Source organism: Phodopus roborovskii, unplaced genomic scaffold (assembly GCF_943737965.1).
Source record: "Phodopus roborovskii unplaced genomic scaffold, PHOROB, whole genome shotgun sequence".
Lineage (NCBI taxonomy): Eukaryota > Metazoa > Chordata > Mammalia > Rodentia > Cricetidae > Phodopus > Phodopus roborovskii.
In genome coordinates, this window is record NW_026126459.1 from 3,463,847 (window position 1) to 3,532,485 (window position 68,639).

A 68,639-nucleotide genomic window follows, 5' to 3' on the forward strand; every position below is an offset into this window, starting at 1 on the left:
GGTCAACCCAGCCCAAGGGTCTCTGCTCATAGGAATCTACAGAAGGCTGCCCCAAGTGGGAAGTACCCTATCTCAACCTGTGTCCTTGACATCTCCATAGAGAGCTCCCTGCTTGGAAGTATCTCTTCCCCATAAACCCCCACCCCCGGTATGTAAGGGTGAAGTCAGGGCAGCTAAGTCTTGGGAGGATGCAGGCCCAGGGTTTGGTGTCTCCAGCACAGGAGAATCCCAGGCAACCAAGTCAGCAGCAGCTCTCCTTCACTTCCCCAGCTGGGAGCCATTTGTTCTGCATCCTGCATGGTAATTAGGAATCTAGCAAGTTAACCCCTGCACTCCTGGCACAGCCTAGTAGGCAGGCAGGGGGGAAAATCTGAAGAAAAAGACATGAGGGGAGTGCTTACCCTTCACCCGGATTCCAGGGCTCTTTTTTCCAAATAATTTATTTATTTTTATTTTATGTACATTGGCATTTTGCCTGCATGCATGTCTGTGTGAAGGTATCAGATCTTGGAGTTACAGACAGTTGTGATCTGCCATGTGGGTACTGGGAATTGAACCCTGGTCCTCTGGAAGAACAGTCAGTGTTCTTAATCACTGAGCCATCTCTCCCCCTGGGGTCTCCTTTTCTTTCCATTTTCCAGAGGAAACCGAGTGAGATCCTAAAATCTGGAGCGGAGCCAGGAGCAGGAATTGATTGCTTTGATGTCCATGGAGATAGACTTCTCAATCCATGTGAGCAAGGGCTCTTCTCACCCTTAGTTCATCCAGCTGTACAACAGGGACAAGAATGTTTGCCTAGAAGATTACCACACAGCCATCTGGAAGAGATGGAGTATTTGGAATCTGGTCCAGAGGTTGGGAGGTTCTGAACCACTGAGCCAGGGTACAGAGGATGGTGCAAGAGTGGACACAGGGTGATCACTTGCATCCAAACAGCTTTCTCAGCAGGGTAGGGTAGTGTAGGCCTTCACTCCTAAAGCAAAAGCAGAGGCAGACAGATCTCTGTGAGTTCAAGGCCAGCCTAGTCTACATTATGAGTTCTGGGCCAGCTAGGGTTACATAGTGAGATGCTGTCTCAAAATAAACAAAACAAAGACAGCTTTCTGGGCATTTCTTTGGAATACTCCCTCAAGTATGGTAACTGCCTGCCCTGGAGCTAGTCCTATTTTAAAGAGAAGACTACAGCATGTTCACAGGCAACCTTGAACTCTGGATCTTTGAAACTGAGCCAAATAGTTTCCTTTCTGAGCTGCTCTAGGAACCCTGGCTGGAGGCTGGAGGGACAAATGGCTTTCCAGCTAACCAGAGCACCTTTGAGGGCAAAAGCAAGTGGTATTGAAGATCAAGCCAGGATACTGGTGCTCTTGACAAACAGGAAATTGTGGTCATCCTGACAAAGTAGGAGGCCCTGGACAAGTCACCTCACTTTTTTGAAAAATGGACATGATGAGGCAATTGTCTGCACAGGGAGATTAAATGTGATTATGCATGGTATACATTAGGTGCTCAATAAAAGCAGAGAGGTTTTTAATTGCATCTACATATGCACCTGGCCATAGTTAAATACCCAGACCCTGGCCAGGTTTTGTTCTGTGTCCCAGCCTCCTCATCCATGTGCTTCAGTGCCTCTGAGGCTTGGGGACACTTCCCAATTTTCCTGGGCTGCCCCGGGGTGGGGGGGGAGATCTCCAACCACCTATCTCTCAATCTTATCTGCATGCCACTTGAGCAAATACTTTGTGCCTTAGCTTCGTCATTTGTCCAGCTGGAATAATGACCCCCTCCCCAGGAGACCAGCTTGAGGATATGGTGAGCCAACCCTAGAGGCTTAGCACTCTGTCTACCTCTCCTTATGGCCCCTCACCCCTGCAGGGACAGTGCTGACTAGCTCCATCCTTGCTTCATAGCTCAGAGCCTTTGTCCACAGTCCGTCCTGTGTGAACTCCCTAGGCTCTCTGTTGCTCTTTCTATTTCTTTAGGCCTTAACTCAGCTTTCCTCTCTTTCCGGGAACCTTGCTCAACATCTCACTGTCAGACTGCAGACTGCCAGACTCCCAGGATTGCTGTCTGTCCTCAGAGAGATGAGGTACAACGGATGTAGAGGGCCATCTCTGCTTGAACATGGCTGACTCTGTGCCTTCTTTGAAGTGGGGGCCCCTCACTAAAGATTTCTAAGGTGTGACCTCATTTACCTGTTCAACAACTCTCCAAGTTGCTAGAGCAGGGAACAGGAGATAATGTAATAACTGATGTCTGGTTTGATAACTCCACTTTAATAGGTGTGTGTGTGTGTGTGTGTGTGTGTGTGTGTGTGTGTGTGTGTGTGTGTTTATTTTGGGAACAGACCTTCCATCCTCTGGAAGAGCAGGAAGCACTCTTAACCACTGAGCCATCTCTCCAGCCTCTTGGGGGAAACTGAGACACTGAAAGGCAAGGAAGGAACAGGGGCCATACTAGCTTTAGGGTCCATGACATTACCATGCTATACTATTTGCCTTTCTACATGTGGGCTGTACTAATGACTTCTTCCCCAGAGAAACTAAGTGTTCTGCTGGCACCCCATGGGCCTAGTATTGGGTGGCCAGGAGGAGACTGAAGAGAAAACGGAAAGAGTAAATGCCCCACACTTAGTCCAAAGTCTTCCAGCCAGTTTCCCCAGTTCCAACAGAGAAAAGCTATAGACCCAGGCCAAAGTTGTCAGTCCTAGATTCCCCGAGGTCATCTGAGGAGCAGTGGGCAGCAAAGAGTCCCAGTGGCCTCCTCTGGGTAGTCCGGGCTCAGGACAGAGGTCGTCCCGCCTAAGGGCGGTGGGCAGGGGCCTGGCCTGGCACACCCCTACCCCCTGCCGCAGCATGGCTAGCCCAGGAGGGGGCGCGGCCGCTGCGGGCGGAGCAGGGGCGGAGGGAGCCCGCAGCCCGCCCCCGCCCGGGGATCCGGCCACCAAGCCCGCGGCCAGGGCGGTGCAGACCGGCCCAGCGACTCTTGGGCTGCGCAGGGACGCGCCAGAGCGCCAATCCTTGGACCCCCGAGCTCGACTACACGAGGTAACCGCGGGCGCGGGCCGGGGGAGGTGCGCTCGGTCCTGGGAGCGTGGGGCCAACCTGTAGAAGGCTGGGACGCCAGGACGCGCAGATTTCTAGGGTTATTTTGTCACGTTGCGGGAGGGCACAGAGGACCAAGGATCGGAGGGCAGAGCACTAAATGAGAGGCGGGCAAAGGGCGAGCCCAGGGCCATCTGCACGCATTCCTGCGCGGGCAGCGGAAGGGAAAGGATCTAGGGCCCCTTGGCGACGCCAGCGCGGTAGCGGGAAGCTGGGGGGGGGGGGTTGGCGGACGGACGGGGACAGGGCACCCTGCCCCCTCCCCAGCTGCATTCCAGACTGTAGCAACGGATGAGGTCATCCCGTCCGGTTCCCTTCTGGCCACCGCAGCCGCTGCCCTCGCCGGACCGGAGCAAGGGACACTCCAAAGCTTCCCCTCTGAGGTCCCCAGAAGGGAATGTTAACTGGTTGAAGTCTTTCCTGAACTTCCCATCCCAACTGATTCTGCCGTTGTCCCAACCATGCAAGACTCGCCCGTTTGAAGCCTGTTTTCTAGACCGGGAAACTGAGGCTGAGAGAGCACAGAGGCAGAGTGGAGGGCTGCTTTGCTTTAACTTGGAGTGCTGGGACAAGAAGGCATCTTAGTAAATCGGTAGTGGCACACAAGTTAAAGCCAACACTTGGGAAACTGAGGCAGGAGGGTCACAATTTCGAGGTCAGCCTAGACTATATAGGGAGACCTTGTCAACAAAGAAAAACCCCACTTTCTCCTCCCACTTTGCTCCTTAATGGCCCAAGGAGCCTCCTTCTATCCTAAGGGCAGTGAAATTTAGCAGCTTACTACCCACTTTCTGGCATCAGTTCCCCTGTCTTCCACCTCAAAGTGCTGAAGGACTTAACTTCTAATCCCAAATATCACAGGTTGGGGACATCTGAAGTAACAGAATCCCACAATCCCGCATTGATGTCAAAGAGCTGAGCGACACCCCCTCCCCTGCCCGCTGCCGCATGCATCAGGCTGCCCAGGTTGGTGAGCTTTGTGCACCTGCCTGAAGGAGTATCTGGGTACTCCAAGGAGCGGCTACCCCTACCTCCTGGCCCTCTCCACCATCGGAGTGGCTTCTCTTACCCAACTTCCTTGCTTCCATCCACATCCACCCCTGTTGGTCTCTGAGTAAGTGCATCCTGCCAAAGCCCCTAAACTTGTCCCTGTGCTCTTTACTGCCAAGGGAGTTCTGGTCACATGCCCATACCGCTGATCTGGTAAATGTAAGTGCTCCTGGGATACTGATATCTCACCTGCAGCGAGCAGTTCATGCCAAGGTCATAGATGCTGAACTGTAGAGCCAGCATCCCTGGTCTTCTCTGGTAACTTCCCCACTTCTGCCAGCATAGATAGAATGTAAGCAAGCTCCAGTGTGCACTTCTTATTCTGTGACCTAGGGTTCATTTTCCCCATGTAAAATGGGTGATTTGAGCATTTACAGGGGCTGGCTCCTGGGCCTTTGAGAAAAGGGTCCTTGTATCTCAACACCCAGCACAGGTGCGAATGTAAAGCCAACAGTAGTCTGTAGCTAGCATCAAGCCATAGGTGGCTGCCACCAAGGGTCACTAGAATGAAAGATGTCCCTTACTTGGTGTTGGATTTGAACCCAGGCCTGCCTGCTCCAGGATGGGAGAATTGAGTTTTTACATCTTCTACCTCTTCCTCCTTTCTCTGGCTTGGAGGCCCTTCCTGTTTTCTCCATGGGAAGACAGTAGCTGAAGTTGGGCCAGGATACTGCTGCAGACGATGGTGTAGATGTAGAAAATGCTATCTGAGGTGCCCAGAGGCATTTGGGAGGTGGCTTCAGCACAACGTTGGTCAGGGGGTTGGATGGGGCAGGAACCTGGAAGAAACTCAGAAGTTAGAGAATGGGGTGGGGGAGAGATGGGTGGCCACCCTGTCCACATGGTAGACACAGTTGACTCCTCCATGTGCATTTTGCAAAGTGAGCCCTACTGGGCTCCACAGCTTTTTCCTTTAGACTCTAAAGTTTAGAGACTAGTCTTCTGTGGAGCTGGGAAATCTGGCTGGTGTTTACCTGCCACGGGACCTTGGATGAGTCTGTTCTCTGGGCATGTCAGCACTCTTTGTAGCCTGAGCCAGCCTTCCAGCCTCAAGGGGGTGTTGGAGAATCATCTGATGACATCATGTCATTGGTCAGCCAACAACATGCAGAATGCTTTATAACTTCAGCAAACATTCCGAGAGGACTTCTCGGTGCTGGGGGTGCCAGGGAAAGGGATGATTCAGAAGTTCCCCCAAATGGGGGAGGAGCTAGGATTGGAGGAGGGTCAGCTGGTGGGAAGGAAGAGAATGCAGTCCCAAAACAAAGCAAGCTTTGTCCAGTTCTCCTCTTTGTTTTATCTTATTAGTTAACCTATTTTGAATTTCAAATAACATTATAGAAGGGCTGCATTGAGAATTTTATGCTTGGAGGCGGCAGCTAGGGTTGAGAAAATTAAAAAAAAAATTGAAACTCAGGTCTAGATCTTTATCAATTAAACAGGTGTGTGGTGACTTGTCCAAGGTCACAGGGTGAGCACACCTAGTCCCCAATCTACTCTACCCCCTCAGAAGGTGGCAGGGGTGGTCCTCTGGCCGGAAGGTTATCTCAGCTAATCGTTAGGCTGGCTGTGGATTTGGCCATGTGCTAAAAGCTCTGGGAGGGAGAAAGGCAGGAAAATCCAGGCATTACTCCACCCTCAAAGTGCTCAGGGAAACAAGACTGGGCCCTGAAAGCCGGCAAGGGCTTTTGTGAGTCAGAGGCCCCGAGTTCAAGTTTGGACTAGCTTTTTGATGAGACCTTAAGCAAGCATGGCCCTCTCTGGGTCACAGAAAAGCAGAGTATGGGCTACAGGATCCTAAGTACCCTCCAGCCACCTAGAGAAAGAGAAGAGGGGACACAGAGGGATCCTCTGAGAAGGGTAGGACAGCAGAAGTGGGTGAAGGATCAGGAAGGACAATTATATGTAGGGAGTAGCTTTTGACACTCAAAGGACTATTTTTTTTTCCTAAAACTTGTTCCCCAACAGCAAGGCTCTGCCATCAACCTGACCAAATGATAAAGCCCTTTCTGCAGGCCTTCTCAGAGCGTTCAATCTGTTTGAGCATGCAGGAGCCGGCTGGAAAAAGCCACTTTTGACCACAGGATGGATCACTTTTCCAGGAAGCACTTTGTAGGCAGGTGGTTCTAAGGAACGCCAGTGCTGGCTTCATGGCAGGCTGTGTACACAGCAGTTCACAAGACCTTGGCAGGGCGCCTCCTTTCTCTTGACCTCTCCAGGTAGAATAGATTTGAACCCCCAGAGAACCGACATGTTGTCTGGGGCTCAGGGTTGCTGGGATGGGGAACTCCGCTCTCATTTCATTCCGAGAAGCTCACAGGCAAGCCACTATACTCTCAAGTCAGTTTCTCATTCCTATGCTAGGGCCTGCCTAACTTGTGCAGGAGAGCCATTGGCACCTGACCCATGGTGATTGGTCATTTCCTGCTTCACTGATGCCCATTGTGTACTCAGAGCAGAATGGAGACCAGGCAATGGCGCTCAGAGGCACCCACATTTCTGATTACCATGGCCATCCATGCTGCCTGTCCTCAAACTCTGGCATGGACATGTATGTGGGTGCCTATGTCCATGTGCTCACTTTCAGAAGTCAGAGGAGAACACTGGACGTCCTGCTCTGTCACTCTTCCTTAGTTCCTGGAGACAGAGCCACTCACTGAACCTGAACCTTGTGTTTTGTTTGTTTGGTTAGACTACCCCTCCCTCTCCCACCAAACAGTGGGATTACAGGCACATGCCACTGGGTTTGACTTTTACATGGCTGTTGGGGAGCCAAACTCAGGTCCTCAAGCTTGCTTAGTAAGCATTCCTCCATTGTTACCACCTCCCCCAGCTCCCTGAACTTCCTACATGTGGACCCTGCAGGTCTTCCTTCATGCCTGGCTGGCTGTAGTCAAGGAACGTTGTTGGGCAGCTTCATTTGTTCTCTTGGGTGGCTACTATTTGAACTCGGATTTCCTCTTCTGCTGCCATGCCACAATGCTGTCTCTGCCCTTCCAGGTCTCCACCCCAGGACGGGGACCACCCGTCGTGTGTCTACTCTGATTGCCAGCCTCACCAGGGCCAGGGGCAGGGCCTCTGGGAGAGAGAAGCAATAGACTTCCTCAGACTTGGCACTGGGGACAGCACCTTAATAGAGTCAAGGGTTGGCTTCTGCTTCACCGACGCCTTCATCAACAGAAAGAGGCTAAGTAGGGTCCCTAAGTCCCAGCCCGCCATCTTCCCTGGCCCGGGTGGGCATGGACCAGCAGTTGTGAGCAGCCAAAGCTGATGCCCGGCCCCCAGGGGGAGCCCCTACCATGAGCCTGGGCAAGCTGTCTCCTGTAGGATGGGTGTCCAGTTCCCATGGAAAGAGGCGGCTGACAGCAGACATGATCAGCCCCCCACTTGGAGACTTCCGCCACACCATGCATGTGGGCCGTGGTGGGGATGTCTTTGGTGATACTTCCTTCCTCAGCAACCATGGAGGCCGCTCTGGAAACACCCACCGCTCGCCCCGAAGCTTCCTGGCCCGGAAGCTCCAGCAGGTGCGCAGGGTGGGGGTGCCACCTCGAAGGACGGCTTCCCCACCTGCACCCTCACCTGCCCCACCTGCCGTCTCCCCCATCATCAAGAATGCCATCTCCTTGCCCCAGCTCAACCAGGCCACCTATGACAGCCTGGTGGTGGGCAAACTCAACTTTGACAGCAGTCCTGCCAGCTCCACAGATGGCCGCTATGGTTATGGTGAGGACCTGGATTCACCGTCTCTTTTCCATTGCCAGAATTCAAGTCCGGAGAGATTGTGAGGTTCTGCCAGAACTTCATAATAGTCTTTCCCGACAGCTGCTAAATCTCTCAATGGAGTCTGACCCCCAACCTAGGCTGAGGATGAGGGGTGGTTGTGGCATTAGGGAGGTGGGTGCCAGCATGCTTAGGCCTCATAACACTGAGGCTGAGGTAGAAATAGAGTTTGTATTCTAGCAGCCTTCTAACTTTCCCTGTGACTCTGACAAGCCTTTCCCATCTCCGGGCCCTCTGGCTAGTTCCCCAGTTCTGTTTCCTTCCATTAAGCACCCCTCAGTGTCAGAGGGTTTCCAATCTGACTCTGATTTCCAATCCTGGTTCTTCCAACTTCAGTAAGCACATGGACCTCTTGAGTTCCAGTCCTCACCTACATGGGTGCCTTAGTCTCAATGCTAAGATTCAGTGAAGTCATGAGGCCAGGCCAGTCTGATCTATGGAGTGAGTTCCAGGACAGCCTGAGCTACATAGAAAGACCCTGTCTCAAAACACAAAACAGAAAAAGATTGAGTAAAGTCATATATGCACTAGGCGGTTCTGCAGCAGGTGCTTGGGACACAGCTGTTATTTGAACAAAGATTGGTGTAACTTGGCAAATTGATTCAGGTGTGAATGCCACCGTGGCCTTGGCAGGGGACCATGGGTTATTGCTGCCCCCTCATGGCTATGCTCTACATTACAATCTTGCTGCCTCTATATCCAGGGAACTCCATATTTACTAGCCCATCACTGGTGTCAGGCCTGGAAGTCCTGGTTGGGATGGTAATCTTTGGAGGACATGTCCCTGTCTTGAGAACCTATGATTTCTCTGTTCAGGCCCTGGCTTCTGGTTCCTACGTGTGCCCACAGATAAATGAGTTCAGTTAGTCTCAATAGGGAACCAGGAGCCATGGCCAAGTCCACACCAGGGACTGAGTGACAAGATTCAAGCTGCAGGCACAGTTTCAAGCCTGACAGATTGGCTTTGGGCAGGGTCTGTCCCATCCAAAACTGAACTTCCATTTGCTCTTTTGCAAAGTGGGGTCAGGGTTAGTTCAGAGGTCATGTGCTAGGAAGGCTGTGGAGTCCTTACATTGGAGAGGCAGGAGAAGTAGAGGCCTGCAGAGGGTACAGCTTTCCAAGAGCCACATACATGGCAGGTCAGGGTTGTCCTGAACAGGCTAGGGACCCCAGCTCTGACCTCCTCCGTTTCTCTGCTAGGCCTGGATTCTGGGTTCTGCACCATCTCACGCCTGCCACGTGTGGAAAAGCACAGCAACCGAGACCCTGACTATGACCGGGACCAGAACCATGCTCAAGACCGAGGGCAAAATGCTTTCCCCTGTGAGCCTGAGCTTCGACGTTCTGACTCTCTCTTGTCCTTCCGTTTTGACCTTGACCTAGGCCCCTCACTCCTCAGTGAGCTACTGGGGGCCATGAATCTTTCAGAAGCCCAGGCAGCTGAGACCCCAACCCCTGCTGCCAACCCCCCCACCTCAGCAGCAACCCCCCCTGCCCCTACTATAAAACCCCCAGCCTGTGCCATGCCCACCCCAACTCCTTCAGCAAGCCCCCCATCCCATGGACATTTCCCTAATGGGGTAACTGCTGTGTTGGACCCTGTGGCTGAGGTAGAGCCCAGCCCTGTAGGAGAGAATGCCCAGGTACCTCCTACCATGGCTTTTGGCAGGCATGGAGGCAGCTGGGGTATCAGCAGGGCCAGCCATCACTACACTGAGATGGATGCTCGGCGGGAGCTGGCCGGGGTGCTACCACAAGCCCAGGGCTCCTGGGAGAGCCTGAATGAGGGGTGGAGTGCACTGCCTGCCAGCGGCAGAGCCCCAGTGCCCAGCACGGTGCAGGTCAATGCTTTCGAATTTGTTGATGCTGAGGAAGATGATGAAGTCAAGGTGTGAGGGACTGGACATGGGTTGCAGGTTTTGCCATCCTCAGGACTCAGAGAGAGGAGGGGCTGAGCTCATCCACCATCACCTAACAATTACATCTGCCCAACTGGAGTTAGCCCCAGATCCTTCCTGGTCTGTGCAAGACAAACATGAGTGGGGGGGTCCCTATTGACTTGACCCACCTCCCACCTCCCTCTAATGCATCTAGGCCCTTTGTCTCACCCCATGACCTCACAGTGTAGCTTTTGTGCCCCAGACACAGGGCAATTGTCTCTGAGTGGGACTGTCTGCCCCTGCTAATTTAGAGCTGCCCCAGAAGGCCACCACTGTGTTCTCAATAGCCCTATTCCAGGCTCCTCCTCAGTTCCCAGAGAAAGGTCCGGTGTGACCTTGCAGTAGATTCCATCTTCTGTATACCCCAGACCTGCTGCCCATGCCTAAACCTAAAAGCTTTTCTGATAAAAGCTAACTGCCTAAGGAGCCCAGGGGCAGCCCCGACTGAGATACCCTTTCCCCTGCTGGTAGTTTGGAGAGTTGAGGACCCCCTTTCAGGCCCCCCCCAGCTAGAAGGAGGGGCAGAGGAGGTAATGAGTAACCAACCCGGAATGCTCCATGATAAGAGGCCCAGGTGGGACCCTTATCTGCAGTTCCTGGAACACCCTGGCCCCAGGTGCCTGGAACCAGTATCTGCCCCACAATCCCATGGGGCAGCTTGGCAGGTGCTCAGGGAGGCAGGTTCACATGTACAGGGTGGCTGAGGAGCACCTCCTGTCCTCTCCTCTCCACAACACTATGCCCTGTGCCTCAGTTTCTGACTCTGTATCAGAGGTGGGGAACATCAAGCCACGTGGGAAGTGATAACAGTTCTTGATGTGAAAATAATAAATGCGGATTCTTTTATTTATTTATTTTTCTTGACCTTGGAGTTAGGAGAACAGAAGCTGTGAATGAAACCTGGGAAATGCAGGACCTAAAGGCAGTGGTTCTGATGGGGCTTGCTGTGGGGCTGGAACGGGTTTGTAGGTTGAGGTCTTGTTCTGAGGACGAGCTGTGTGCTCACTCAAGCTTGAAGGAGGAGATGTGGAGCCCAACCATGCCTAGGTAGTGCAGGTGGTCGTGGCCCAGCCTGTTGGGGAAGGTCACTGTGTGTCCATCAGGTAGTGTCACCTTGAACTCATGACTGTGGAAGGCCACAGTGAACTGCAAGGGGAGGGAGCATGTCAGGAGGGCCAGGGGAGCCTGGTGTGCACCCATGTCCATTATTTGGGCTCCCGTCTGACCTCACCTTGACCTCTGTTCCTGGACTGAAGCACATGTGACTGTCTCGTTGCTCTTGTCCCCAGCTGTTGCCATCATGAGTGTTGCAGACGATGATGGATTCATTAAAACGGGGGTTAAAATGTAGGTTCAGCTTGTCTTGCCCCTGGCCCAGGTTAATGGTGAAGCTATAGGGGGGGAGTGCCGGGAGAGCAGCTTAGGATGGGGGGGAGTGCCGGGAGAGCAGCTTAGGATGGGGGGGGAGTGCCGGGAGAGCAGCTTAGGATGGGGGGAGTGCCGGGAGAGCAGCTTAGGATGGGGGGGGAGTGCCGGGAGAGCAGCTTAGGATGGGGGGGGAGTGCCGGGAGAGCAGCTTAGGATGGGGGGAGTGCCGGGAGAGCAGCTTAGGATGGGGGGGAGTGCCGGGAGAGCAGCTTAGGATGGGGGGAGTGCCGGGAGAGCAGCTTAGGATGGGGGGGAGTGCCGGGAGAGCAGCTTAGGATGGGGGGGAGTGCCGGGAGAGCAGCTTAGGATGGGGGGGAGTGCCGGGAGAGCAGCTTAGGATGGGGGGGAGTGCCGGGAGAGCAGCTTAGGATGGGGGGGGGAGTGCCGGGAGAGCAGCTTAGGATGGGGGGGGGGAGTGCCGGGAGAGCAGCTTAGGATGGGGGGGAGTGCCGGGAGAGCAGCTTAGGATGGGGGGGGGAGTGCCGGGAGAGCAGCTTAGGATGGGGGGGAGTGCCGGGAGAGCAGCTTAGGATGGGGGGGGGAGTGCCGGGAGAGCAGCTTAGGATGGGGGGGGAGTGCCGGGAGAGCAGCTTAGGATGGGGGGTAGGGTTGTCTGTCATGGGGGAGACAGTTGAAGGACTGTCACCAGAGGGATGCAAGCAGGGTATATGGCTTGACAGGATCTCAAAAGGAGCCTGGGTTCGACCTTCAGAGTCCCTGAAAGTAGGATGTTTGGGGTGTGGGAGTCTATTAGGAGCGAGGGTTCTCAGACCAGGCATATTTGCATGTTTCTGCAAGCAAGAGACCTGAGTAGGTCCCTTTCTGAGTTCCTACTCTTTTGTTGTTATTGTTGTTTGTTTTTCAAGACAGGGTTTCTATATAGCCCTGGCTGCCCTGGAACTTATTCTAATAGGCCAGGCTGGCCTCAAACTCACAGAGATCTGCCTGCCTCTGCCTCCCAAGTGCTGGGATTAAAGGCATACACCACCACCACCCTTGAGCCTCTACTCTTTGTCTGCCTGTCTCCTTCCTAACACAGGAGCTAGAAGTTTATCTCAAAATTCTGGCATCACACTACCTACTTATCTACCTACTGCTGAGCTGCTGGGGAGTTAACTGCAGTGCTCAGGTAGCAGACACAAGTGGGACCTTTGCTGCCCTCTCATGGCTGCCTCTGGTTAGAGTCACAGGACCTGGTTAAGAGGGAGGACGTGTATAGTTCAGTACAAGCTCCACACCTGTTGGGCCAGACATAGTGCCACCCTTCTCTACCTGCCTCTTTGATGTCAATTGAGACAAGGGACAGAGAGCACAGTAACTGTTTGGACATTCTAAGGTTACTAACCCAAAGGTTGCAAAGGCAGCTCCTAACAGGAGCCAGCAGGGCTATAGTAAGGAGCTTCCTGAGCCTTTGAAGTGTTCTAGTCCTCAGCCCTGCCCACACCTTGCTCACCTGTTAACATCCTTGTGGATCTTGCCTTTAATCTTCAGGGTCATCCCAGATTTCATGTTCAAGTTTGTGATCTCAAATTTCTCCTGGAGGAACAGAAGAATTCCTTAAGGGAATCATGAGAGGAACCCATTGTCCTGCCACCATCTTATGCCATCCTGCTATCAAGCCATTCTGGATGACTCTGCTGCATCTCTGCCCTGAGCATGGTGGCACACACCTTTAATCCTAACATTTGGGAGGCAGAGGCAGGTAGATTTCTGTGAATTTGAGGTCAGTCTGACCTACATAGCAAGTTCCCAACTATGTAGCCAGAGCTACATAGTGGAACCTTTTCTCAAAAAAACAAAAACAAAAACAAAAAACAGTGAGATATGGTGATGCCTTCTTGCAATCCAAGTTAGGGGAGGTAGAGTCAGGAGGAGCTATGGGGCTCCCTGGCCAGGCATTTGAGCCTAATTGATTAATTTCATGCTTTTTGTTTGTTTGTTTTGTTTTTGTTTTTTGAGACAGGGTTTCTCTGTAGCTTTGGAGCCTGTCTTCAAACTCAGCTCTGTAGACCAGGCTGGCCTTGAACTCACAGAGATCCACCTGCCTCTGCCTCCCAAGTGCTGGAATTAAAGGCACGCGCCATCACCACCTGTAGTTGATTAATCTTAAACTCCAGTCTACTGACACGGGAGTGCAGCCATACACATAACACTAAAAAGGGGGTGTGCGAGAGTGATCAGAATACATTATATGTGAGTATAAAATTGTCAAATAACAAAATTAATCGATAAATCTGGGCTGGAATATAGCTAAGTAGTACAGCACTTACCTAGCATGCACAAGTCCTAGAATTCCAAACCCACTCCTTAAAAAAAAAATCAGAAGCAGTTGTTGAGTACCCACTATGTGACAGCTGTTGAGGGAGACCCCAAGACCAGCAGCACCCACTTTCAAGCAGGTTGCAGAAGGTTTAGCATCCGATTTGTAAGCCCCAACCATAGCACCTGACCCAGAAATGGAAGAAATGAGGGTAGCTACCCCCATATTATCTAACTGTTCCTCTGCCCTTGCTCCCATCAGTAGTACCCCAGTTTCTTGGCAGCTGACTCCTCTATCTGTTTTTTTTAAATGAATTTGTTTTTATAATTTTTTATTTTTATGTGCAATGGTGTCTTACCAGTATATATGTCTGAATGAGGGTGTCTGGTCTCCTGGAACTGGAGTTACAGACAGCTATGAGTCACCATGTGGCTGCTGGGACTTGAACTCAGGACCTCTGGAAGAGCAACCAGTGCTCTTAAACTCTGAGTCATCTCTCCAGCCCCGGACTCATCTGCCATCTTTGATGGTGAGAGAAAGTGTCCAGGCTGAGTTTCCAAAGCTCATAGCTTTGAAGTGTCCACCCTTCACACTTGTGACCACAGGGTGACAGCTGCATTGAGTAGCTCTTATGGACAGCATTTCTGTACTGTGAGGTTCTCTGTCTGGTTTCTTCTTGCCTTGTATTATTATTTTTAAACTTTATTTATTTATATTTTATGTGTGAGTGCTCTGCATGCATGCCAGAAGAGGGCATCAGACCCTATTAAAGATGAGAATTGAGATCAGAATCTCTGGAAGTATAGCCAATGCTCTTAACCGCTGAGCCATCTCTCCAGCCTATTGTTGTTGTTATTATTATTAGTGTTTTTCCTGCATGGATGTCTGTGCACAATATACATGCCTCTTGCCTGCAAAGGGCAGAAGAGGACATTGGATGTCCCTGGAATTGGAGTTACAACAGTTGTGAGCTGCCATGTGGTTGCTGAGAATTGAACCTGGGTCCTCTGGAAGAGCAGCAAGTGCTCTTAACTGCTGACACCTCTCCAGCTGCTTGTCTTGTTGTATTTTGTTGACAAGCATCACCAAGGATTCCTGAATCAGCTCCTGTGTCTGGGTGGGGGCTTGGGGGTGAGGTCAAGAGCACAGCTGTGGGAAGGTTATCAGTCCTTCCTCACTACAAAGAAGGATGGAGGATGGCTGATGTGAACGCAAGGGAGGCTTAACACCCTGCCCAAATACCCCCCACTTGCTATGTAGTTCAGGCTGGCTTTCAACTGGTGATCCTCCTACACTGACCTCCTGAGTGCTTGGGTTATAGGCATGAACTACAGAGCAAAATAAAGGGAACATTTGGGGGGTGCTCTGATGACAGGGACATGTCAGCTTTAGTACCAGTCACCTTAGAGCAGGGTTCTGGGCCTGTCCATAGAGAAAGGGATGGTCAGGTCTCTATTGGGGCATCCTGTGTGCTTGGTGGTGGCTCACATATTCTCTGGCCTCTCCTTGTCAGAACCTAGCAGTCTTTCTTAGACTGCCACAACAAAACGAGTTCAATGGACCAGCTCACAGTGTTCTTGGGGCAGGAAGTGAAGCAGCTACTCTTGGTTTTACCCAGACTGATATTCTACTGTCTTCTGGCTCTTGGTATTAGAACTGTCTCTGGGCTGTGAGTTGATCCTGACAGGACAACCCACAGTTCCTTTCAGATGAGCTAAGGAATGCAGGCATGACAACATGGCAACACTCACATTCTCACTGTGTGTGTGCACATGCTAGCTCCCAGGAGATGCCATCCACCCTCTCTCTCCTGGCTTCCTGAGATGGTGGAAGAAGTAGCAGCATTAGGGTGGGGAGAAGTACCCATTCCTTATATTCCTGATCTCCTGACTAGAACAGAAGAACTGGAGCCTGGGAGAGTGGAGATGGAGGCTGCCACAGAGCTAGGATACAAGCAAGGCCAGGGTCAAGGGAACATTTGAGTAAATAGGGGCATTAGGACTTGGGAGCATGTATAGACCCAGAGCCTTGTCCCCACTCAACAAAGCCTAAGACCAGAGAGATAGAAGGCAAAGTCAGGCTGGAGATGGAGCAGTTCATAGGTGGTAGAGCTGACCAAATGACTTGGGGCCAGCCTCACCCCTTTGGGCCAGGGTTCCCTATTGATGCTATGAAGAGGTTATCTGGAAGGAGAATGACAAAGTAAAAGAGTGGCGAAGTGACCAAAATAGAGAAATCCAAGAATGTGTCTGGGCCACCAAAGTCTCCCTGAGAGGCAGAGGTCAGGATACCACTAGCCCTTCCAGCACTGACACCCAGTCACATGGACATCCTGCATGCTTGGAAAGTGTCATTTGCCAAACACACACAGGCATCCTCGTCATCTCACCTGGAATCTGCTACTGTGGCCTCCTTGGAAGTAGGGTCTTGGTACAACCTAATATGTGATCATATTGGTCTAGGACAGGCCCTAAATCTACTGTAGCTAATGTCCTAAATGTAAAAGGAAGGGAAACACAGCTCAGTGATTAGAGATACTCTTATATATGATCCCGGGTTGGTTCCCAGAACCCACATGGTGGCTTACAACCATCCATAATTCTAGTTTCAGGGAATCCAATGCCTTCAACTACCCTCTGTGGGCACATGGCATAGACACACACAGGCAAATTAACCACAAAAACAAAAATATTTTTTGTAATTGAAAGGAAAGGGAACTGGGCACAGAAACACACCCAAAAGGGAAGGTGATATGCAGAGGGGCAAACCCTGTAGTTATGAGGCTTCTGGAGACAAGCCTTATGGATGCCCATAGCCAAAGGAAAACTGGAGTAGATACGTAAAGTCTTCCCTAGAGCCTTCAGGGTATGGAGGCCCTGCCCACTCTGGATTCCAGGCTTGGCCAGAACCAAGAAAGAAATCTCTGTGGTGATGGCCCCCCTATTTTGAAGTGGTTTGTCTCAACAATTCTAGGGAATGAACCTACCATTTAAACCCCAGAGAATGCCATGTGGTCCCATCCCATACACATCAGGTGAGACCAAGTCCCTGGGAGAAGGACATCAACTTGTCCAAAGTTACAAGCCACAGCTGAGCCAGATAGGAACAAAGGCTCTACTCTTGAAGAAAGTGTAATACCTTTGCAACTTGTAGATGGTGGCCTCCTGTGATAGCATCTTGAGCTTAAGTCTCTCTCTCTTCTCTTCCCACCCCCCTTGACTTTTGAGAGAGGGTTTCTCTGTGTAACAGCCCTGGCTGTCCTGGAAATCACTCTGTAGATCAGGCTGGTATAGAACTCACAGAGATCCTCCTGCTTCTGCCTCCCCAGTGCTGGGATTAAAGGTGTGTGCCACCATGCCCAGCCTCTTTCGTTCTTTCTTTTTAGAGACAAGGTCTCAGTATGTACTTCTGGATGGCCAAGAACTCACTATGTAGACCAGGCTGGCCTCAAACTCAGAGCTCCATTTGCCTTTGGCCCTTGAGTGCTAGGTTTTCAGGTTGTACCACCACACACAGTTTATGCAGTGCTGGAGCATGGCTTCACACAGGCTGGGCAAGCATTCTACCCACTGAGCTAGACTCCACATAATTCCTTTTAAAAACATGTTATTTTTTGGTGCTAGAGATCAAACCCAGGGCCTCAAATATGCTAGATACACACTCTATCATTGATATGGAAACTTGCCCCATCCCTTGCACCTCAACTTCTCACTTTATGAGACTCAATAGAGGTTAGCACTCACAACAAATTGTTAGTATTGCCATTCTCACAGAGAGGCCCCGGCCCTGAACCTGGCAGTAGCACAGAGACAGGCAGCTTCAATGCTAATGGATTTAGAGACCATCTACCCAAGTTTCTTTTTTCTTTTTGAGATGGGGTCTTTCCATATATACCTCTGGCTGTCCTAGAACTCACTATGTAGGCCAGGTTGGCCTTGAAGCCATAAAGAGCCACCTGTCTCTGCCTCCTGAGTGCTGGGATAAAGGTATAAGCCACCATGCTGGACAACTCAGCACTCTTTTGATGCTCATGGAGAAACAGACCAAGAGAAGGGCAACAATAGAGGACCCCCAAATCACCCCAACCCACACACTCAAGCAAAGACAAGTGAGTGGAGGGAAGTGGACCCTCCAGCGTCCTCACCGACATGGTGACAGCTCCTGGCCACAGCTTTTCCAATCACTCCAAGAGGCTTGTGCTCACGGTATCGCCTCTTGGTCAGGCTTATATCCCAGAATATTACACATTAACTATCCCGAGGCCATAAATAAGGACTTTGGCCCTTTATTCCCTAATATCTCCTGGCCTGCATCTGTTGGTACTCAACAAACAGGAAGATGGCTCCTCACCCCACCTCCCCTTCCTGAGCATCCTTTTAGCCCCCCTGCAATTCCTGCCAGTCCCAAGTATTCCACAGAGCCCAGGAGAGGAGGCCTTAGTGCCACCCCCACACAACCACAAACACCCAGAACTTGGCAGGCCACCCAACCTCCCTGCTGAACCCAGCTCCTACAACCACAAAAAGACAGGCTAGCTCTGTTTAAAAAAAAAAAGTTCAAGCTTCTAATTTTCAGCGATGTCATGAGTCATTGGAAGACATTGTTTTCCCTTCTTTCATCATTCTTTTCCTAGTTACACATATACCTTATTTCTTCTTATTATTCTTGTGAAACAGAGTCTGTCCATTTTGCCCAGGCTGGCCTTGAACTCTCTTTATCCTCCTGCTTCTGCCCCAAGTGCTAGGATTACAGGCAAAAGCCCCACATCCAGCTATACACATGTACATTTCAAAGAAACATCTAGGGCCAGTGAGATGGCTCGGCGGATAAGGGTGCCTGCTGTCAAGCCTAACCAGTTAAGTTCGATTCCCAGAGCTCACATGATGGAAGGAAAGAATCAGTTCTTGCAATTTGTCCCTCTGACCTTCACACATGTACCATAGCATACATGCACACACAAATGAGTGTAATTTAAAAGTTTAAAAGCACCTATAATGTCAAAGAGTATAAAAGAAAGGCTTTGGAGCATGACTGTAAGAACACTGCCCTTAGCAAGCCTGGGTTCCTGGATGCCAGCCTCAGCCTCAGCCACTACTAGAGGAAACAGAAGGAAGAGGAAGCCAAAAGTGGACCATTCTGTAAGGGCTGGGTGGTTCAGTGGTGGAGTGTGTATTCAGGATGTACACCCTGTGGCATTATGCACCGGGACACAGACCAAATGTGCAGAAAGGCATCTAATGGCTCTGGGTGCTGGGAATTTATGTGTTTTGTCCATTATTTCTATGAATTTTGTGACAGCCGGGCTTAATCTACACAGTTAATTACTGTCAATAAGAAGAAAAGGCAGGAACCTGTCCTCTATCTGTCCTTCCAGTGGTTTCTGTGGATTTACACCACAGATATGTCTGCACAGTTGTTTATTCTGCTTCATTAGGGAACACTGAGGTCCACAGATCTGCATTTCAAAACTGTGTCACTGGCTGTGAAAGCCTCCAACTCTCTAAGGCTTAGTCTATGGAACCAATTTCCTGCCTCTGAGCACCTACATTCATCCTAATTTCCCTATTAAAAATGCAGTTCCATGCACTTCATTGGCACATCAAGTCTGACTGCACCCAACAACCTCCTCCACAGGGCACATTCCCAGAAACAGACTTTGCCAGTGCTCTGGATTGGCAACCCACTGGTTTCCATCTGAGTTGGCGGTGACTGCACTGGGCAGGGCACTGGGAGGCCAGACCTGACGAGGTCCCTGTGGTGCCAGGAGCTGGTGGATGGCTCACTGCCCAGTGCTCCCATGGGACACCACCTTTCTTGCAAGGCCAAGAAGGGAGTGGTTAATTTCCTTATTTTACCCACAAGGAAATGAATTTTTTCTCAGTCTTTCTCTTGGAGCCAAGCGAGATAAGGAAGTGGGCCTAGTGATCTTCCAATGATAACATTAACTCTCGTTCAACACAAGCTGTGGAAAGTGCACATGTCTTTGAAAAGAATCTTTGATATTGTTTTTTATTTATTTAATTTCATGTACATTGGTGTTTTACATGCATGGGTGTCTGTGTGTGTCAGGACCCCTGGAACTGGAGTCATAGACAATTGTCAGCTGGCATGTAGGTGCTGGGAATTGAACTCAGGACCTCTAAAAGAGCAATCAGTGCTTTTATCCACTGAGTCACCCTTCTAGCCCCTGAAGAGAATCTTTGAAGCTAGGGGTTCATGGCCATCCTTACGGTTATGTGCCTTTCTGGCTATAGCTTTTATTGTTTGTCTGTTTTCAATACAGGGTCTCACCTAGACCTAACTAGATAGCTCAGGGATTTATGCTGACTGAACAGTTATTACAGATTACAGCATCATAGGCTGTCACTGACTGACACAGTTATTACAGACTACAGCAGCATAGGCTGTGACTGACTGACACAGTTATTACAGACTACAGCAGCACAGGCTGTCACTGACTGACACAGTGGTTACGGACTACAGCAGCACAGGCTGTCACTGACTGACACAGTTATTACAGACTACAGCAGCACAGGCTGTCACTGACTGACACAGTGGTTACGGACTGCAGCAGCACAGGCTGTCACTGACTGACACAGTGGTTACAGACTGCAGCAGCACAGGCTGTCACTGACTGACACAGTTATTACAGATTACAGCAGCACAGGCTGTCACTGACTGACACAGTTATTACAGACTACAGCAGCATAGGCTGTCACTGACTGACACAGTGGTTACAGATTACAGCAGCACAGGCTGTCACTTACTGACACAGTTATTACAGACTACAGCAGCACAGGCTGTCACTGACTGACACAGTTATTACAGATTACAGCAGCACAGGCTGTCACTGACACAGTGGTTACGGACTGCAGCAGCACAGGCTGTCACTGACTGACACAGTGGTTACGGACTGCAGCAGCACAGGCTGTCACTTACTGACACAGTTATTACAGACTACAGCAGCACAGGCTGTCACTGACTGACACAGTGGTTACGGACTGCAGCAGCACAGGCTGTCACTGACTGAAAGAAACAGTTACAAAAGACTATAGCAGCAACAGGTGACAAAGCCAAGGTTAGTGCTGGGACCTGAAGTTTGCCCCCAAACTCAAGGTGAATTTGCTGTCATCAGCTGGGCATAGTGGTGCAGACCTGTCATTCTAGCATTTGAGAGGCACAGGCAGGAGGATCAAGAGGTCACAGTCATCCTTCACTATATAAGTTGATGGAGGCCAGCCTGGGCATCTGCAGACTTAATCTCAAAAATAAAAAATCATCATTGGGTCAGCTTACAAGCTGAACCTTGAAGAGGTAGTAAGGCCACCTAATCACCTGGTAGATTAATGCCAGAAAGGGCCCCTAATAAAAGGATGGGCTAGGCCAATCTCCCTCTGCCTGCCATATGTTCTCTTGTTCTCTGCCATGCAATGACAACATAAGGACCCTAGTCTGGTACATTGGCATGCTCATGGACTTCCTAGCCTTCAGGACACAGAGACAAAACCTCTCTCGTTAATGCTTTGTTTAGCCTATGGTATTCTAATATAGCAACAGAAAATGAGTTAACACATGAGTGTTACCAAAGGGTCACTCTCCCCCTCCCCCATTCTGGCACAAGCAGGGTAGCCCTGTTGTGAGGATCCTAATGAAAAGCCTCAGCTGGGCAGTGGTGGCGCACGCCTTTAATCCCAGCACTCGGGAGGCAGAGGCAGGCAGATCTCTAAGTCTGAGGCCAGCCTGATCTACAGAGTGAGTTCTAGGACAGGCTTCAAAGCTACACAGAGAAACCCTGTCTTGGAAAAAAAGAAAAGAAAATCAGATGCAAGCCACACATGTGATCTTGGCCTTAAATCTGACCCACACCTAAAAAATAATCACTTTTTACTTAAAGTATTTGAACCATTTTGGAGTTAGGGGCCAGGAATATCATGCTAACATTTGGTCCTTTGGCTTCTAGTATCTTTTGCCCACAGGCCACCTGCTGTTGGGGGACTTTGGTCTTGAGATAACCAAGGACCCTGCCTATCTTCTCTCCCACCACTCCTCCCAGAAAACAAACAGATCCGCACCTTCATGACACCAGGCTGCTTCCTCCCAGCCCATTCCACAGCAACATCTTCCTTCAGGGACAGAAGGAAACAAGAGGAGCCAGTGGGCTGGGAAACAGGAAGTTTTGACCATCAGGAGGGCACACGTCAAGTGCCAGCATGACCATCTGCAAACTGAGTGCTGTGGAAGGGCACATAGACTTACTATGGTGCCTCTCTGCTATAATTACAACATTCTGGAGGTAGGAGGCTTACAGTGAGTTCTAGATCAGCCTTCATTATATAATGAATTCCAGGTCAGAGTTATATAGTAAAAATTTGTCAAAAAAAAAATCTTAGACTAGCTGTGAGAAATTTTTGGTTTTCGTTTTGTTTTGTTGTCTTGTTTGAAGACAGAGTTTCTGTCCCAGAATTCACTCTGTAGACTAGGCTGGCCTCTAACTCACAGAGATCCACCTGTCTCTGCCTCCCGAGTGCTGGGATTAAAGGCATGCACCACCATCACCTGGCTAGTTGTGAGACATCTTTAAATTTTTCATTATTTTGGGTTTTTTCTTTTTGTTTTGGTTTTTGAGATGGTTTCTTGTGTAATAGCCCTGGCTGGTCTGAACTCACAGAGATCTATCTACCTCTGCTTCCCAAGTGCTGGGACTAAGGGTGTACATACCACACCCAGCTTGTTTTAATTTTTAAGGTATATTTGTTATTTTGGGGCTTGCTGTGACCAAAATCCCTTCAGGACCAGTCTAAAGGAGTGTGGTGGTTAACACTGACAGTTTGTCAGTTCTGGAGTCATCCAGGACACAGCCACTAAGACACACCTGTGAGGAGCTGTCTCGACAAGGTTAAGGGAAGTAGGAACACCCTGGGCTTGGGTGTTGAGCTGCATGAAGGGGAGATTGGAGTTGAGTACCAGCGTTTGTCTCTCTCTGCTTCCTGACTAGGGTGCAGTGTGAGCAGCTGCCTGAGCTCCTGCCACCAGGCCTCCCCATCATAGTGGGCTGTAGCCTCCAACTTTTAGCCTCAATATGCCCTTCCTTCCTTGGTTAAATTGTTTTTCTCAGGGTATTTTATCACAGCAATGAGATAAGTAACTAATACAAGGAGGAAGGATTGGTTTGGGCTCATGGTTTCAGAAGGTTGGGACCGTGGTTGCCTGGTCCCTAGTACTTGGGCAAGACATCACCTCATGGGGCAGCCTGTGTGGTAGGAGAAGCTTCTTACCCTCTGAAGCAGAGCACAGGAGGCGGCCCAAGACCAGTTCTGACCCACCAGGCCATACTCCCAGTGACCCACTTTCTCCAAGCAGGATCGCCTCCTCCCTTTCCCAATGATGCTGTTATATTGTGAATCCAGCAGGTGCTAATTCACTGATCAGGATGGAGTCCTTAGGATCTGTACACACCTCCACGGACACACCCAGCTGTGTGCGTCACTTGTCTCTAGACAGTTCTCAATCCAATTAAGTAGGTTGCCAAGATTAATCATCACATGGTTAGGCATGGTAATGCCTAGCACTCAGGAGGCAGAGGCAGGTGGATCTCTTTGGGTTTGAGACCAGACTGGTCTACAGAGTGAGTTCCAGGACAGCCAGAACTACACAGTGAGACCCTGTCTCAAAACAAACAAGAAATGATTAGCCAGCCAAGTAATCCCAGCATTCAGGATGTGAAGGCAGGGAGTTGCCATGAGTTCAAGTCCAGCCTGAACTTTGTACTTAGACTCCAAAATAAATGTCAGGCTAGAGGTATAGTTCAAATGGTTAGGTTGCTTGCTAGCATGCATAAACTAGTAATAGTGGCACACTCATGAAATCCCAGCACTAGGGAGAAGATGAGAAAATGCAAGTTCAAGGTTATCCTTGGCTGTATAATCAGTTTAAGGAAGTCCTGGGCTCAATGAGACCTTGTCTCCAAAAGACAAAAGTTAAATCTGCCTTCTTTAGTCCTTCTGTGTGCTGTGAATATATGTTTCTCTTATTGGTTGATGAACAAAGTTGTTTTTGCCAATAGACAGGCAGGATGTAGTCAGGCAGGAGGCATGAGTGGGGCTACAGACTAGGAGAAAGCTGGGAAGAGGAGCACAGAGAGTGATTCGCTAGAGAGACGCCATGTAGCTGCCTAGAAAGAGACCTAGGCATCACTGACAAGCCAAGACCAAGTGGAGATACACATGTTAATAGAAATGGGTTCTTGATTAAGAAAGAGCTAGCCAATAAGAAGCCTGAGCTATTGGCCAAACAGTTTATAATTAACATAAACCTCTATGTGTTTATTTGGGACTAAACGGCTGTGGGACAAGGAGGACAGAAACTTCTGTCTATACTTCAGTGTGTGGAGGGGATTCCTCATGGTTTATGTTTCTCTGAGAGAAGGCCATGTGTCCACCAAGGCTATGGGGGTGAGCCTACCTCGAAATGTAGGACAAGCACCAAGCTCTTTCTACATGTTACTTTTTTGTTGCCATCACCAAATACCTGACAAAACCAATTTAAGGAAAAAAGGGTTTGTTTTTGTCTTGTAGTTCAAGGTTACAATCTGTCAATACAGGAAAGGCATGGTGGCAGAAGCTTGAGGCAGCAGATCACATGGCATCCACAGGCAGGAAGCAGAGAACGATGCACACTGATGCTCAGCTCACATTCTCCCTTGTGTTCAGTCCAGGAACCTAGCCTGTTAATTAAATATGCTGCCCATATTTAATTAACCCTGTAGAAACACCCTCATGCCCAGAGGTTTGCTTCCAGTCACACTCTAGATCCTTTCAAATGGATGACATTAACCACCACATTCTGTCCTTTCAAGTCCTTTCAAGAATGAAGTAAATAAACTTTGTTGTATTTGTTTTTGTTTTTTTGTTTTTGTTTTGGGGGGGTTGTTTTGTTTTTGTTTTGTTTTTTGAGACAGGGTTTCTCTGTGTAACAGCTCTAGCTGTCCCAGAACTCACTCTGTAGACCAGGCTGGCCTCAAACTCACAGAGATCCACCTGCCTCTGCCTCTGAGTGCTGGGATTAAAGGCATGCACCACCACTGATGGGCAAACTTCTGTTCTTTATAAATCACTCACTCTCCAGTGTCTTGCTACAGTCACTGGAGCAGACTAAGGCAAACATCCCCAGAGGGTTGCCTCACAGTCCCAAGGATTGTCTTTCCTTGACTTCATTCCAGGTTTGGTAGTCTCTCCAAGTCTTTATTGCTGGCTACCCTCCCCAGCCCTAGAACTCTTGGGTCATCCTACCTTACTGGAATCTGGGCTGGCCTTGAGGGAGAAAGGAACTGGGAGAGTTGGGAGAATTCTATAGTGCCATAGCCATTCAATGTTTTCCCTTCTCCAGCCCTGCCCTACAACTCCTCCCATCTTTGGGGTCCTTGCAGGATATAATGACAGCACCGCATCCTGTTGCTTTAAACTTTCCACTGGCTTTTTCCTGTACTCAGGACAAAATCCAACATTGCCCCATGGCTGACAAAGGACATGTCATCAGTCCTATTTTCCTTGTAGCCTCATCTCACCCCCAGTTCCTTGGCCCCTTAAGCCTCTTGGTCTCTTGAGTTCAGGCTCTTCTCTATGCATGATGACCCCTCCATTTGAAACTCCTTGGCTCTGGCAGAGGCAGACTCAAAAGTAGGCAGGGTATATGGTGGCACACAGCACTCCTGAGCAGGAGCACTGTGAAGCAGGGGCCAGTGCAGGCTATATAGTGAGATTCTAGCAAAAAAAAAAAAAAAAAAAAAAAAAAAGAAAGAAAGAAAGAAAGAAAGAAAAGAAGAAGAAAAATGAAAAGAAGGACTGAGAAGATGGCTTAGTCAATAAAGTATTTGCACAAGAATGAAGGTTGAGCAGGGCAGTGGTGGCACATGCCTTTAAGCCCAGCACTTGGGAGGCAGAGGCAGGTGGATCTTTATGAGTTCGAGGCCAGCCTGGTCTACAGAATGAGTTCTAGGACAGTCAGGGCTACACAGAGAAACCTTGTCTCAGAAAAAGAGGAATGAGTTTGATCCCCAGCACCAGCATAAAAAGCCAGGCATACTGGTGCACACTCTTAATTCCTGCTCCTGTACTAGGCAGGCAGAGACAGGAAGATCCCTGGGCTGGCTGGCCACTGAGCCTACTCAGCAAGTCCATGAGTCCTAGTGGCAGACCCTGTCTCAAAACAACAAAGATGTCAGAGTGTGACACACAGTTTTAATCTGAGCACTCAGGAGACAGAAGCAAATGAATCTCTGTGAGTTCCAGTCAAGCTTGGTCTACACAGCAAGTTCCAGGCCAGCCAAGGCTACAAAGCAAGACTTTGTCTCAAACAAAACAAAAACTCCAATGAAAATCCAGTGTGGATGGTACCTGAGATTAACCTCTGACCTTCACATACATGTAGACCTCATGTATGCACCTATTTGCACACATACATATGCACACACAGAAAGAGACAAAAAAGAAAGGGAGAGAGAGAAAGGGATGAAAGCTCTAGAGTAAAAGTACCTCTTATTTGGGACTGGAGCCTTAACCCTGAGCCTGGCTCCTCTTCTCTGGCCTATACCACCCCATCTTCCTGTGGACAATGGAGTCCAGCTGAGAAGAGAAAGTGGGTATGTCGGGGAATCACAGATAATATCTAGATTATAGTCTGATCCCATGCCCATCCCAGCCCTTGGCAAACTCTGGAACAGGAAGGTACCTATCTGAGTAAAGAGGAGAGGGCTAGTCACCTGCTTCCCTCACATGACAAGCAGAGGTGACCAGCCCAGCATGGCCCTAATCACAGGAAGCTTCCTCCAGCCAAGGCCTCTAGTCCATTTCCAGCACCCAAGGCCACTAGCAAACTCTTCTCTTATTGAAAGCTGATCCTGGGGCTCTGATGGGAGATGTCATTCTGTATATGTTTCTCATACTGGTTAATGAATAAAGCACTGTTGGCCAATAGGAAAGGAAGATAGGAGGGACTAGGAGACAAGGAGGAAAGGGGAAGTAGGAAGGAGAGTCAAGATGGAGAGACTGGGGAGATGAGACACTGGCCTCTTTCCCCGGTAAGAAGACCACGTGGAAATACATAGATTAACAGAAATGGGTTAATACTTAAGACAGAGCTAGCCAATAAGAAACTAGAAATGGGCCAACAGAATTATATCAAATACAGAGTCTCTGTGCATTATTTGCGGCTGGCGTGGCGGCGGGACAAGACCAGGCGGCGAGCGGAAAAACCATACTCCTTACAGGGCTCAGAGTTGGTCTTGGGTCTTCTGGCTAGGGCCACCCAGAGCCCATAGTTACTCAGGGTCCTTGAGAAGAACAGAACAAAACAAGGAGATTATCAGATTGGCTTACAAGGTAGGGGCTGGGTGGTCCAACAATGACTTCCTGCATGTTAAAAAGCTGAAAGCCCTGTGGCTGCTCAGTCCACAAGGCTGAATCCCTCAGCAATCCAGACCTGGTGCTGAAGGCCTGGAGGGCTCCTGGAAGCTGCTGGTCTCCAGCCAAATTCAAAAGTCAAAGACGCTGGATTGCAAAGTCTACACAGGATGGTGGTAGCAATGACAAGATGGGCACACCAGCAAGAAACAGAGCTGGGCCAGGCTGTGGTGGCACAAACCTCTAATCCCAGTGCTTTCGAGGTAGAGGCAGGCGGATCTGTAAATGGGAATTTTCTTGACCCGAGCGCCTGTTCCCAAATAACTGACTTGGAGACTTAATGAAGATGGAGGGAAGGATATCCTCCATCAACTTAGTATAAATTATAAATTCACAGCCAATAGCTCAGGCTTGTTACTAATTCTTACATTTAAATTAACTCATATTTCTTATCTGTGCTTTGCCATGTGGCTCACGGCTTGTTATCTCATTTTCTACATGTCATGCTTCCTTGGCGGCTAGCTGTTTGGTGTCTCTGCTGACCCTACCCTTCTTCATCCCATCATCCTCAGTTTGGCTTCCCCACCTAACTTTATCCTGTTCAGCTATTGGTTAGCCAGTTTGTATATATTAAACCAATCATAGGGACATATATTCACACAGTGTACAAAAATATTATTCCACAGCAAGGATCTCTGTGAGTTCAAGGCCAGCCTGGTCTACAGAGTTCCAAGATAGACAGAGCTGTTACATAGAGAAATCTTGTCTTCAAAACGGAAGAGGAAGCAGAGTCAGACGGGCAAAGTCAGAGTAGATGTTGCCTCTTCTACCTACTCTGAGCAAGGGTCTTCTCTTTCTATTAATCTTCCCTTGAAATACCTCACAGGTCTCTACATAGACTCCAGATCCCATCAATTGACAATCAGTACTCACCATCACAGCCGCCCTTACAGCTGGATAATCTTGACTAGTTTTGGTCAAGGCATCAACTTGAGTAGTTTTAGAATTGACCAAGAGATGTACTACTGGCAGTACCCAAGGGAGATTCCAGAGAAGTTTGACTGAGGAAAGAAGATGCATCCTAAATGTGGGCAGTAGTACATCTCGTGGACTAGAGTCTCTATGCATCCTTAAGTTGCTTTTCTTTTTTTTAAAGATTTATTTATTTATTATGTATACAGTATTCTGCCTGCGTGTATGCCTACACGCCAAAGGAAGACAGCAGATCTCATCATAGACTGTTGTGAGTCACCCATATGGTTGCTGGGAATTGAACTCAGGATTTCTGGAAGAGTAGCCATTGCTCTTAACCTCTGAGCTATCTCTCAAGCCGCCCCCCCCCTTTTTTTTTTTTTTTTTTTTTTTTTTTTTTTTGGTTTTACAAGACAGGGTTTCTCTGTGTAGCTTTGAAACCTGTCCTGGGACTCACTTTGTAGATCAGGCTGGCTCCAAACTCACCCCTGGACCCACCTGCCTCTGCCTCCCAAGTGCTGGGATTAAAGGCGTGCGCCAGCGCCTCCTGGCGTCTTAACTTGCTTGTCTGGGGTCTCTTCACAGCAGTGAGGAAGTGATTGCCATCTGGTAATTCCCTGCCCCTCCCCTACAATTTTTTCCCCACAAGAAAGGCCGTTTCCACATTCCCTTCAGAAAGCTCTCCTCATTTTCCAGCCACCTTTGCAAACTGCTCAATGGATTCCACAGCAGTATCTCATAGACTCTCCATCTGGTCCTCTTTTCCTTTTTAATGTGGTCCTGGGAACAGCACCCAGGGCCACACACGTGCTAGGCAAGTGCTCAAACTCATAGAGCACCTCCCTCTTTCTCAGGTTCTCCAGTCTGTCACATGCTCTTCAAATTGCTTCACTTGACCCTCAAATGTCCTCTGAGTGACTGTCATTATGTTCATTGAATGGTGAGGAAACTGGGGCTCAGAGATGTAGATGGCCTTGCCAGTACCACACAGCAGGAGAAGCAGAACAGGACCAGCTGCCTCCCTGTGGGTGAACACAAGGGTCCCGAAGGAGCTTCCATCCTGGACATCAGGAGGAGAAGGAGATGTCCATCCCACAAAGCCCCAAAGCAGGCTGAGAGCAGGCAGCTAGGCCCACCCTTGTCCACCGGCATGCCCACCCACTAGGCACCATTGATGAAGACCCTGAGCATCCAGGCCAGAGAAGGTGACAGGAGAGCCTGGGGACAATAATCCAGTTTGTCTCTGTCCTGGACCAACAGCATTCCTTGTTAGCTTCAGGCTAGGGCCATGACCAGAATCAAAGTCTAGGATTCTCAGAGTCCCTGAAGTAAATAGGTTTAGGTCTTCAGAGACCTACTCTCATTTTCAGAGTGGGATACAGGATTTGAGCTCCAAAATATTATTTTAAAATGTTAAAAAAAAATTTTTTATTTCTTTCCTTCTTTCCTTCCTTTCTTGTTTGCTTTTTGTTTTGTTTTGTTTCATTTTTTGAGACAGGGTTTCTGTGTGTGGCCCTGGCTGTCCTGGAACTCACTCTGTAGACCAAGCTGGCTCCAAACTCACCCTTGCCTCTGCCTCCCAAGTGCTGGGATTAAAGGCATGCACCATCACCACCCGTTTATAGGGGCACACACATGCCATCCCACATGTGTGGAGGTCAGAGAACAACCATCAGGATTTGATTCTCTCCTTCCAGTGTGTGGGTCCCAGGGATAAAATTCACGTCATAAGACTTGGCAGTAAGCACTTTGACCCACTGAGTCCTCTTGCCAGCCTCTGTAATACCCCTATGTGTCAGGTTCGTAACCCCAGAGACTCAGCAACCAGAGCAGTAATGAAGCTCCCTCATCTCTCAGAGGCCCCGAGGAGTCCCTGGATGCCAGCACCATGCTGGAAGAAGCCTGCTTTGGGGTTGCATGGCATGACCGCGGCCATGATCCTGACTCTGCTTCTTAGTGGCAATGCCAAGCATACCAGATGGAATGAATTCTTCAGCTGGAAGGTGTTTGAAAGATTCCTCCTTCACAAAGTTGTCACAGGGTGGAAGGAGAGAACATATGTAGTAGGTTTAGTGTACCGAATCTGGCACATAGTAGGAGCTTTGGCTCTTGGCTAACAGGCTGGCACTGGCTGGTCACAAACCTGTCACTGTCAGACATTCACCCAGCCTGCCAGAGGTGGCACGCAGGCATTCTTCATGGAGGCACCGCAACTTAACCCTCACTCCCTGAAGCTCCAAAGGGAGGGGCTGGATACAATTACCTACCAGCTAAGCATCCAAGGGCTCTATGGGTCTCAGTTGCCCCTCTATCACCTGCCCCTGCCCTACTACAAATCTTACAGGCTGCAGTTTCACTGGAACTACCCTTGTGCCTGCAGAATTCTAGAATCTTCCAGCCCCACCCTCTCCTTCACTTCGTGTCCTCAGTCCAGCCAAGAGGAAGAGACCTTACCACTAGATTATCTCAGAGTATTTCATGGCACACAAAGGACACCTGCTTTGCTTTGTTTGTTTGCTCACTTTTGAGACAGGGTTTCCTGTATTCCAGGCTCACTTAGAACATCTATTTGCTTGGTTTTGTTTGTTTTGAGATAAAGTCTCTTAGTCCTGGCTTGAAACTCATTCTATAGGTCAGCCTGGCCTCAAACTCACAAAGAGCCTCCTGCCTCTGCCTCCCAATTATTAGGATTAGAGGCCTGCACCACCATGCCTCGCTCTCCTGGAACTCTTTAAATAGCTAGAGCTGGGGTTAAGATCACAGACATTAGCCTGGTGGTAGTGGCACATGCCTTTAATCCCAGAACTAGGGAGTCAGAGGCAGGCAGATCTCCATGAACTTGATGCCAGTATTATCTACAAAGGTCCAGCACAGGATCCAAAGCTACACAGAGAAACACTGTCTTGAAAAACTAAGAAAATAAAAAAAAATCACAGACATTAGCCACCACACCAGCAAAACAGTGTTCAAAACAAAATTATTCACAAGGGGCAGGAGGTTGAAACACTCCAGTGTCTGTCAACAAATAAAGAGAAAAACATAAAACTTATCCACATGGTAGAACGTTATTCAGCCATGAAAAGGTACTGAGTGTTAGCCTGTTACCACATGGAGGAGCCTTGAAAACACAGCCAGTGAAAGCAGGAAGATGTAACAGGACTCCCATTGTATGATTCTGCTATGAAATATTTACAATAAACGATTCATGGAGTCAGGAAGTAGATTAGACATTCTTGGGGCCTTGGGAGGAAGGGAGAGTGGGAAGACATTCCTTAGTGGATTCAGTTCCTGCTTGGAAATAGTGTGGGGATGGCTGCCCACACTGTAGCTGTAAACAGTGCCCCTGAATTGTGCACTTCAAATGGTTAAAATGGAAGCTGGCTATGGAGGCTTGTGTCTGATGCCACCACGCAGGAGGCCAAGACAGGAAGACAGCTGTCATGGTTAATCATGGCTGTTAGCTTGACTGGATCTGGAATTTCAGTGATAAAATAGGTCACTGGGAACACCTGTGTGAGACCTTCCCAATCCTGTTATTTAAAGTAAGAAGACACATTCTAAGCATGGCTGCCCCTTTCAGGGCCAGTCCTGATAGAGAATGCCAGAGGGAAATGGCTTTGCTCTTTGCTTCACTGCTTTGGCGTCTCAATGGTGAGTCCTCTGCTCTGTAGCTGTGGTCACTGCTGTACTTCTTGGCTGACATCAGCTTCTTCAGGCTTCCAAGGTGGACTGAGGAAGACCAATAGTTCTCCAGGAATCCTTCAGGCTTGGTGCACCAGATCCAGACTCTTGGGTCACACAGCATCATTGAGCAGCTATGGACTGCTCAGGCTCTCCAGCATGTAGATGTTGGACTATATAACATGTGTTGTGCCTACAGCCATCAGCTCCATCTCCCTGAATATACCCAATCTCACCTAATCTGTTTTGTAAGCCAATCTAATAAATCCCATTTAAATATATATTCATTCCATTGGTTTTGATCATCTAGAGGACCCTGCATAATACAAGTACCATGAGTTCAAGGCCAGCCTGGGCTACAAAGCAAATTCCAGTCTAGCCTGTGCTTCAGAGTGAGACTTTGTTTAAAAAAAATGGTTTAAAGGTATATTTACTACAATTTTAAAACAATTAATCATGAGTGTCAGAGAAATGGCTCAGCAGTTTAGAGCACTGGCTGCTCTTCCAGAGGTCCTGAATTCAATTCCCAGTACCCACAGGGTGGCTCACAACCATCTATAGTGGGATCTGATGCCCTCTTCTGGCATAAAGGCATACATGCAGATAGAGCACTCATACATAATATAAATAAATACATCTTTTAAAAGATTAATGATGGCCAGGCGTTGGTGGTGCACGCTTTTAATCCCAGCACTAGAGAGGCAGAGACAGGAGGATCGCTGTGAGTTCGAGTCCAGCCTGAACTACAGAGTTAGTTCCAGGACAGGCTCCAAAGCAATATAAAACAAAACAAAACAAAACAAAACAAAAAAAAAAAAAAAAAGAAAAGAAAAAAAGAAAAAGAAAGAAAAGAAAAGAAAAAAAGAAAAAAAAAGATTAATGATGTAATATTTGAAAAGAACATTTTGTACATTAATTGGGCAAGCTATGCAGCATGTGAATAATATATCACTGAAACATTTCTGCAAAGCCAGAGTTGGGGCTGAAGTCCGCAGTACTCTGGACCTTTCTCTTATGGTATTAGAGAACAGCTCTGGGGCTTGAATGTGCTGGGCAAGCATCCCAGGCCTCAACTTCTGAAGTCAATCCACAGTTCTGCCACAGAACTCAGCCACACTACCTCTTCAGGCCAATGCTGCCACTGCATGGAGTAATCAGAAAATGACAAAGTGTTTGTTGCCTCCTGGTGGCCACTAAGAGAATAACCTAAAAGGAAAACCTCAAAACAAAAAACAAAATAAAAAATAAATCAAGGCGTGCATGGAATTAAAAAAACAAACAAAAAACAACAACAACAAAAAAAACTTCATGTAAGTATGGGGGTTGGAGAGATGGCTCAGCATTTAAGTGAACTTGCTGTTTTTGCAGAAGACTGGGTTTGCTCTCCAGTATCCACATCAGGGGACTCAGAACTGTAATTGCAGCTTAGGTGATCTGGCCTCCATGGGCACCTGCACATACATGCTAATATACATAAAAAGATACTAAAACAAATCATTTTTACAAAGGGATGCCTCCCACAGTTTGTCTTGTTCTATTGCTGTGAAGGGACACCATGACCCTTATAAAAGAAAAGCATTTAATTGGGGGCTTGCTTACAGTTTCAGAAGGTTAGTCCACAATTATCATGGCAGGAAGCAGACAGGCATGGTGCTGGAGCAGTAACTGCTGAAACTCTTACATTCTGGTCTGCAGGCAGGGAAAGAAAGAGACACTGGGCCTGGCCTAGACATTTTAAACCTCAAAGTTTACTTGTGTGACACACCTCCTCCAACAAAACCACACCTCCTAATTCTTCCCAGTTTCACTGAGGACCAAACATTCAAATGTGTGAGCCTATGGGGGCCCATTCCTCACTCAAACCACCACACTCAACTTAAAAGGAAATACAAGGAGGCCCACACCATCTCATACTTCCTTCCAGAACATTTACAGCCACACAGGAAAAAGCAAGCACATATTATGTATCCTGCATCTAGGTTCTTTTCCTTTTTAATCTGATGTGGTGATGCATGCCTGTAATCCCAGAACTCAGGAGGTAGAGACAGCTCAATCTTAGGTCCATAGCAGCCTGGACCAGCCTATGCTGCCTGAGACCCAAACAATACACAAATGCATAAGAACAGGAGCTGGATTGATGGCTCAAAGCTTAAGAGGACTGGCTGCTCTTCAGGAGGACCACGGTTCAATTCCCAGTACCCACTTGGCAGATCACAACTGTCTAACTCCACTTCCAGGGGACCCGACACCCATGGCCAAACACCTATGTACATAATATTAAAAAATAAACAAGTACATAAGAACAATATATCCTGCTGGAGAGATGGATCAGTGGTTAAGACCACTGTCTACTCTTCTGAAGGACCCATATGGCAGCTCATGTCTGCAACTCTAGTTTCAGGAGACCTGACACCTCACACAGATATACACACAGGGAAAATACCCATGCACATAAAAAAAATAAATAAATTAGAAAAAAAAGAACAGTATATCCTGAAAAGTCTTACATATCTGCCCTGGATCATTTTTTAATGGTATATGTATGAGTATTGTGCCTGTGTGTTTATGTGTGCACCACGTGTGTGTCTGGTGCTTGTGGAAGTCAGAAGAGCCAGAATTATAGACTGTTGTGAGCTGATGTAAATGCTGGGAATTGAACCCAGGCAGTGCTCTTAATTACGGAGCCATCTCTCCAGCCCCAATCCTGGACTATTTTGAGCTAGTCTCCACTAGTGAATGCCTAGATTGTTTTTTTCTTACTTTCTTTCATTTTAGGTGTGTGTATGTGTGCCTATGCGTGTGTTCATGTACTTGTATCACACCATAACTGTGGAGGCCAGAAGACTACTTTCAGGAGTCTGTTCTCTTTTTCAATTGTATGGTTTCTAGAGATCAAACTCAGGCCCCTGGGCTTGGCAGCAAACACCTTCACCTGCTGTGTCAGCTTGCCAGCCCATTTATGATGTTTCTAATCCCCATCTTTTGTAAGTGAAGTTTCCTGGTGATCCTTGAACTCAGCACTTTGAACAATGATTTCTGGCAAGACCATCCACCAACACTAGAGATCAAACCTAGGGCCTCACACTTGCTAGGTAAGGGCCCTACCACTAAGTTATACCCCCAGCATTTTTTCCATGTTTTTATTTAGAGACAAGATTTCAATAAGTCACTAGGAGGGCCTTGAACCCACTCTAGTCCATGGAGGATGTCGTGAGTAGGTAGAGTGACAGACCTGTGCCATCAGGCCTGGCTGTTCACATTTTCTGAAGTGTTACTCTCTCCATTCTACAAATGAACAGACTGACACTCAGATCTAGGCATGACTCATGCTAGGCCACCAGCACTTCTGTGTAAATTAGAAAAACACATGACCCACACTGGGGGAGAGAGGTCTATGCCAGATCAAAATGGGCTGAATTTCTGAGCTTCATTGATCTGAAGAGTGTACAGTTTGCTCCACCCCTCACCAAGGCTGTATGTGGTTCCTAGGCCTAAGAGGATTATAGGTTCAGATTTAAGAGATTGAGGAGAAAGTCAAGGGTGCGAACAAGATTTGGACCAGTTGTTTGGTTTCATTCATTGCAGCCTCTGCTGGGAGCAGGGCCTAGCAGTGCTATAGGAAGTAGACAGACAGGGTTCCCATGTAACCCAGATTTCACCCCTGCAGAGATTGTCAGCTTCAGTGCTCCATGGGACAGAGGGAAGGAATATAGCAATTCTGGAATGGCCATTTATAATTTATTCATTTTTATGATAGGGTGTGGTGTTGCAGCATCACACATGGAGATCAGAGGACAAATCAAGAAGTCAGTGTTCTCCTTGCACCATATGGGACCTGGTCATGACACTCAGGCTGTCAGACTTTGCATCAGGTGCTCTCACAGCTACATCACAAACCCAAAACACTTCTGATCCACAAAGGTTGATAGATATTTCTCTTTGTGGGAAATACAATTAAATCCTTGCTGGTGGCAAGTATGCCACACAAAAAAATGCACAAAAGAATTAGTAGCATGGCAGGGAGATAGAGAAAAAAGATCTTGTTCTGATTATAATAGACTTCTTCTGATTATAGTAAACTAGGCTGCAAAGCCTGTAACCCCAGAATTCCAGAGACTAAAGTAGAAGGACCACAGTTGGAGAATTGGAGACTAGCTACATAGCTCTTATCTCAAAAACAAAACAAAACAAAACAACAAAAAACCCAAAGAAACAGCAACAAAATCCCACACACATTTATAGATTAGGCTGGGTTTGAGCTTGGGTTCCATTTTCTTGTCTTGTTTGCTGATTTGAGGTAAAACTTTACTCTGTAGCTCAAGCTGTCCTAGAAATCACTATGTAGCTCAGACTACCCTCAAACCCACAGTGATCCTGTCTCAGCCTCCAAGTGCTGAGACCACCATGTCCAACTCCAAAGTTCAAATTTATAGGAATTTGTTTCTCGTTCAAAATTGGTATATGTTTGCACTCACAACTATTTGTTTAAAATTTGCTGTTATTATTACTATTGAGACAAGATTTCTCTGTGTAGCCCTGGCTGCCCTGGAACTCTCTCTGTAGACCGGCTTGGAACTCACAGACATCCTCCTATCTCTACCTCCTGAATGCTGGGATTAAAAGCTGGGGTCACTACTCCTTGGCCTATTTTTAACATGGGTGTGTGTGTGTAAGCCACAATGAGTGTGGGTGACAGATTCCCCCAGAGCTGCAGCTACAGGTGACTGTGGGCTACCTGACACAGGTGGTGAAAGTCAGACTGAGGTCCTCTGGGAGAGCAGTAGGCACTCTTGACTGATGAGCCGTCTCTCTAGCCCTATTTTCTTTCTTTTATTGTTTATTTAGAGACATGACCCACTGTGTAGCCCTGACTGACCTGGGACTCGGAGATCCACCTGCCTCTGCTCCCAGAATGAGTTTGGAGGCATCTTTCTGGGAATGAGGGGTGGGGACAAGAGAGGGACTCCCAGTGGAGTCCTGGCTGACCTGGAACTCTATTATGTAGACCCGACTGGCCTCAATTTCTTCTTTTCTTGAAGACAGGGTTTATCTGTGTAGCCTTGGCTGTCCTGGAACTCCCTCTGTAGACCAGGCTAGCCTCTGCCTCCTGAGTGCTAGGATTAAAGGTTTGTGTGCTGGGATTAGAGGTATGTGCCACCACTGTCCAGCTCTCAATTTTTTTTTACAATGTCCCTAAATTGTTTATAAACTTCAAACTCTGTAAAACACTTAAGCTTCACCTTGTCTCATAAACAAATGGTTCATCCTGGATATCTGTTTTTTAAAAAAGACCCAAAAGCTCTGGATAATTAGATGAGGCCAAAGATTTCTGCCATCTCTAAGATTCTCTACATCTGGGACAACTGTTCCATCCCCCTAACCCCCAACAGCTGTGACTGTGACAGAGAAACAAGGAAGTCCTTCCTTGGAGCTTCTCCAAGCATTTCCTGCTGTCCTTGGAATCCTTGTCCTGCAAGGTGGCAGGGAAACAAAGTGCTAGTGTCTAGATCTGGCAAGCGAGGGAGGTGAAGGCAGGTGCTCTGCAATGGCCTCCGTGCTTTGGGGAAGGGAAGAGCCGGGGTGGGTCAAGCCCTGCACTTGCTGCTGTCTTTCACTGGAATAATTAAATGCCAGTCTGGGGATGTACTTGTCTAGTCTAGCATGCACAAAGTCCTTAGAATGTAGCCAGTGCCACTTAAAGCCCGGTGTGGAGCCAGCAGGATGGCTCTGTGAATAAAGACTCTAGTCACCAAGCTGATTACCTGAGTCTGGGATCCATCAGAGGATCCACTCCTGAAAGTTGTTCTCTGTCCTCCACATGTTTACCGTGCTGTATACACACACATGTAAATAAACATGCAATGATTTTATTTAAAAGATTTGTTTTGTTTGAGACGGCATCTCTCTATGTAGCTTTGGTTATTCTGGAACTCATTCTGTAGACCAGGATTCACCAGATGCAGCTACTCAGGGATGAAGTTTCCTAGACAGTTCTAGATGGGGGCAGACACAAACCATAAGCATGCAAAGAAATACACACCGGGGGAGCTGAGGGGTAGAGCTCAGCTGGGAAAATGTCTGCTTTACATGTGTATGAAATGTTAGGTTCAATCCTCAGCACCCATATAAATTACCAGCCTGAGCTATAAAGACTTTGTCTGGGGGCTGGACAGAAGGTTCAGTGGTTAAGAGCACTGGCTGCTCTTCTAGGGAACCTGGGTTCAATTCCCAGCTCCCACATGGCAGCTCACAACTGTCTGTAACTCCAGTTCCAAGGGACCTGACACACACTCACACTGACATACATGCAGGCAAAACACCAATGCACTAAAATAAATAAATCTTAAAAGAAAAAAAAAAAAAAAAAAAAGACCAGGTGGTGCATGCCTTTGATCCCAGCACTGGAGAGGCAGAGGTAGGCGGATCTCTGTGAACTGAAGACCAGCTTAGTCTCAGAGTGAGTTCCAGGGCAGGCTCCAAAGCTACAGAGAAACCCTGTCTCGAAAACCAAAACCAAAACCAAACAAAAAAGACTGTCTAAAGAGAAATGGAGACTGGGGTGACTAGAGATGTTGCTCAATTGGTGGAGTATTTGCTTAGCTGGCAAAAGCTCTAATCCCTTGCAGGTATGGTGGTACACTCTGAGGTGGGGAAAGGGGGACCAGAGAAGTTCAAGGCCAGCCTAGGCTACATGAGACCCTGCCTCAGGTAGCCCCCCAAAAGTGCTTGTGGGTAGGAATCTGACTCTCAATCAGTTTGGAAAACACAGTTTGTGTTTTATTTCATTAGCAATCTTAATAATACAGGAAACAAAGAGGGCCATGCCCATCTCGTGCGGGCTATTGTTGAGGGACTGTAAATACACATATACCCTCCTGTCTCTTATGTGTTGCAGCAGTGATCGTTGGCTTCAGGAGAAAACCCGACTGAAATAAGGTCACTGTGGTTCTGCAAGGTGAATCTAGATTCCTCGTGGAACTGGATTCGCCGGTCCCTTGGTCTCACAAGCTCTTTAACTTTTCTTGGCGCAGGCTCACTGGAGAGCGTACCACAGCCACTTCCCAGGCAGCCCGCCAGGGCACTCCTGAGTCCTATCCAAGGCGACCCTCCGAGTGGAAGAATCGAGTATCTCGCATTGTTGTCACCTGAACTACCCAAAACAAGAGCCTGGCTTCGTCACTACCAGTTTGGGGAAAGAGACCTTCTCATTTTGTTACCACCTTTAGGGCTTCCCTTGCTTGTGTTGTGTGCTTTGAGATAACATATTCCACATCGGCCTTGAATTGACAAATGCTGGCCAGTTACTGACGTGTGAAAACACGCCCAGCTCCTCATCACCTTGTGGGCTATGTACCTAGCCTTTCTTCCTCGTCACTGCTGGTCACAGAATAACCCAAATGCAATGAATGAGCTCTTGACGGGTTTGCAAGCTGATTGCAGAAGAAGTACCTGGTGCAAGCGCTCTTGGGTGGCCCTTGGGTGACCGCAGGCAGACTCATTACCTGGTTCCTGGGTTTGAGAAATGGATTCATGGGGGAAAAATACTTAGCCTCTTGCTGGGCGTAGTGACGCACCCCTTTAATCTCAGCATTTGGGAAGCGGAGGCAGAGGGATCTCATGAGTTCCGTGCAGTCCTGGTCTACAGAGCGAGTTGCAAGTGTAATCGTGTCTCAAAGGAAAAAGAATGATTAGACTCATTTCTGGAGCATTAAGTGCTAAACAAACGTTGGCTTAATCTCGTCATTTTCGAGGCGGCCACAGTGCCCACTCGCCCTTTTAAGGGACAGTGCCACTTTCCCACTTAAGCGGAAGTACCCCCGAGGGCTCCGGAAGTGACTTCAGAGCCCCTGAGAAACATGGCTCAGGAGCGTTGTTCCGGAAGCAGTCACGGGTATCTGCGTGACGCTGACAGAGTTAGAGCGTCCCGTGGTGTTTCTATGGTGCCGCCCGCAACTCCCAGGCTCTCCACTTCCTTTCCCGCCTGAACGCCCGGAGCTGCGAGGCCGCCGGCGAGTCCCACCGGCGAAATAGCCAGCCGCCAGGGGGAGGGGTTGGCAAGGAGGTGACGCTCTAGGCGATCCCGCCTGCATCTCGATGGTGTCCAGCGCTACAGCGCACCGTCCCCGACTCCTCCGGGCGGACGCGGCCCCTTTAACCGGCTGAGGGCGGTGCCAAGGAGTTCCCGCGAGATCGGCGGGGGGCGGAGGCGGTGCCGAGGCGGGGGCCCGTGGCGGATGGAGCCCGCGATGGAGCCGGAGACTCTTGAGGCGCGAATCAGTGAGTGTCCGGGAGGGGCGCGGGCCGGACCGGAACCGGAACCGGGGGCTCGAGGTTGGCCCCTTTCCCGGCGGGGGCGGGGTCCGCGCGCCCCCTCCTCACGCCCCGCCCCCGACCCGGAGGGGCGGCTCCCCAGTCCGCCGCTCGGACCCTAGCCGCTGCGCAGCCTGGCTGTGTGCGGACGCCGCCCACCTACCCGATGGCCTGGTTGCTGAGAGCACCCCAAACCCTGGAGGCCCTGGCCGCTACTGAAGAGCAGCCCCTCGAGTCTTCCCTTTGAGGGACCCCACTAGCTCAGGGCCTGGGTGTTTTCTCCCTGTACCCGCAGCTCTTCTCAGGTCTGCTCTTTCCCCGGGTTTAGGAAGGAGCGGATTCCTGGATCCATCTAATCCAGCTCAGGCAAAGCTTGGAAGGGACTGGTCTTAGACTCCCTAAAGAAATCCAAGTTCTCAGTCACTACACCCAGCCCAGGTTCACTCTACATCCCAGATTGCTTTCCTAGCCCTTCCTGAGCTTCCTCCCAAGGCCTCTGCCCTTGTTTCCTGTCTCCTCAGAAACAGCTTCCTACAACTCTGGCTTCCAAGCCCCCCCAGGCCCTCCCTCCCTCTGCTCTCCCTGTCCCACCCTGCTAAAGATCCCTGGCTTTGCCAAACCCATTGCTAGACTATGCCCCTGGTAGCTGCAGGCTGCCTCTTCTAGTCCGTCTCAAAGCCTTTCTGAATGGAGCTATCCTCAGCTGAACCTCATGGCCTCAGGTACACCAAGGATGCAGGTGATGTGGGAAGTCATGGCCAGCAGTCTTGAACAGAGCTGAACTGGGAGATTGATTCCAAACTAGAGTCAGCCTGGCAGTGGTGGAGGGGATGTTAGTGGAAGAAGAAACTCACTGGCCGTAGACTTGAGATGCCACAACTGCACAGGTCTCAAGAGGTCAGAGGTAAAGGGTAGCTTCTAGGAAGGACCATAGATATTTTCACCACCAGAAGTCACACCTCTCTCCCTCCTCAAAGTACTCTCCCCTGACACCTACCAGGGGAGATGCCCCCCCAGGAGGTTGTGGGGAAGGGAGGCTGTCTCTAACTGTAAGATCCTCGGTTTGCTGGGCAGTCAGAGTTTCTTCTTCCCTGGCTCCTGACTCCGGATTGAGTGGCCCCACCTTCACTGTCGATCACATGCCTTTGTCACTTGAAAGGACTTCCTGTTTTAGCCCTTTCCCCAGCTGTCATTGAGAGGCCAGTACCCCAGACATTCTCTCTGGCTCCAGGCTGGAGTCTCCAGTGTTCAGTCCTTGGCCATTGTGGGGAACTGGGAGACAATAACTGTGCAGCCTTCCCCAAGAAAGCAAGGAATGTTCCTGGTGACACTGGGGGCTCACTGGTGACTTCTGTTATCACAAAGCTTATGGAATAGATTTGTACCAAGATAATGCCACTTCAGCCCTCTGCCCAGCCATATTGCCTCTGAGTTACCTAGGAGAGAACAGCCTACCCCATTACTTTCCACCCTTTCTGCCTACTCTGGCCTTTATAGCCCTTGTGTGATCACTAATCAGCGCTGCTTTGTTTAGGTCAGTGAGCTTCAGGACAGCAGGGCTTTTGGCCACCACTGTATTTAAAAAATAAAATAAAATAAATATGGATCAAGTGAATGGCTGCCAGGTGCTAGGGTGTCTACCCTAGGCATAGCATAGGTCCCCAGCTGGGCAGGTGCCACATACTGGGCTATAGCTTCCTCCTACCTACAGTCTTTCACAGCCCCACATCTTGGGCTATGACCCTCTGTACCCCCAGCATGGGCAGAAATGTCTGGGAATCATGAAGACACTGCAGTGTCACTATGCACAAGGTATTTCTCATCCATTCCTTGTTTTATTCAGCTCTGCAAGTAGGGAAATGGGGGTTTTGGGTTGTATTACTAGATCTTCACTTAGCCATTATTGAGGGCTCAAGAAGGGGATTGACCACGCTCCTCTTTGCTATTTATTGCTCAACCCCACAGTTCAACTTCTGCAGCCTCACCCTACTTGCCACTGATCCCACATGATCATTCATTCTCTCATTGAGGGGAGATATGTGTGTTTAGTGATGCGTGTACAGTAGCATCCTATAATAGTCCACTTGAGCCCACGGTAAAGAATAGTCAGTGATATAGCCACTACCACCCTGGGCGGAAGCAAAGGACAGAGATGACCATCAGAAGAGGTGTTTCTGAGCCTCCATTCCTCAGGGACAAAGTCCAGGGTACAGTCTTTTCCAGGCTCATGTCCTTAGCTAGGCAGATGAGCCCTCAGCCTGGTTAACTCCTTTCAGACTTAGCTGGAATGGTTACCTCCTCTGGACAGCTGCTCTGACCCCAGGCTGACCAGAGTCTCCTGCTCTGGGTTCCTATGGTTTCTTGGCCAGTTACTTTTTCTTGGGAGTCTAGATTTTCTTGGCCCACTGCGCAGCCCTACAGTTCTTAAAGGTCTGGGACCTTGACCTTTTTCTTATCCCTAAACCTCCTGAGTACAGATTCCAGGAGAGTAGGGATACTGTTCTTGAAAACAGAAAAGAGGCAGTAAAGTGAGCATGGTGGGGTACAATCATGGAAGATGATCCCTGAGTACAGGCTCTGAAGATGGAGGCCTTGTGTGGAAAGACCAGGCGAGCAGCAGCCATTGACTCTGCTTCAATGTTGGTGCTCAGGCTTGGGGCTGTCTATCACCCATGTGCTCAATCCCTCCTGACCTTGCCAGTTGCTGGGAAAAGTGAGAAGAGGCAGAAATCCCACTAGTCCATACTGACTTCCTCTGCTCCTGCAGACAGAGCCACAAATCCCCTGAACAAGGAACTGAACTGGGCCAGCATCAACGGGTTCTGCGAGCAGCTCAACGAAGACTTTGAGGGGTAGGTGGCTCCAATTGGTGAATACACTCAACAAAACACACTGTGCTCCTGTCATGCACACTCCAGAACCTGGTCTTGGGCAGGCTAGAGACCCAGTTTCTATTCTAAATGCAGTCACAGTTAACAAAGACAGTGGCTCTTTTTGCTGGAGGCTACATATATGCCAACCACCTGAGGGAACCTTCCTGGGCCCATTTTCTAAAAGAAGAAACTGAGGCTTAGCTGTTTGCTCTTGCTTGTCACTGGCAGTCCTAAGCTTGGTCAAATCTAAACCTTGGCTGATGGTTTATTGGGGGCCTCCCAGAGATTAGACTACACCCTCCCCAACGTCACCTTCATGTAGAAAAGAACCAGAACTACCTGGGATGCTTGTCTGAAATATGCATGTGGGCCACCCCTAGAATTGACTCTCTGAGGGCTTGGATCAGACATTTCCCAGGCTTCTTGGTGCTGCTGGATCACAGTGTGCTTCTCCTCCACCCTCCTTCCCAGAGCGTGTGCTTATCTCCAGCATCTCTTGGTGGGGGTTCATGAGCTATGGGGCAAATGAGTCCCACTTCTGACTAGTCTTGGGCAAGTCACTGACTGCTCTGAGCCTCACTCTCCTCAGCTCTAACATGCACTGGCAGTGCTGCGTATGTTAGGATTCCAGGGATCTTCCTGCCACTGAGGAAAGCAAGAAGTAGAGGTGCTTGTGAGCCACCTTGCATGCATGGCCTTAGCATCAGGCTGTGGTCACCTGTGCTTACACAGTTGCTTTTGGTGGTGATGAATTTGAGCTCAGGGTCTCACTCACCACGCCAGGCAGGTTCTCTATCAATAAGCAACATTTCCAGGCCTGTGACATAGTTCTTAAAGCCAAGGGGGCTAAGCTTACACTTCTTGAAAGTCCCTGTCTACACTGGGTGCCTGGCACTGCCTGTCACCATCCCAGGTCCTGTTTGATCTGGAGAGTCACGGGCTTTTGTATGTGCTTCACAGGGCCAGTAGAAGACTGAAGTGCTGCAAGTTAACCTAGTGACTTGTCCCTGTGAGTGAGTCAGGTACCATGTCAGTCATTACTGTGTTCCTTCTATCCAGGCCTCCACTTGCCACCCGCTTGCTGGCCCACAAGATCCAGTCCCCGCAGGAGTGGGAAGCCATCCAGGCCTTGACGGTAAGAAAAGATTCTGGGGTTCCAGGATCCCTAGGGAATTGGGACTAGGTGATCCAGGATGTAGGTCAGGATCAGCCCTCAAGGTCCCCAAGGCTAGTCTCCTGTCGCAGCTGGGCCTCTCTGGTGGCAGGGATTGCTTCTCCACTTCAGCTACCTAATGGATGCCTCCCCAGGATACATGTTAAACAGAGTTAAGGCCCTCAGCATGTATGGTTTGGAATCTGTGTTTGTAGAGCTCCCAGGTTCTCTGCAAGGGCCACCTAGGCCTCACAGGATCTTCAGACCCTAGGCAGCACTATCTTCTTCATTAAGAGAGAGGCTCCAGACTGAGGTTTCATGGCTATACCAGAAGCCAAAGAGATGGGTCGCTGTCTGCGACTCCCTGCACAGCCCATGTACCAGCTACCTTAGGACACCTTTGTCTGAGCCAGGCAAAAATTGCTCTAAGTAACTATACATGTTCCAACACGTTAGTTTTTGTTTGGGGTTTCTTCTTGAAGTATACAGGAGTCTTGTGATTTCATGGTTGGGAAGGAAAGGCCAGTGTAGTGCCAAATTGTTTTTTAAAAGATGAAAAATAAGCCAGGTGATGATGACAGCACACACCTTTAATCCCTGCACTCAGGAGGCAGAGCCAGGTGGATCTCTGTGAATTCAAGGCCAGCCTGGTCTACAGAGTAAGTTCCAGGAAAACAAGGTTCACAGTGAAGCCCCGTTTCAAAAAAAAAAACACAACAAAAAACAAAAAAAAAAAAAGAAAAGAAAAGAAAAATAGTAAAAAGCCATGGACCAAGCCATGGAGAAGCCTATGGTCATTAATGCAGCTTGAACAGGGCTGGTCAGTGCTCTAGGGAGTGATGAGCAATCACAGAGACCTTTGAGCCTCTGCACCTTGTGCTGTAGGCCCTGGCAAGATCGGGGGACCCTCACTGCTTCCCTTCCCAGGTTCTGGAAACATGCATGAAGAGCTGTGGCAAGCGCTTCCATGATGAGGTGGGCAAGTTCCGCTTCCTGAATGAGCTCATCAAGGTCGTGTCTCCCAAGGTGCGTCCTAGCCAAGGCTCGGAGTGCTGGGTCTGATGGAGGTTGCAGAAAAAGGATGCCTGGGGCCCTCTGTTAGGAACCCGGCACAGATCCTTCTCTAGGACCCAGCTGAGTCAGGAAAGCCTGGCCACTGAGGAACCACTCAGTATACAGGGAAGCTGATTCCAGGGTGCACACATGCTGTCATTGGGTACAGCCAGTCCAGGTTGCTTAGGTGTCTGACATTTCTCCCTGTCCCCATCACCTAGATGTGGTTTCCTTGAACCTCAGCATCTGAAGCCACAAACCTGAGTCAGTTATGTTAGCAAATGGGCCACACCCTGGCTACTGGCCTTTGGCCTGAAAAGTCCTCCCACAGGTTAAATGCATATTTAAAGGTCGGATACATATTTGATGCCCATCCCCCTTGCCATTCCTCTGAACAGAACTCTGAGTGGGCCATGCAGCCCCATGTATCCCAGGAGAAAGCTATTCAGTGAAAGTCTTGTGGCCTAGTTTGCTGCTGGAGATGATATATGATGGCTCATGGCTGTACATGAGCCCTTCCCTCCTTACTTGGAGCCCCAGGCTCCTTGCTGTGGTCTTGAGGTTCAGTTCTATGTACTCTGAGCAAATGATCCTACTCTAGGCCTCCAAGTTTCACATACCCACAATGAGGAAACTGAGTCACAGATAGCTGACACAGCCAGTGGTGGTCCAGCTAACAACCGAGCTCAGTTTACACCAGGCTACTGAGCATTTGAGGACTTCAGAGGCATCAGGGAGGCTTGGAGGCTGAGGGCTTAGGTGAGTAGGGCTGAGCAGTCTCAGAGAACTTTCTATCTGTATGTCTCTGAAGTACTTGGGCTCCAGGACATCAGAGAAGGTGAAGAATAAAATCTTGGAGCTGCTGTACAGCTGGACAGTTGGCCTGCCTGAAGAGGTGAAGATTGCAGAAGCCTACCAGATGCTGAAGAAGCAGGGTGAGCCTCCACCCCCAGGGTGCCAGAGACCAGTAACGTGTCCTGCCTGCAGCTCTGGCTCCAGCAAGGCCATGGGTCTGCCCTTCATGTCTCAAGAACACATAGCCAGTGGTACCTCTCTATAGCTATGCCTAAGGCCAGCTTGAATGAAAAAAGAGAGGTGTGGGGTCATGTGCAGAGAGTGACCTCAAAACACAGGTGCCCAGAAACTAAGGATGTAGCTCAGTTGGTAGAATGTTCGCCTAGCATGCATGAAGCCTGGGTTCTATCCCCCAATACCAAACACTCCAGGTGTGGTAAGGCATACCTATAATCCCAACACTTAGGAAATGGGGACAGGAGGATTCAAAATTGAAGACCCACCCTCAGCTACATAGTGAGTTCAGAACAGATAGCCTTCCTCAAAAAAATATGTATGGAGCAGGAGAGATAGTTTAGCAGGTAGGAGCACTTGCTCTTCCAAAGACCTGAGTTCATTTCCTGTACTCCAAAAGTGGCTCACATGCACTTGGGACTCCAGCACTAGGGGATTGGATGCTTTTGACCTCCACATGCACACACCCACCCACATGGAGATACAGATACGAGACATAATTAAAAATAAATCTTTAAAAAATAAAAAGGGGGCTGGAGAGGTGGCTCAATGGTTAAGAGCATTAGCTGCTCTTCCAGAGGACCTGGGTTTTATTCCCAGCACACACAAGGCAGCTAACAATTATCTCTAACTCCAAGATCTGACACCCTCACACAGACATGTATGTAGGCAAAATACCAATGCAAATGAAATAAAAGTAAATAAAATAAAAATGAACTATTATTTAAGTTACATATGTGTAATGTATATATTAATATATATTAGGCTTAAACCATCTCTGATGCAGTTCATTATGCAGGTAAGAAATAGCTCCACTGCCAAGCAATGGTGGCACACACCTTTAATCCAGCACTCAAGAGGCAGAGGCAGGCAGACCTCTGTGAGTTCAAGACCAGTCTAGTCTACAGAGCAAATTCCCAGGCTACACAGAGAAATCATGTGTGTGTATGGGGGGGGGGGAAGCAGTCCCATTCATCAAAGTCCAAAGCTGGTGAACTTACAAAAGTTTGACCTCCCTTTTGTAAGCATTTGCGAGCACACACACAGACCCCCCCCCCAGGGGCCTCTAACTGCCACATTCCACCCACAGAACACTAACTGCTGGACCTTGTCCCCACCCTAAGTAGTAAAAAGCCCAATTTCTAGCCAGGCAGTGGTGGGACATGCCTTCAATCCCAGCACTAGGGAGGCAGAGGCAGGTGGATCTCTGTGAGTCCAAGCCCAGCCTGGTCTACAGAGCAAGTTCCAGGACAGACTTCAAAGTTACAAAAAAAGTGTCTCAAAACACCAAAAAAAAAAAAAAAATTTTTTTTTTTTTTTTTTTTTTTTTGGACAAGAAATCCCTTCCTCCAGTCTCTACCCTGGAAAGTTTCACCCATTTCCCAAGGAACTGTATATAAGCCCTGTATCCTGTTCAGTTTGCTGCTATTTCTTGCCCGAGCAGAGGCAGACACCCTCCTGGGTTTTTCCCTCCCAATGGATCTCTTGAGTGAGGTTTGCTATGTTGTGTGCCTTTGTGGTATTCCTTGGCTTCAGGCTGCAGGGATGCCTTTCCATCTGAACTGTGATGAAAAGCTTAGTTATACCTCCGACCTTGCCTCCCTGTTCTCATATCCCTCTCCTGCTACCCTGGACCTGACATCTACTAACAGCCTTCTTTACCCTGTGTTTCCCAGGGATTGTGAAGTCTGACCCCAAGCTTCCAGAGGATGCCATCTTTCCCCTCCCCCCTCCACGGCCAAAGAATGTGATCTTTGAAGATGAGGAGAAGTCCAAGGTAAGGCAGAGTGGCAGCTTGGGCATTAAGGCCTCTAGAACAGAGGCTCGTGCAGAATATGATCCCTGTGGAGGTGGCTGTGGGCAGAAGCAGCTCTTAGTGACAGCTGAATACACTGATCCATGCAAGCATCTGCATTCAGTAAGCACAGCTCATGATCTAGGGTTGTTGAGGAGCTGCATAGCTTTATGTCTTTCTATACCAGTTGACTAGCTTTTAGTTAAAAAAGCATCTGCTTAGAGAGAAGCTGTTGAAGTAAGGACTGCAGCCCTCCCCAGCCAGCTCCAAGGCTACCACTATGGTTTCTGGTGTGCCCACCTGGAGGTTCTGAAAGCCACAGTGCTCTAGGGAGGGCTGTGTGCTGAGAGCATCCTTCTGCTATGCCCTGTGGGGAGTGTGTGTAGTGTCTTGCTTTTATCCAAATGGACACCTATCAGATGTCAATCAGTTTTCTCCATTTTGCCCAGAGCTTTAGTATCTTTAGTATCTGAGGAGCCAGATTTGTAGATTTTGGCCTGGTGCTGCCTTCAGTCACTTGCTTGTCTCTGCAGATGCTGGCTCGACTTCTGAAGAGCTCACACCCTGAAGACCTCCGTGCTGCCAACAAGCTCATCAAGGAGATGGTGCAGGAGGTGATGGCTGGCCTAGGGCACAGGGGTAGAAGGGATGGGAATGGAGCTAGGCCACCAAGCAAGAGGGTGTGTGTGTGTGTGTGTCTGCGCGTGCGTGCACACACGTGCATATAAAGCCCCTTAGTGGCCTAGCAGAACAATTGCCATAGCAATAATCATCAGCCACTAGGAGGCTGATGGTTTATCAGGAAGAACTGCCCAGTAGTGAGTGAACCTGCTATGTGTGAGTTCCTGAGGGGCTAGTGTTTTTAGTAACAAGGCCAATAATTGATGGTGTTCACCTGTAATCTTGGAACTTCAGAGGCTAGTCTAGACTATATAGCAAGACCCTGTCTCAGAAAAAGAAAAGTAAGGGAGGGAGGGAGGAAGGGATACACTGGGGGCTACAGCTTAATGGTAGAATGCTTTCCAACATGCATGAGGTCCTGGTGTCTGTCCTTAGCACCTCCCCAAACAAATTGAACCTTCAAGTATTTTTTAAATACATAAGTACATATGTGTTATGTACAGAGGTATGCACACACAGGGCAAACCACAGATGTTAATATGGTTAATGTATAAGTCATATGTTAGAAGTGTACACTGAAACTATAAGGCCAAATCATCAAAAAAGGTATTCAAGACTGGGTATGCTAGTACATACTTTCAGTCCTAGCACTTGGGAGGCAGAGGCAGGTGGATCTCTGTGAGTTCAAGGCTGGCCTGGTCTACATAGTTCCAAGACACTCGGGGCTATGTAGAGAAAGACTCAAACAGAAACTTTTTTAAAAAAAAGTATTCAGGATGGACAAGATGACTCACACCTCTTATTCCAACACTGGGGAGGCCAGGACAAGAACATGGCCTTGACTGAATTCCAGGCCAGCCAGCTACAGAATGAAACTTTGTCACAAACCAAAGATCTTGGTTTCCTTCTTAATAGCTCAAACAGAAGAGGCCAAAGGTAGCATAGCTCTCTAGGCTAAGGATTGGCAGCTGGGAAATAAAAGGTCAAGGCCACAAGGCAGGTACCTCAGAGGCAGGAGATATCCCATCTTGTACCCAAGGTGACTACCCACCTGCAGTCCTGTGTATCTAGATCATCGGGTGATTTCTTTTTTTCTTGGAAAATGTACACTTCAAACTGGGAATAGTGGTGCATGCCTTTAATCCCAGCACTTGGGAGGCAGAGGCAGGCAAATCTCGGTGTTCAAGGCCAACCTGGTTTACATAGTGAATTCCAGGATAACCAGGGCTATTATATAGAGAAACCCTGTCTTCAAAAACAGAAAAGAAAGAAAATAGCATAGAAATTTTCCAGATGTTTTAGAAATGTGTACCTCACAGAAACTGTTAGTTCATTCTTCCTCATAGGCAAGATCTGGTCATGCAGGTTGGTCAGGCTAAGACTAAGCCCCAGATTAACTGTCAGGGGCTATTCTGTATACCCCAGCTGCAGGAAAAGGTGTTTCTCAGGCCTGGATGGCTTATCTTCAGGGTTGTATTACAGGGCCAAGCTGTGTGAGGCCACCCTGAACATGGAACATTGTCTTCAAGAGACAGACATAAAAGGAGGGCAAAAATGGTATAAGACCATTGAAGTGATCTAGGGCTACCCCTGGATTGGGGACTCTGGCAGAGTATAGGAAATGACACAGTAATAGTAGGCTGCTTCTTGGACAGAGTACCCATCCTGAGTGGCAAGCTCTCAGCAAGACTTGGCCACAGTCTTGCTGAAATCATGCCCATCCAGCCCTTGTTCCAGACTCATGTGCCATCTCCAGGGCAAGTGGCAGGCCTGAGACAGCCTCCGGTCATTTGCTGCTTCACAGGACCAGAAGCGGATGGAGAAGATCTCAAAGCGGGTGAATGCCATTGAGGAGGTCAACAACAATGTGAAACTGTTGACAGAGATGGTGATGAGCCACAGCCAGGGTGCTGCGTCCAGCAGCAGTGAGGACCTCATGAAGGTGGGCCTGCTCCAGCCGACCCCCAGCCTGCTCCCAAGTCCCCTGAGAACCCTTATCCACTCACCCTGTTCCCCCAGGAACTGTACCAGCGCTGTGAGCGCATGCGGCCCACGCTCTTCCGATTGGCCAGTGACACAGAAGATAATGATGAGGCCTTAGGTGAGTCCCAGGCTGCTGAGATGAGGTCTGGCCCTGTCCCTCTACCTCCCACTTCAGGCCCTGCTAGACACCCGCAGTTGGAAGGAGCCACCACGAGGGGGCCTCCTTTCTCCAGCACTGACCTGAGGAGGACTCCAGGAACAAGGTCCTGAGTAGGCATCTCATCTCCTACCCAGGAGGGGGAGCTCTCCCCCATTTCCCATCTGGGGTTCAACAAACAAAATGACTAGCTTTGGTCTCAGAGCACCAGTGTGGCAGATCATCCCATCTCAGCCACTCAGGCCCTGTCACCTCCCTTTTCACTCTCCTCCCTTCTGTCCCCTGGACACTTCCACCTCCAAGTCTCTACACCAGCTCAGTTGTCTGGACCCTGTAGATAGTGGGATGCATAGCCCTTCCCCTTTACATACCCTTTGGGGTAGATGTAGGAGGCTTTCCTCCCCTATCCAGAGGCCCCACAACTCCTTCAGTCTGACCTCTAGTCTCCTTCCTGTTTCAGCTGAAATCCTGCAGGCTAACGACAATCTCACCCAGGTGATCAACCTGTACAAGCAGCTGGTCCGGGGTGAGGAGGTCAATGGTGATGCCGCGTCCAGCTCTATTCCTGGTGAGAAGAGAGTAGGAGTGCTGGGGGGTGGAGGGGTACAGAGTGCCGGGCGGCATGACCTTCGATGTGACCCCGGCCCCTTAAGACCATGGAGGTCCCAAGAAGGGAGCTGCGGCATTCTGTGGCAAGCCTAAAGTTGTTGGGGAAGTGGGTCTAAGTTGTCATGGAGTACAAGGAAGATGGAGTTTCATCTCATGAACTGACTCTACATGTGTGGAGCTGGATCAAACCCTAGGCCTGATTGGACTACCAGAAAAGGGAAAGAGCTTTAGACACAGACATGCCGACCACTCAGGGAAGATGGCAGCATGGTGTGTGGGGGTGGGGGACACAGGCGAGGCCCTTGGATGAGTTATGAGTGGCCCAGGAAGGTGGGAGGACCTCTCAGAGGAGCCTTGGGTGCGAGAGCAGCTGTGTCCCAGAGTGACTTCTCAACTGTCTTGGTTGGTATCACTGTGCGTTCACACTAATTCCACATTTCTGACACTTCCCTGACCTTAAGCAAAATGGATTGCATTCTGAACAAGTGCCACCTGCTAAAGAAAGGGCTTGGCAGGCCATTTGAACAGGGTTGCAGTGGCCACCAGGACCCAGGAGGCCTGTTGTGAAGAGTGGAGAATGCAGATTGCTGTCCCTCCCTGCTGTGCTGAGTGGCCCCCAGTAATTTTCCAACTCTCCTTTCCACTCAGAGAGTACCTCAGCCCTGCTGGACCTCTCAGGCCTGGACCTCCCTCCCTCCTCCGGCACCACATACCCAACCACGCCCACCCACCCTGGCAACCAGAGCAGTCCAGAGCAGCCCAGTGCCTCAGTCTCCCTGCTTGATGATGAACTCATGTCTCTGGGTAAGGAAGAGGGCAGTGCAGGGCCAGCCTGCAGGCACCAACCCTGGTCTCCACTGGGAGGCTAGTGGAGGCCTCAGGACAAGCTGCAGGCCTTATCTATACTGGGTGAAGCCAAGGCTCACGGAGACTAAGAACAAGGTCAGCCTGGCAAACAGCCTGCAAGTCTGGCCAGCTCTGGCTGCCCAGCAGAGGCAGGTGATTTCTGGAGTGGGACTGCCCTGGGAAGGGTCAGCAGATTCTCCAGACAGGAAGGACAGGGTTTAGTAAAATCTACTGCTAGTGAGGAATGCTGAACATGGAGGTAGCAAACATTGTTTTCTTTAGGCTTTTTGTTTGGTTGGTTGGGTTTTTTGTTTGTTTTTGTTTTGTTTGTTTTTGTTTTTGTTTTGAGACAGTTTCTGTGTAACCCTGCCTGTCCTGTACTTGATCTGTAGACCAGTCTAGCACCCAACTGTTTCTGTCTCCTGGGTACTAGGATTAAGATGTGGATGTGCACTACTTAAAAAAAAAAAAAAAAAAAAGATGTGCACCACCACACAGCCTTCTCTGGTCATAAAGAGTGCCACAGGGGAAGGAGACCTGATAGTTGCTGGAGAGCACTTGCTAAAAACAGTGTCTGTCATTTTTTCTGTCAGACACAGGGCAAGTGTGGCCAAGGTGTTCAGGATAGGCAAGTTTCCAGGCACCAGTCCCAGGGCCCTCCAGCACCAATTATTTGGCTTTATTGACCTATGCCAGAGCGTCAGAGTCTCCCTGGTTCACTTTGCTGTGGTCCACATGCACACAGGCTCACTCAGGATAGTACTTGCCCACAGATGCTCACCAAGACCTGTGATCAATCTCAGTCTCTTGTCCCCTCCTCACTATTTTGGCTCCCACTCCATAGCAGCTAAGGGACAGAGGTGAAAGTTGCAACTTCTGCACTTGAGTTGGCTTCTGTGGGACCTTGCTGGGAAGAGAGGAAGCAAGTATGGGCTGCAAGTTTGCTGTTGGGACAATGGTTTCTATTTTTGCTCTGCCTCTGGTTCCCTCTGAGAGTGTGGGTTTCACTCCTGAGCCTCTAAGAAAGGGAGGGATCCAGGGATCCTCAAGCTAGCATGTTGTTAGTCCAACCCCCTGTCTTGCTTTCTCTACAGGCCTAAGTGACCCCACACCACCTTCAGGCCCCAGCTCAGATAGTATGGGGTGGAATAGCTTCCAGGTAAGAGGGCTGAAGCTGCCTCAGCCTCTGACAGGCTCAGGGTAGGTAGGTATCCCGAAGGGGTGACAAATAGCCAGGTGCGTACTGGGCAAGGTTCCCTGGGGCTGGACAGTTCCACCCTAGGGAAGAGCCCAACAGTCTCTTCTAACCTCCAGCAGAAGTGCCTGGACCTCAGCCTAGGGTCCCCAGTAGGACCACAGTCTTGCCTTCAAGGTTAAGCTGAGGGCTCTTCTTCCTTTAAATGTGACTTGGGGGTCCTCATAGTGTAGCAATGTGGAGCTCCAGCCAGGCCAGTGTTCTGCCTCATGGACAGGTGCTGCAGCTTTCTCAGTTGCCATCTGCAGGGAAGGGGGGCCTCGGCACAGGTGGTGACCCTGACACTTCAGAGTCTCACCCCATCCCCTTTGCCCACAGTCGTCAGACGGCACTGAACCCTCAGTCCCTCCTCCAGCCCAGACCCCCAACATGGACTGCCGACCCCCAGCACAGGCACCCCTACCAACGAGCAGTGGCCTGGATGACCTGGACCTCTTGGGAAAAACTCTTCTGCAACAGGCTCTGCCCCCGGAGGCCCAGCAAGTGCGGTGGTGAGGGCTGCTATTGCCAGGGCCCTCCCTGTCCACAAGCCAGCAGCTTCTGGGCCCAGAGGGAATCATCTACCACTAGTTCCTGGGAGCCTGGCATGTTGGATCACCCACTGTGATGAGGTGAACTGTGCGCGCCAACATGCCCCCTAGAGAAAGATAAAGGGGGGTCAGTATAGGAGGATGCTAAGGCAGAGGAGTGGGAGGTGTTCTTACTGAAGGTAAGGATTTCCAAGGCTAGAGGCACTGATGCACAGGCACAGAGCTGGGTAGCCCAGTCCTTCCAGTGCCTCTAGAAAGACCACCAGAAAAATCACTTGCTAATACATTGTTTCCATTAAGGGAGAAGCAGCAGCCAGCCCCCCGGCTCACCCTCCGTGACCTGCAGAGTAAGAGCAGTTGCAGCTCGCCCAGTCCTGGAACCACCAGCCTCCTCCACAACATATCCCCGGAGCTCCCTGGGCCTACACCACAGCCAGCACCCACGGACCTCTCTTTAGCCAACATCACTGTGCCCCTGGAGTCCATCAAACCCAGTGAGTGGGGATAGGTGTGGTGGGAGGGCTAGGCCAGGTCAGCTCTTGTCCCCAGGGCCTGCCACTGCTGACTCCAGTGCAAGCCTGCACAAGGGCCTCCCCATCCTAGAGTGATGCAAGGCTTTCTAATCTCTGGGTCACACAGGAGGGGACTTCTTAGAATTGAACTCTGACCGCTCCTTCCTAGAGAAGGCAGGGGCCAGAACTAGAAGGTTCCATAAGATTATGAAACCCAGCATCAAAGAAAGATCCAGGCCTAAACCCCAGGCATCCCTCACCAGGAGCAGTTAAATGGTAGCACTGGCTGATTCTCAGCCTGAGTTAACAACTAGCCAGACTTCTTTGACCTCCTCAGAAGCTGTGACCAAGGGCACCACACCTTCCCTGTCCTCCTTACCAGTAGAGCCTACCCTGAGCTCAAGGAGTGCACAGCCCAGACTTTTGACCAGAGCCCTTGACCGGGCTGTGACTTGGCTGCAGGGTCCCAGTTTGCCAGAGAAGGCCAGACCCTGGGTGAGAGGCACATAGGTATTTTCCGGCTCTACCCATTCATCACCCTCCCACCCTTCTCCCAACAGGCAGCATCTTGCCAGTGACCGTTTATGACCAGCATGGCTTCCGTGTTCTCTTCCATTTTGCTCGAGACCCACTGCCGGGGCGCTCTGATGTGCTGGTGGTGGTGGTCTCCATGCTGAGTACTGCTCCTCAGCCCATCCGCAACATTGTTTTCCAGTCAGCTGTTCCTAAGGTGACAGGGTAGACCAGACAGGCCTTCCCTCCCTCAAGGCAGGGTGACCTGAGACTTGGTGGGTAGCCAGCTGGCTGGGCATGGTCGGGGGACAGGATCTCCCTCACTGGGGAGCGGGGAAGGGGTGGTGGGAAGCCAGAGGAGAGATCCCTGAGACCCTGGGAGGGGAACTGGTTCCTCACCAATGGCCTCCTATCCAGCTATACACCTCCCCACCTCAGGTCATGAAGGTGAGGCTGCAGCCACCTTCTGGCACAGAGCTGCCAGCATTTAACCCCATCGTCCACCCCTCAGCCATCACACAGGTCCTGCTCCTTGCTAACCCCCAGAAGGTGAGTGCCCAGCTGTGCCAGGGCAGTGCCTCTGGTTAGGGGTGGTGCTACCTGTTTTTCCTGCTCTGACCCCTGTGTTTCTGCCATTTGTGCTCCAGGAGAAGGTGCGCCTTCGCTACAAGCTCATCTTCACCATGGGTGACCAGACCTACAATGAGATGGGGGATGTGGATCAGTTCCCCCCACCAGAAACCTGGGGGAGCCTCTAGGACAGAGAGGCTAGAGAGAGGAGGGGCAACAGGACCTCTTCCTGTTCAGCCTGGTGCTCTCTCCTTCCTGTGGCCCCCAGTATCTCTTCCTTCTCCCTAGGTTTCTTCTCCTGCTGAGCCAAACCCGGCAGGAGGCTGGGCCTGGGTTTGCCATAGCTACTGGGACCCCCACCACCAGTGGGAGCCGGGAACAGGGAGGGGCTCTGTGCCCTAGAAGGACTCTCAGGAGTGAGGGAAAAAGCATGGCTGCTAGGCCCAGCCCTGACCCCAGCCTGAGGTGGGGTCTTCCCCACCTGACTTTTATGCCTTACGGAAAGGCCCAGCCATAACTTGGAGGCTATGCTGGAACTGGAACCAGCCCAGGCCTCCTCTGTGGGAACCCAGTGGCCGGGGATGATGCTCATGCCCTAGCTGTTTGCACTTGGTGTGTGGTTTGGCTCTTTGCTTTTCTTTTGAAATGGCCCTGTGGTCAAAGAGCTGTTCCCCCCCCCCCCAGAGGTCTCCCTTTGCTCTTAGGCCTCCTAGGGGCCATGGGGACTTGGAAGCAAAGCCAGAGAACTCGCCCTCCCCTGGAGAGCCATGGAACTCACAGAGTTCCATGCTTCGGTTATCAGCTTCTGCTGGGGCCTCCTGTGAACACCTCACGTCTGCCCACCCATCTGTGGTCAAAAGTAGGATCAGTGTGGGTGACAGCGGGAGTATTTATGAAAATAAAATGACTTTTCCTGGAGTAGCCATTCTTGTCACCCTTGTAAGGTTGAGAGAGGAAGGGAAGATCGAGGAGTTGAGGGCCTAGGGACTGCCCTATAGACCTGTCCCTGTCTCCCACCCATCCTAGCCCCTGGGCCCTACACTGGGACAGTCTCTACTAGGAGCCTGTGGCTGCTACTGAGTCATTCAAGAAGTATTGGTCTGTGGTGACCCAGAGCCGTCCTAGCTGGAGATGAGGAGGCCACTAGGAGGTTCTGCTGCTGCAGAAGTTGAAGGGGAGCCCTGGCTGCTCACTTCCTCCTGCCGCTCCCTGCAGATTCTTACTGGGCTTCTCCTGGCCCAGGTGCTGTTCCAGGAAGCAGAATCCCAGCAGCAGATGGGTCAGGCCACTCCTCTCCTGATATGGTAAAGGGCTGTACCCAAGCAGGGTGCAGAAGCCACACAGCTGGGAAAATCTGCCAGTGGGGTGCAGTGAGGAACTGGTAGAAGACAGCCCTGCACAGCTGGCTCACTCTCCTGTGAGCAGCTGCAATGTCACGGGCTCCAGGAAGTCCCACATCTGAGAAAACACTTTCACTTTGTCTCAGCTGGCAGTTTCTAATCTGAAGTTGGCCACTAAAACCCTTTCTTTAGGTCCTATGAGACCTCCTTCATATGACACTGTTCTTGAGTCCCACAGGTAAGGAACCCCTGGCAGGCCCACACTGGACATGCAGAGTGAAGGCGTACAGCAAAACGGCAGGAGGCGACAGTCACTCTGAGCCTTCTCCCACCCAGACTCCATTGTATGGCTTACATCTGACACAGCTGCTGGCCTGTCCTTGTACCTGTCCTTTCTGAAAAGGACCTCTAGTTCCCACCTGGGGCCTCAGAGTCTTGTCTCCAGTATAATCTTATTAGATTGTCATTGGATGGGTGAGAGTTGCCATGAGGTCATAGGACCATAAATTGGGAGAGTTCCACAAACTGGGAGTGCTGGCTCCAAAGTCACTCACTGGCTTGCTCTCCCTTTCTGGGTTCCTTGTTTAAAAAGGTCACAGGGTAGGGACCCAGAAAGCCAGTAAAGGCTCTTTGAGGGATCTGTAGGCCCAAGAGCCCAGGCTGTCATTGGGGTACCCTTCAGTCTCCTGATGCCACTCCATCTCTGGCCTTGACTTAGTCTGTCTATATTCACATCTTTTGAGCAATCCCATGCCAGGTATGGCCTGTCTCAAAACCTGGTAGGAATTTGGGAGACTGGAACCAAGGGTAACACTTTTCAGGGAGTGGGGGACAAGAGGCATCCCAGAAGTGTGCACCTGTCCTAGCATGGGTACCCTGGGAAGTATCTCCTCTGTCTCTTAAAAGATGAACCCCATCACCATACCAGACCAGCAGGGCTTCCTGGACCTCAAAGCCACAGTTCCACTTCTGGACTCTGGCCAGAGCCAGCAATTAAGCCTTTAGTAACCACAGTGCAGGCTGCTCTTCTTCTAGCAGAAGCCAAGAGTGATGGAGAAGCCTTTGCTGCCCTGGGACACACTCTGTGGCCTCTACCCCCAGGGCAGCCGAGAGGAGCCACCCATCCTGGCTGCTGCTGAGCCTGCTGCTTATAGCCTCCCCCTGCCTCTGAGTCCTCAGAATTGCCCTGTGAGCCTGAGACTGTATCAGCAGTCTAGATGGTGGATTATTGCAGCCACCTGGGCCTGCTCTCCAGCTTTGTCACCTAGCCTACTTTGCTCTCAGCTGGGGTCAAGATCACATTGCTCCAGGACTATCAGTATCAGGTAGAGTCCTGCCTCAGCCCCACCCCAGGATTCCTGGAAAGGCCTTTCGACATGTGGAAGTGGGGATGGGCAAAGGAGTTGCCATAGCTCCAGGAAGCACACTGGTGCTGGCTGCTGTGGGAAGAAGCTCTACTTGGAAGCTTTCTAGTATTGCTGCAACCAAGCCATGTGGCAAAGTGTCTCAGTTGGTAGGATGAAACCAACAGCCTCCACCCCAGCCCGCCTACTGGCTGCCCTGACCACATCCTCTCAAGTCTCACTAACAAATGCCAGCCAGAATGTCAAGGGATGGCAGGCAAATCTGTGTGGAGGATTGTCAGCCCCTCAGTGGTCACAGTGAAGGCAGAAGCAAAGACTAGCCTTGAGGGAGTTTCCAGGCAATGCCATGTAAGAAGCAGGAAGACAGCAGCAATGGCTTCTAGGCCTTAGGTCTGTCTTCTGGCCTGGCCCCTACCACACAGTCAACTGGTGTGCACATCTGTCAAATGGAGACAAAGATACCAGTCTTAGGGGAGGATGAGCTAAGGGACATGCCAGTCATTTCTACTGTCCCAAGGCTACTGGACATATTTCAAATGCAACTGAGGTCAAGGCTCTTGTCATCCTGACTTTCGGTGGTTGGATAATGACTAAACAGCAGACAGTCCCAGGCACTTTTCCTGAGAATGGTATATGCTTAATTCCTGTAATCCTATTAAGCTTGTGTTGTTTGTGGCTGAGAGGGGAGCTATCTTACCCAAGGTCATTCAGTTAGTGTGCTGATGAGAGGCATTCCTTCCAAGTCCCATGGCTGTTCTTGGGGATGCAGATAATCATGGACCTGATAACATCCAAGCCAGTCATGACACCATACTACTGAGCCTTAGAAGGCTCTGCTGTGAGCTGGACAAGACCAGGGTGGGTGGCACTCCACCTGAGTAAGCAGGCCCACAGTTTGGGGAAGGGTCAAGGAAGGGGTTAGTTGGTGGCCTCTGAGGTACTTCTGTACAGTTCTAAAGTCTGTCACCCTTTTGAATGGCTCCTGGCAGCATATACCTATAATATCTGCTGCTGGAAAGGCAAGAGTGTTGCAAGTTCAAGACAAACTGGGCAACTTAGCGAGACCTTTTCCCAAAATAAAAAGAAGGGCTGGCAGGCAAAGAGGCTCGGTGGGTAAAAGTACCTGCCATCAAGCATGAGGACCAACATGGTGAATGGAAGGTGAGAACTGACTTTCATAAGCCGACCTCTGACTTCCTCTTGAGGATAATGTTTACAGACGTGCACACATGCACACACTAAATAAAAAATGTGATTAAGGGGCCTGGAGAGCTGGCTCTCAGAGGTAAAGGTTGTTCTTCCAGAGAACCAGGTTCAAGTCCCAGTATCACATGGTGGCTCACAGTGATCTATAATTCTAGTCCCAGGACATTCATACCCTTTTTTTGCCCTCCATAGGCACTGCACACTCAGGATACACAAACTTACCTGCAGGCAAAACGCCTGTACACACAAAATGAAATGAAATTTAAAAATTTTTAGTTTGCAGCTGGATGGTGGTGTTATACACCTTTAATCCCAGCACTTGAACTCGGGGAGGCAGAGGCAGGTGGATCTCTGTGAGTTTGAGGCCAGTCTGGTCTACAGAGTGAGTTCCAGGACAGCCAGAGCTACACAGACAAATTCTATATTGCAAAACTTTTTTAAAATTTTAAAAAGAAGAGGAGGTGGAGAGATGGCTCAGGGGTTAAAAGCATCGCCTACTCTTCCAAAGGTCCTGAGTTCAATTCCCAGCACCCACTTGGTGGCTCACAGCCATCCACAGTAAGATCTGGTGCTCTATTCTGGCCTGCAGACATACATGCAGGCAGAACACTGTACATAATAAATAAACAGATCTTTAAGAAATAAAAATAAAGAGATTGAGGCTGGGACTCAGTGATGGAGCATTTGCCAAGCAGCACAAAGCCTTGGGTTTAATCCCCGGTACAAAACCATAATATCCATCCCCACAAAAGAGAACCCAACCCAGCCATGATCCCAGCATGCACTAATCAAAACTTTCTGATTACAACATTCTTTGAAGGAATAGCCTATGATTCAACCTTTGGGGCTTTCAACTTTCTGTGATTTAGCAAGTGTGACAAAGGAGGACCTTCCTTACAAGGTCACCCAAGAAGCACAGCAATGTATCTGGTCAGACCCAGAGGGCTCCTGGATCTGACTGCAGGGAAAGCTACAGCTGGGGACTGGAGACTGGGCAAGGGCTTGGGTAGCTTGATAATATACTCTGATCATTAAAAACAAAAACAAAACGAAACAAAAAATCCTGCTTTGGGGCCCAGGGAACTGTCCCTTCCCCAGGCTAGAGTCAGGACTAAGCCTGGACAAGCCTAGGAGGCATAGGGTATAAGCCAGGCCCATCCTTTGAAACTTCCAGGCCAGCCATGCAGCCTGATAGATTGACAAGCCCTGGATGGGAAGGCAGAAGCACCATGAAGTTCAGAGGCCTCCCTAGAGGCAAGATGATGAGATCTGAAGCCAAGCTGCTGGGTTGGGAATCACTCGCTCACCAAGCAGAGTGTGCCCATAGCCAAGACGAGGAAAACTGAACCACAAGAATGTTGTGGGTAGGACCTAGATGGTGGGAAAGCAAAGGGGCCAGGACCAGAAACAAGGCATTCTAAGTCTCATGTTAGGAGGCCAGGTCTACACTACTCTGGTGTCTCATCAGTGTACTTCAAGGCTGGACCCTCTCAAGGGCCTTTAGCCACTTCTCCAATCACTGGTCAGCAGCCTTCCCATTAGGAAAAGAGACAGGGAAGGAATCTGACCTGCCATCTCATATCTTCACCTCTGGGCTTCTCCCATCTTCAATAGGATTTGTCTTGTTTTGTTTTCTGAGACAGGGTTTCTTTGTGTAGCCCTGGCTGTCCTGGAACTAGCTCTTGTAGACCAGGCTGGCCTCAATCCTCTGCCTGGGATTAAAGGCATGTGTGGCTGCCACCTGCCCCAGGCTTCATTCAATAGAACCTCTTGAATAGTAAAAGGGGCCCAGATAGTAGGTGCTCAAATGGTATGGCTCTGAACTGAAACTAACAGAGCAAAGTGCGGTGCAGTGCTCTGGGCTTCCTGTAGCCTCCCCTCCCCCCCAGAGTCAGCTCGTTGTTGCCCACAGGATCTCTTGCTCTGTAGTAACTACCGGTTATGAACATCTACTGTGTGCACAGGCTGGTTTTCAGCGGCACGTTCCAAAGAGAAGCACCCATATTAGTGAATGCCTAACAAGAAGGAAGGGCAGGGGACCAGGGACATCTGCCAGGAGGAAAAAGAAAGAACTTTACAAATAGAGGACCCTTAAAGTGGAGGAGCTCGAAGGCTGCAGGCCGGGGTATCTTGTTTACCCAGTGTCATGGGCTGGTCCAGGACAGTTGTCCCATCAGGCCACTATACACAGTGAATGAGAAACTTTGGGGACTAGTCCAAAGACATTAGTCTCTGGTGGTCTCAGGTAGCCCAGGTTTCCAGCCAGTGGTTCAGCAGGCATGAGGTATGACCAGAGAATGGTATAGGGGAAGAAGTCTCCAAGGAGCATCTCCTGGTGACTAGCCTGCACAGGTCCCGAAGGCCTGTCCTGGGCCTGTCCCTTCAAGGCATGGAGCCTTCTTTTCCCTTTAAGAGAGCAAAGGTTGTTTATATCCAGGGCGGCGGTAGCAGGAGCGCTTACCTGCTTCCCGCCACCCGTCGTTGCAGCGGGGCAGGGTAAGGGAAGGAGGAGCCCGCACTCAACCTGCATACTGCAGAGACACAGACCAACATACACTCGCCAGGCGGCCGGCCAGGGGTCTTTGGGGCTCAGAAGCCGCGAAAGAGCGAGACTCCCAACTTGAAGAGAGGAGTGACCTGGGGGCGGGGGGGGGGCGGAGTCGTGAGCGGGGGAGGAGAGCGCCAGAGCCAGCGCCAGCGCCAGCGCCAGCCAGAGGAGCGTGCCGGCCCAGGAAGCCAGAGCGCCGCCCACCCATCCGGGGTGAAGCGCGCGGGGAAGCAGGCTGGGATAGGGGCCTCGACCCCCACGGTGACCCCTAGGCCCCCAGCCCGGACTCAAGATGATGAAGAGGCAGCTGCATCGTATGCGGCAGCTGGCCCATACAGGCAGCTTGGGACGGTGAGTGTCACCACTTTCTAGCTCTGCTGTCGCCCCGCAGGACCTGAGCGGGTGCAGGAGAGTAGGGGAACCAGTCAGGGAGGTCGGGGACTTCTGGCCAGAGGCCGTCTGGTATGCCAGAGCCCTGACCTCGCTTCCTGGTGTCTGAAGGCACTGTGGTCGCACAGGCACAGCTGGCTTTTGCGGGGAAAGGCACCTCCATTCCTGGTTGGAAAGGCTACAGAGAGCAAAATGCGCCCTGATTCTGGACGCTGCCCGGAGCCTCACTGGTCCCCCCTGGACAATGGGAACAGTTAACCACCTCTAACTGTAGGGCTGGGGAGGAACAGAGCCGATCGGGGGCCCCAGACCCTGGGGGAAGGGATTGGCGGTGTTCTGGCCTGGGGAGGCGGGGCCTGCTCTGAGCTGGGTGTCCGTCCCCTCCCCCAGCCCAGGGGCCTCCTGCAGTAAAGTCCTGCTTCTGCTTTTCGAAGGCTCAGGTAGAGGCACCCTCTGGTCTCTTCGGTCCCCAGCTCCAGAACTAGGGGAGCGGAAGTTTGGGGAGTTTCTTGGAGCTTTTCTCTCTGCTCCTCTTCCCCAGCCTTGGAGTTCCCCGTTCTTTGGGCCCTGGGAGGGAGCATCCAGAAACTTGATCCAGTCCTACAATGACACCTGCATGCATGCACCTATGAAGCCAGGCCACTTTACTCTGAACCCATGTCCCTACGTGTCCCTGAGCAAAGTCCTGGGACCTGCCCACAGCTTCAGTGCAATATGTGTGCCTGTGGGCCTGACCACCCTGGAGGCCAGCTTCCACACTTCCCGTTCTAGGGGGCCAGCCTAGGCCTCCTCTTTCCGGGACAGGCAAACAATTTGGGGGATGGGACAAAAAAAAAAAAAAAAAAAAAAAAAAACTTTGCCTCTGTGTCTCAAAGTTGAGCCCTGGGTAGCTCCCTCCTGCCCTTTCGGTGTCATGGGAACACCCTCTCCCAGGGCACAGCCCTGGGTGGAGGAGGAAGCAGGCGCGCATCTCTAAAACCCATGGAATGTGCTCCAACTGCGGCGCTGACAGGCCACCCAGCCTTGGTGGGTCCTGGAAGCAATCGGAGCCCAGGTGCCATATGCAGGGAATAACGGGAGGCAGTGGGTTTCCCAACCCAGACTGACTCAGCAGAAGCCCCACTTCCCCACAGCACCCCAGAGACCGCCGAGTTCTTGGGTGAGGACCTGCTGCAGGTACGTGCCTGGGCTGGGCTGGGCTGGGAGGCAGGTCTGTGCAGGCTGTCAGTATCGAGGCTGACAGGCAGGGACAACAGTCCAGGGCCTGGTTGAGTCATTCCCTGCTGGCCAGGGGAGCCCCAGAAGGGAAGAGAAAAGTGATTCTTGCTCTGGGGTGGGGGGGGGGAGACAACAGAACAATCACCCCTTATAGTCTACAGTCAGCACATGTCCCTCCCCTATGCCTCCCAGGTGGAGCAGCGCTTGGAGCCTGCTAAGCGAGCAGCCCACAATGTTCACAAACGGCTGCAGGCCTGCCTCCAGGGCCAAAGCGGGGCTGACATGGACAAGCGGGTGGTAAGTGGGGGTCACCAGGAGGGGGGCCTGAGTGATGAGGGATGGGGTAAGAATGAAGCCCTTTGGATTGGCTGCAGCTTCTTAAGTTTGCTACCAATAGCACACCCCCCCAGGCCTTCTAGGTGGGCGGAGCACCATTTGATCTGGAAGGATGATGCTCACTGTTGTTACTCAGCAGGCAGCATTTATTGACTCCTGCCAGACTGTTGCTAAGACCAGTAATGCATTGTCTCCCCAACAGCCCTGGCAAAAGTCTCTTGTATAAGTCACTTGTGTGTAATAGGAAACCAAGACCTAAATTTACTAACCCAAGGTCACACAGCTAACAAGTAATAAAAGTGACCCTGTGGTCTCACTCACACACACACACACACACACACACACACACACACACACACACACACCATCCAGTTTCTGATTGGTTGGCTCCTTCCTCTGCTGGTGTGTGGGTGTGTCTGGCCGGGTGATGGGCTCAGGTTGCGTGGAGGAGAGTGGTAAACTCATGCTTGCCCACCCCACCCTCCCTGCAGAAGAAGCTCCCTCTCATGGCTCTTTCCACTACGATGGCTGAAAGCTTCAAAGAACTGGATCCCGATTCCAGCATGGGGTGAGCATGGGTGGGGGCTGGCTCTTTACTAGAGAAGGCGCCAGGAAGCAATAAGGGGGTCAGAGCAGCCAGAGTGTCTACCTCAAAAGGACAAGCAGGCTGGGAGCAATGTCCAGGTCAGTAAGATCTGAGAAAGCAGGGGGAAACGGAGAGGCAAGAACCTCCAAGTGTTTCTAGGAGGAGGTGAGGGGCCAGGGGAGCTTTGGCCCATCATGCTCTCTGTCCCCAGGAAAGCCTTAGAGATGAGCTGCGCCATCCAGAACCAGCTGGCCCGAATCCTGGCTGAGTTTGAGATGACCCTGGAGAGAGATGTCCTGCAGCCGCTCAGCAGGCTGAGCGAGGTGACCCTGCCCCCAGCCCTAGCCTCCCTGTCCTCCTGCTCCCCCTGCCCTGCCCACCCAGGCTCCTGAACCCTCCCTGTGCCTACCTCAGGAAGAGCTGCCTGCCATCCTCAAGCATAAGAAAAGCCTGCAGAAGTTGGTGTCCGACTGGAACACCCTCAAGAGCAGGTGGGCATCTGAACCTAGATCAAGCTGTAGTAGGGTTCTGCAGAGCCCATTGGGTACTGTGGCCATGCTGGTCCTCTGGAACACATGTGGTAAAGTCATATATGTGTGAGGGTGTGCATATGCTCCCTTGTGCCACAGGTGACCCCAAAAACTATGAAAACCACCACTTTCCCAGGTCCTTATATGTTTGTAGGGCTTCTAGTCTACATTGTGGAGCTGGGTAGCTGTAACCACTAGGAACAACACCAGAGGGAGCCCTACAGCGCTTTGACCTAGTCTGGGCAGAGGCCCAAGGAATTTCTATTTTGCCTCTGTAAACCCTAGAGTCCTGTGTGATTACGTGTATGGAAGGGACACTTAGCAATGGCTGTGCAATGGGGCCAGTGACCACCCACCTTGGGACCCTCCCCAGGCTCAGCCAGGCAGCCAAGAACTCAGGGAGCAGTCAAGGCCTAGGTGGTGGTCCAAGCAGTCACAGCCACATCACCACTGCCAACAAGGTAGAGACCCTGAAGGAAGAGGAGGAGGAGCTAAAGAAGAAAGTGGAACAGTGCAAGGTGAGGCCACTTGGGATGTCCGAGTAGGTGATGGGTGTGGTTATTCTGACCATTTTACAGATGGGAAGATTGAGGCTCAGAGAAGGGATCAGTCTGACCACAGCGGCCATGAGTTTTAAATCCAGGCAGCTAGGGGTCAGCATCTATGTAGTGGAGCACTACAGAACTTCTGCCATTCTCATTGTGTGCATTAACAGCTGGGATGTGGTTGTTTGGATTCAGTGCTGAGTGAATGAATGGGTGGTTTGCTGAATGAATGAATAGCATGTGTATGATGAATGATTTTTGAAAAATGGATAGTGTTTTCTGGGTAAACAAATGAATGGATGAGTAGTATTTGCAGAGTAAATGAATGGTGTTCATGATGTGAGTGAATGAAGGATAAATGAAAGAATGGTTGCATGGTGAATAAGAACACATTGGACTAAGGATCTGAGGACCCAATGTAAAGAACTAAAAGCCACAAAGCCTGAAGAATATGAGGTGGTCTGGTGGGCAGAGGCCCCAAGTGTGGACCCCAGCTAAGAGAGAAGGCTGACTAGGACCCTCCATGTACAGCCGTTCAGCTCTGAACAGGTTGCTAACTCTGCAGTTGTCAGCTTCCCTGCCAGACACCCAGCCTCACATGTCCTCTCCCCTTTGTCCCCGAGGATGAGTACTTGGCTGACCTGTACCACTTTGCCACCAAGGAGGACTCATATGCCAATTACTTCATTCATGTGAGTCCAAGACCCACCTGAAACTCAGGGTAGATGCCACAGGGAAGGATTTCTGGGACTTCCAAGGGATGGTGGGAGTCTATTCTGGAGACCCTGGGGAATGCTCCACTTCCCTCATTTCTCTGGGGAATATTCTTTGTCCCCACAGCTCCTGGAGATTCAGGCTGATTACCATCGCAGGTCACTGACCTCACTGGACGCGGCCCTAGCTGAGCTAAGAGACAACCACGGCCAAGCAGGTGGGACATGAGTGAGCCAGCCTCACACCTCTAACCCTGGTATACTTAGGGCTCTGTAAAAGTTTGCAGTTAGCCAGGCATGGGGGTGAACACCTTTAATACCAGCACTCAGGAGGCAGGGATAGGTGGATATCTGAGTTCAAAGCCAGCCTAGTTGACATAGAGAATTCCTGGACTGCCAGGGTATCCTGTCTGGAAAAACAGAAACAAAAAAAGTTTTTCTCCTTATCCAGAAAGGCAAAAGGGAGCCATGGATGAGATAGGAGCTGGGAGAGGTCTGGATTAGGTCTTTGTGGATGGACTTGCTGCTGCTATGGAAAAAGAACAGGATAGGAAGCCAAGAGACCTTCTAGAAGGTTGGAATATAGACTAGGCAGGGCAGTGGAGGTGGGCAGATCCAAGAGGTAGGCTAAACGGTTGTGTATGTGCAGGGTGGAAAGTGGATCCCTGGAGGTGTCCTGTCTGCCCTGGCCATGATGTCTCTCATTTCCACAGATCTCTCCCCCTTGATGATGGCTGCCCCCATCTCCAAGGTATATGGGGTATCCCTGAGAACCCACCTGCAAGAACTAGGTCGTGACATTGCCCTGCCCATCGAGGCCTGCGTCCTAATGCTGCTATCAGAGGGTATGCAGGAGGAGGTGAGAGCCGAGGCATGGAGCTGCTGACGGCCCCGTGCTGCCCCCCATGCTGGCATCCCTAGTTACCCTCTCAGGGGGAGACATAACTTCCATTGACAAACTGACTGATTCACCAAATGGCATTTCAGGAGCCTGGCACTGTACCCCAGCTAACTAACTGAGCAGTCCCTGCCCCATCTACTAGTCCAAGTGTCCCTGGGTGTGAGTAGGGGTTCTCATTGGCTCTGATTGGCAAGGGGAAGACAGAGGCAAAGAGGAGATGTGCTCAGAGTCACATGAGGAACTGGGGGTCCCCAGTCCAGTCTTTGTCACATGCTGGCCCTTTCCTGAAGCTAGACTCCTGGGTGGGAAATTATCTAACCATGGTGGAGTACAGGCTCCCCACCAGTCTTACTGAGATCCCTTTCCCTTCCACCCTTAATGAGACTGGTGTTCGCACAGCTCTCCCAGCCTCCTCTCACACACTCTGCATTTCTCAGCCCCGCCCTGTGCTCAGAATTCCAGACCTTGGTAGTTGGAGAGGTGTGTAGACACCATGATGTCTACCATGACCAGCAGCCCAGTGGGGACACTGAGGGCCAGCAGCCTGCTCCTGCCCCGCCCTCTGTGACACCCAGTCTGTCCCTTCTTGCACCCCAGGGCCTCTTCCGTCTTGCTGCTGGGGCCTCTGTGCTGAAGCGCCTCAAGCAGACAATGGCCTCAGATCCCCACAGCCTGGAGGAGTTCTGCTCAGACCCCCATGCCGTGGCAGGTACCTCATCCACTGGGAATGGGCAGAGCTGCCTGAGGTAACACTAGCAGAGTTTTTTTAGTTTGTTTGTTTTTTGAGGATAATCTTGCTAAGTACTATGTTAAAAGGGCCTGTGACCCAAAGAGACTATCAGACTTAGACATGTTAGTAAGAATACGGGCTGGAGGTTCCTTCTACGTGGACAGAGCTGGGTCCTTGGACATATAGAAGTGCGAGTTAGCCGGCTGCCTTAGACCTTCCCCTGGCCTCTTTTCAGGTGCCCTTAAGTCCTATCTCCGGGAGCTGCCAGAGCCCCTGATGACCTCTGACCTCTATGATGACTGGATGAGAGCAGCCAGGTGAGGAGGTGGGCGTGAGGGGAGTAGGGAGGTAAAAGCTCTAAAAATGTGGCCCTGAGCTGGCTCAGTGGTGATTGTCCCTTTTCAGCCTGAAGGAGCCTGGGGCTCGACTGGAGGCCCTCCATGATGTTTGCAGCAACCTGCCCCAAGAGAACTTCAGCAACCTCAGGTGAGCCCAGCCCCACAAAGCTTTGCTTTTGATTCTAGCCTTGTATTGTGGTTGAACACAGAATCTGACTTGTGATATTCTGATCCTATGTTTTATATTTAGACTGTGTCCTGGAACATACAAATCCCAACAGGTGCAGTGGCTCATGCCTATAATGCCAGCACGAGGGAGGCTGAGATAGGAGGCTGAGTTTGAGACCAGCCTGGGCTACAGTGTGAGACCCTATCTTAAGCAAAGATAGTCAGGCTGGGGGTGTGACTGTCAGTGGAGTACACAGTGCCTAGTACACCTAGCACGCTATAAACTGGGGGAGAGGGAAGGTGAT

At 50.2% G+C, this 68,639-nt stretch overlaps 4 protein-coding genes across 8 annotated transcripts in view; 3 read left to right on the plus strand and 1 right to left on the minus strand.

The window, feature by feature from the left end:
• Positions 1–2,877: 2,877 nt before the first annotated feature.
• Positions 2,878–10,724, plus strand: Cdc42ep1 (CDC42 effector protein 1). The gene is made up of 3 exons (XM_051189339.1): positions 2,878–3,044; positions 7,152–7,877; positions 9,135–10,724. Exons 2-3 carry the CDS (start codon positions 7,451–7,453, stop codon positions 9,827–9,829), a joined length of 1,122 nt encoding a protein of 373 aa, XP_051045296.1. The 5' UTR covers positions 2,878–3,044; positions 7,152–7,450; the 3' UTR covers positions 9,830–10,724.
• A 136-nt stretch (positions 10,725–10,860) lies between these two features.
• Positions 10,861–17,799, minus strand: Lgals2 (galectin 2). Its single transcript, XM_051189063.1, has 4 exons — positions 17,707–17,799; positions 12,756–12,838; positions 11,106–11,265; positions 10,861–11,020 (listed from the first exon to the last, which is right to left on the minus strand). Exons 1-4 carry the CDS (start codon positions 17,710–17,712, stop codon positions 10,877–10,879), a joined length of 393 nt encoding a protein of 130 aa, XP_051045020.1. The 5' UTR covers positions 17,713–17,799; the 3' UTR covers positions 10,861–10,876.
• Positions 17,800–39,458: 21,659 nt separating this feature from the next.
• On the plus strand, positions 39,459–56,342 carry Gga1 (golgi associated, gamma adaptin ear containing, ARF binding protein 1). Of its 2 annotated transcripts, none has more exons than XM_051189340.1 (17): positions 39,459–39,889; positions 42,690–42,774; positions 43,855–43,930; positions 44,876–44,974; positions 45,813–45,936; positions 47,707–47,807; positions 48,359–48,439; positions 50,251–50,388; positions 50,466–50,547; positions 51,047–51,154; positions 51,844–51,999; positions 53,136–53,200; positions 53,615–53,787; positions 54,127–54,320; positions 54,899–55,068; positions 55,290–55,400; positions 55,499–56,342. In XM_051189340.1, the coding sequence occupies exons 1-17, from the start codon at positions 39,847–39,849 to the stop codon at positions 55,607–55,609; spliced, it is 1,917 nt and encodes a 638-aa protein (XP_051045297.1). In that variant the 5' UTR covers positions 39,459–39,846; the 3' UTR covers positions 55,610–56,342. The 2 variants fall into 2 exon arrangements, with proteins under 2 accessions (XP_051045297.1, XP_051045298.1); XM_051189341.1 differs by lacking the exon at positions 39,459–39,889 and adding an exon at positions 40,620–40,644.
• Positions 56,343–62,008: 5,666 nt separating this feature from the next.
• Positions 62,009–68,639, plus strand: part of Sh3bp1 (SH3 domain binding protein 1) — a 12,053-nt gene continuing 5,422 nt past the window's right edge. Inside the window, exons 1-14 of one of the 4 annotated variants that reach the window (XM_051189344.1) lie at positions 62,012–62,230; positions 62,398–62,539; positions 63,403–63,445; positions 63,680–63,784; positions 64,315–64,391; positions 64,621–64,732; positions 64,824–64,900; positions 65,313–65,457; positions 66,108–66,176; positions 66,325–66,415; positions 66,911–67,056; positions 67,696–67,807; positions 68,064–68,145; positions 68,234–68,314. In XM_051189344.1, the coding sequence (XP_051045301.1) occupies positions 63,770–63,784; positions 64,315–64,391; positions 64,621–64,732; positions 64,824–64,900; positions 65,313–65,457; positions 66,108–66,176; positions 66,325–66,415; positions 66,911–67,056; positions 67,696–67,807; positions 68,064–68,145; positions 68,234–68,314 (1,007 nt within the window). In that variant the 5' untranslated portion in view covers positions 62,012–62,230; positions 62,398–62,539; positions 63,403–63,445; positions 63,680–63,769. Of the gene's footprint in view, positions 62,231–62,253; positions 62,540–63,402; positions 63,446–63,679; positions 63,785–64,314; positions 64,392–64,620; positions 64,733–64,823; positions 64,901–65,312; positions 65,458–66,107; positions 66,177–66,324; positions 66,416–66,910; positions 67,057–67,695; positions 67,808–68,063; positions 68,146–68,233; positions 68,315–68,639 lie in introns of those variants that run through there. The other 3 variants (XM_051189342.1, XM_051189343.1, XM_051189345.1) reach the window with 3 other exon arrangements.

What these genes read in the sequence shown, in the direction of transcription:
- Gga1 (XM_051189340.1), top strand. Translation starts at nt 39,847, where the DNA reads ATGGAGCCCGCGATGGAGCCGGAGACTCTTGAGGCGCGAATCA. An exon ending in TCAAGGTCGTGTCTCCCAAG is followed by an intron (nt 44,975 to 45,812) that starts GTGCGTCCTAGC and finishes ATGTCTCTGAAG; the next exon opens with TACTTGGGCTCCAGGACATC. An exon ending in GCAGTGAGGACCTCATGAAG is followed by an intron (nt 50,389 to 50,465) that starts GTGGGCCTGCTC and finishes CTGTTCCCCCAG; the next exon opens with GAACTGTACCAGCGCTGTGA.
- Cdc42ep1 (XM_051189339.1), top strand. Translation starts at nt 7,451, where the DNA reads ATGAGCCTGGGCAAGCTGTCTCCTGTAGGATGGGTGTCCAGTTCCCAT. An exon ending in AGATGGCCGCTATGGTTATG is followed by an intron (nt 7,878 to 9,134) that starts GTGAGGACCTGG and finishes TTTCTCTGCTAG; the next exon opens with GCCTGGATTCTGGGTTCTGC.
- Lgals2 (XM_051189063.1), bottom strand. An exon ending in ATCCACAAGGATGTTAACAG is followed by an intron (nt 11,266 to 12,755) that starts GTGAGCAAGGTG and finishes CCCCCCCTATAG; the next exon opens with CTTCACCATTAACCTGGGCC. An exon ending in GTCCAGGAACAGAGGTCAAG is followed by an intron (nt 11,021 to 11,105) that starts GTGAGGTCAGAC and finishes CTCCCCTTGCAG; the next exon opens with TTCACTGTGGCCTTCCACAG.